Source organism: Sciurus carolinensis, chromosome 7 (genome assembly GCF_902686445.1).
Source record: "Sciurus carolinensis chromosome 7, mSciCar1.2, whole genome shotgun sequence".
Taxonomy (NCBI): domain Eukaryota; kingdom Metazoa; phylum Chordata; class Mammalia; order Rodentia; family Sciuridae; genus Sciurus; species Sciurus carolinensis.
The window spans coordinates 49,800,829-49,871,510 of NC_062219.1; the positions used below are offsets into that span (position 1 = coordinate 49,800,829).

Consider the following 70,682-nt stretch of genomic DNA (forward strand, 5'->3'; position numbering starts at 1 on the left):
AGAGGAAGATACAATATTAGGTAGGGAGATTTGAAGGGTCATTCAGGTCATTCAGATCATTTCTTTCTAAGCAATTCTCAAGAGCCCACAGAGAGTAAGTTAGTTAATGCAAGCCACAGAACTGAAAATAAAACCTGAGCAGGCCAATAGTGAGGAGTCTTGAGATCTCAGATGCAAGTCCTCCTGTGGTCAGTTCTCAATGACTTTAACTCTGATTCACATATTTAATGTACAATTAATTCTCTATAAACAAAATGACTGTTTTTCCCAAGTCACAGCACAACCAATACCCCCAGAGGTTGCTGCCCTGGGCTTGTCTCTGCAGGTACCCTTAACATTTCCTGCCTCATGTGGAATGATTACACTGCTCTAGCTTTTCTTACGTCTCACTTTTTAAACATTTTTAGGCTGCCTCGGATGTAGCCGCCTAGCTCCCTATAGAAAATTTCACCTTGTCACTCTGCCATTTCTAAATCTGATTTAGAATTGCTTTTCTGGTTTTTACAACTCTTCATCGGTTTGCTCCTCCTTCCTTTTCCAAATTCATTTCTCCTTATCTTCATCAATCTGTCACCTTCAACTCCACCCCCTCACTCCACTTCTTGGCTTTCTAGGCAGTTACTGTGTGAATGAGAAGATGAAAAATCTCATTTATCACGTGTGAGAAGTCTCACAGGAACATATTGCAAAGCCTCCCTCACACCCTGGAGAGGGGAAGAGAGAGCAAGCATGACACCTAAAAATGAATCTCTAAAGAGGGAGTAGCCTGGAAACAGCATCTAAATAAGCTGATGCTGCTGAGCTTTCTTAAAAAACAAAACAGAACAAAATTCATAATAGAACTTTTCTTTTGTAAATGAGCTACTATCAAAGTGTTCAGTTCTGGAGAAAAACCCACAAATCGTTAAATTCCCTTTAAAAAGGAAAACCTGTGATGTGCAAAACACTGCAACAAGAGACAGTGGAAAAGGCTTCAGAGACAAAGTCCCGTTCTCAGTGGATACCCACACTGCCCTAGTACATGTTACACCTCCCACAAGACTTGGCAATTCAAACATCTGTTGTAAGTCACACTTCATCAGAACTGGTACCTTAAGTCAGACTTCTTCCTTCCATAGGCTTGACAGATGGATGAATTCCTAAGGCTCCAGGTTACATTCAAATTGTTGCAACAACCACCCCCTCCTTAGGGAACACTGGTTCTTCCCTCAGGCAACTCCAGATAATATTGAAGGAGCACCCTATAACACAAATTGGAAACCTAGGCTCAAAGTTCAACATTTTTCAGCCCCTCCCCCCTCCCCCCTCCCCCCGCAGGAACACCAGGTATCTTGATCCTGCTACACACATAAACTCCATGAGTGATAAAAGGCAATAAATAGTAAGATGGAAAGGAAAAGAGGAAGAAATGCCCACCATGTTCTTCCCAGATGGCATTCAAGTGTTTTATTTGAACTGCCCTGCAGATTATTGGAGATGAAACTGCAAGTTCAGTAGAAGGCTGCCTGTCACAATGTTAGGATCTTTTCTGATCATTATGGAGGTTCCTTTATCTTCAGAATGCAATGAAAAATAACTCCCATAAAGGAAGGTGGTATAAGCTGGGAAATGCAGACTACTGCATCAGAGTTTGTGGCTGGGTATGTTTTGCTAGAAGGCTTCCATTTTACTCTATAATAGGAAAGAAAAGAGATGAAATTTCCAGCAAAAATAAATGCAAGTGGCTACAAATGAATAAAATTTTTACCACCAAGACAAGTGGACTGGGGTCCCCGCTTGCAGATAGTTACTAACACAAACTACGGACTAAACTGTTTGCAGAGGCATATCAGGTGTCTCTCTAAGTCTTTCTGTGGACTATAGTTGTCTCTTCTCATGACCTTCTCTACTATGATTTTCCAATTTTGCTTTTTGCTGTAAGTTGGCCCAAGATTCAGATTTCTAAGGGTGTCTGTTGTGATTACAGAAATGAATTTCATTCTAATGTTTTCTTGTGTGTGAAATGTAATGTAGGGTGAAGTGTGTGTACATCATCTTTGAGTGAGGCTAAGAAAAAATGTCTTCTAATGACAAATCTGTGTCCTGCAGTTTTGTGTTCTCTGGTATTATACTAGAAGCTAAACCACTTCAACTTTCATTAAAATGGATTCATAGCCTTGATATGACCCCTGTCGTAATGTGCCAATATTCATGTCCTATCTACTGTAAAATGAATTTAAACATTTATTTCTTAAAACGTCACTGTTTTTCTGCTGTTGTGACCAAAAGACCGCTCAAGAGTAATTAAAGGAGGAAAAGTGTATTTGTGGGCTCACAGTTTCAGAGGTTTTAGTCCATAGGCAGCTGACTTCATTCTTTGAGCCCTGAGGTAAGGCAGTACATGATGGCAGAGATTGTGGCAGAGGAAAGTGGCTCAAGACATCACACCAGGAAGCAGAGAGAGCGTCTCCATTCACCATGTACAAAATATAGACTCCAAAGGCACACCCCTCTCCCAGTGACCCACCTCCTCTAGGCACACCTATCTGCCTGCCATTACCACCAATGAATCCCATCAGGAATTAATGCACTGATCAGGTTAAGGCTTTCATAACCCAATCATTTCGCCTCTAAGCCTTCTTGCATTGTTTCAATGCAAGAGCTTTTGGGGGACACCTCATGTTAATCACATTCTGTTCCATTTATGTGCTGTCTAGTGATGTGTCCTCTTTGGCATCTTTTCCCTCTTTATAATGGCTGATTCACATTTGGCTTATTACATTTTCCCAATTCCAATATTCCCATTTTCTTTCTTCCCACTCTCATTTTTCTGATAATTGTCTGGATGTAATGTTATTGCCTATTTGTTATTGGTATTCTATTGTTTTTTTTTCTTTTTCCTTCTAAAGCCTGAGAAAATGAAACCGAAATATTTGGGAAATGACTAGTTTTATAAATATCAAGAAGGGATACATGGAAGCTGTCCCAGGAATCCTAACTCCTAAGATGTCTATTTTAGGAGGACCACATAAAATACTGGGTAGAGACCTGAAATCCAAGTGCTCTTAATATTTTTAGTTCTAGTTGTTTGGTTGGAACTCAAATTAAATCGGGTTTCTCTACTATCTATGTATCTTGAAGTAATTCTGTTCACAAAGACAAACGAATTTATAAATAAATTTGAGGAATATGTTATAATTCATTTTTACAATTGAGTAAGAAGCTCTAATAGATTTCTGTGAATGCCACAGAACAAACCTCCAGGAAAAGAAATAGTTTAGTTTAGTTTAGTTTAAAAGAAAAAAAAATTACAACTCTCATTTTTTAAAACAAAAAATAATAATAATAAAATAAAATTGGTACCTTAGGTTAGTGAATTTCACAACAAGAAAGTTCTGTTGGCATGGAACTGTGCCAACCTTTTCGTTTTCTGCAGCAGTGAATGAAAGGTTGAATAAACCCACTATGGTATAGTTTATTGGTGGTGAATTTTTTTTTCTTTTTGTTAAGGCTGAGATTTACAACTGCCTGGCCTTGAGAAAGAGGGTTTGCTTGTAAACTGTGAATGGAAGTCAAAGCCTGGATCCCGAGGGAGAGGAAGCAGAGCACAGGGGAGGCCACAGCTGCTCTCCACTGTGTTTCAGGACAGTACAGGGAAAGCTGGCAGATGGCAGGAAGTCAGCCCTCAGAAAGTAGCAGTCTGAGGGTGACCTCGGCTGGGAGAAAGGAGAAAAAGCCTCTGAGCAGAGAGCTGTGATGGGGCTCCTCACAAAAACAGTGTCGCCTTTACTGAAAGGGCAGAGGGCAGGGGTCCTCAGAGGTCAGTGGAGGGGCAAATCAGATGAGCTGCTTTAAAGTGAAAACCCCATCCCACTCCCAGAGCCGGTCTCAGAAATCTTCATTTTAAACCATCATCTCAGGTGATTCTGCTGTAACTCTTCCAGAAACCACTTTAAAATCCCAGGACTGGGGAAAGTCAGCTGTGACTATAAAAACAAAGACCCAGGACAATTACACTGGTGATAGGACTACAGGTTTCTACTTTGGGATTTGGTGTCAGTTCCACCCTTTTTTAAAAAACCTTGCTCAACTATGATACTAAATTACTTAGGGCTGTATAATGAAGACAAATCCATGTTCAGGTGTTCAGATCTCTTTTTCAGGTGACATGACCCTATTGGGGGTATTCTGCATAAGATCCTCATTTTAGAAGAAACTATGCTGTCTGCCACTGCAGCTACAGTTTATATTTGTTGACTTCATTCCTCAGAAATAAAATCCACACAGAGATGTCCAATTCCGCTTCTCTCAGTTATCTACCTAGAAGTAAAATAATCCTAACTATAACTGAGCCTAAGCTGTTCTGAGTCTGCCTGGCAGGCACTGTTTAACATGCCTGCACCAGACCTAGAAGGAATCCATTATTCTTTAAAAGGCCAATTGTGCATAATGCCATTTCCCACATGCCTTGTGCACTTGCTAATGTTGTATCCTAGTGGATGTTTTTTTTCTCTCCTAAGTCCTTTTCCTCTGTTGCTTCACTGTGTGTACAGAGTGTCAATCTGATAATGAGTTTCGCCACAGCTCAAAAATATTATCTTGAGATGCACATTCTTGTGATCAGATGGAGAATTTGAACATCATAGAATTCAATAACCACTAGAGGCAGATGCAGTAAACAAAATCAAGAGAAAGTGAAAAAGAAAGGAGGAAGGAAGGGAAGGGAAATAAGTGTGGCAGGGGAATTACTTTAACCACATGTCCGTTTAGCAAATTTTCTTGGAGTTGTTTTTGGTAGAAGTCATGGACTTTGCTCAAGGAAGACAGTTCTAGCACCTTCCAAAAAAAATCATGTTCTACCATCATTGTCCACAGGTCAGGAAAGGGTCAGCTTTGAAAGAATCAGCTGCAATCTAATAAGTGGCAAAGAAACTCTGAAGGCTTCATGAAAAAAGACGCTCTTTTTAGACAGCGTGCAAAAATGCTCCGACTTTAGATCACAAATTATATTATAATATTTTAGATACTCAAGATCATTAAATTTTAGGACATTCTTCAGAAATAAAAAATGCAAAGTGCTTTTTTGGAAAAGTTCTAAATCAGTGAATCATCAGTAAATTATCATAATTCTTTAAAGGTATAACAAACTGGAGCCTTGCACCTTGGATGTAGGTAAGTATCAGAAATTCTTTTGGGATCTGATTTAGCTTTTGGTTTTTCCAGGATGTGCTTTGCAACACTGATGTTTTCTGCTGAATTTCCTTATCCATCCCACACATTCCACAGGAATGGATAAATGCAATAATTGATGGGTGGGGAAAGGTGTCGTGAGACAATAAGAGGTATTAGACTGGGAAAGAAGTCTTCCCTGGTGGTGTAGAGAACTGAATGTACACACAACTTAATACATTTCTTATGGTTGCCATAGATACTAACCAGATGTTGATATTCCCTTTCATGCTCAAAATCTATCCATAAGCAGAGGGAGACAAAATAATAATGTTAATGCCAGCTGGGGCGTGATGGCACACACCTTAATCCATCAGCCAGGAGGCTGAGGCAGGAGGATCACAAGTTTAAACATCAGCCTTGGCAACTTAGCAAGGCCTTGGGCAATTTAGAGAAACCTTATCTCAACATAAATTAAAAAAAAAAAAAAGAGCTGGAATGTGACTCAGTGGTTAAGCACCCCTGGGTTCAAACCCTGGTACCCAAAATAAAAGAATAAATAAATAAATAATGTCAGTGTCAACTCTGTGCATTGAGCGGTGACTAGGAAAAGTTGGATGGCATTAATTGCAAAGGTGACATGGTCTGAAAGACACACTGAGGAATTAAGAAATAGCAATACCATCTCCCAATGCCAAGGTGTCTGGACTGTAGTGGAAGAGGAAGCAGCCTATCATCCAGAGGCCAAAGGAGAACTGGACCTCTGGGTGTGCAGCAGGAAAGGAAATTTAAAGCCAGAAGGCCAAAGAGGTTTTAAAAGAAAAGTCAATTAGGAATCATGGTATTGCTAGACAAATGCTATAGCCCCAAAATTTCAGTGGCTTTCCTCCCACCCAGCTTAATGGTCCCTTGTAGATATTCTTTGTGGGATTTAGCTTTTCTCCTTGACCTCCTTGTTCAGAGATTCAAGCTCCTTTCATCTTCTGGTTCTACCATGCCCTAAAGCTACAGAATCCTTCCCATTTAGATAGGGTAAGGAAACAGGGAAAACACAGAAGCTCTTTTAAAACTCCATCTGATAGGCGACATCAATCTCTTCCTCATTCTGTTGGTAAGAACTAGACACAAGGCCACATCTGGATGCAGGAAGGCTGGAAGATGCAATCTTCATGTGGCCAGTCATCCCCCAGTGATATCTCTACCTTGTGAAAGGGGACCAAATTTTGTGGAGTAGCTGATCATAAAGGTTTGCGAAGGCACAATGAATAGAACAGGGCAGGAAATCAGCAACGGAAGAAGCAGAGAATTTTATAGGACTGGACAAGAGAGTTTACTGAAAGAATTGCATTTGTCAGGTGACCTTGTATGACAAAAATAAACTGCATGAATTAATTTTCACTGAAGTTTAGAGGTAAAGCAGACTAAACATTCAAACATAATGAGGATAGGCGGCCTTGCTTAGTGTTCAAATGGGATTTAATTAAGCACTAGTTCTGGGGTCTCCAGAGAAATTCTTTCCAGATTATTAGAAGAAAGAATTCAATTCTTTCTTGCAGCAAAGAAACTTACTGTTTCCATAGTTGGAACAATTGAGGTTTTCACTGGTAGTACCCAAAATGTCTAAACTCTAGATGAGAGCTTTTCCATACACCTGCAATAATGGAAATATTCTGCACTGCCCAACACAGATGCCATTAGCCACATGTGGCTATGAAGCACTTGAAATGAGACTAACATAGCCAGGGATCTGAATATTTTATTTATTTTAAGAAATTCACATTTACAATAAAAAAAAAAAATGTGTAGCCCAGGTTTATCTACCATATTAGACAATTCAGCTCTAGAGAGAGATAATGGGCAGCTTTTGTACTCTCTGTCCAGGCCTCCTCTTTCTCTGTAAATTGCCCCTCCACAAGTTTCCTCAGGAACTGTGCAAAGCCAGGATCACAAAACTTTTCCTCTTCACTGACCATGGTTACTCAACCCTGGATTGAACACTGAACCCAACTTAGCCAGTCAGACCCTTCACAGACACTGGAGGAATGACAGAGAAGTCCTACTCTCTCTCTAGGTGGATCCAGGAGCTGTTGAAAGCCATGTTTTCTACATGGGATTGAAGGAGAAGAGGCCATTCTGCAAAGAGAGAGGAATAAAGTGAATGGAAAAGGAACAATCTGGTGAGAAAGAGCTCCAGAAGGCTGGCTCCTATTCCAGGCACTGATTCCAATGTATTCCTTAGACAGGTGCAGCTTGCCCTACGTCCTATGACTCCAAATTCTTTCAATAAGAATTTATTAAAATAAACTCTCTTTTGTATAAGCTCTTGTTACTTCAGTATAGAAGCTCTAGCTATTAAAAAGGACTTGGATTAAGTATTATTTGACCAAAGTTAACCTTATGAGGAGGAGAAGGGCTGGAATGCTAGTTCTAATGGGTTTATAGCAGACTTCCACGAAAGGAGACCACAGGAGGCTAATAACTAGTCCCTAAGAGTCACCCGACCTGATTCTTAGTCTCACAAGGGAGATTTTTGTTCTTTATAGCTCATCCAGAGGTGATTAGGCTCTGAGATTGATAAAAATCTTCCAAATTCACAATGACTGATTGATGAGCAAGAAGGCCAATTTATTATTTTTCTAATAAGTAAAGAACAATGATAAGCAAAGACAGTAATGACCTAATTCTTTAAAAAATTATCTCCCAATTTTTAATACAACCTCTTCCACATATATGACATACATTATTCTATTATGCATGCAAGACATAAATATTTTTCCCTCTACCATTTTCTTGGCTCTTACCATTAACATTAACCCCATCAAGAATGTCTGGCTTCCATCTCCACCTATCAAAATTCTATCAATGTTTTAAGCACCATTTCAAAGGCCATCATCTCCTCCTTCATCCTTTCTTTCCTGCTGTTTTCCTTTGTGACTCTCTTTTAGCATGTGATCTGCATTGTTTTGTAATTACTCATGAATGTTTCAAATTTGCAATACTCCAAAAACCTTTACCAGTCACAATTTCTTTATTAATGCAGTCTAAAACTACATTCATTCTTCTGGTAGTTACTTTATATTTTCACCTCATATAAATTTTTTTTTCATATAAATTTTTAATGCTATAATTCTTGAGGCTTTAACCCAGAGCATGCTAGGACCTCACTGAAGGCTGGTGAGGAAGTGGGAGAGGGGAAACCATTGGCAGTGAGCAGAGAAGCTGAGCATATTAACTTTTATCATTCTGGCAGTATTAACTGGATTAACATCTGCTAATGTTTTGTTAAAGCGTTGACACTTCCTTTAGTCTTATCCTAAATTCCTTGATTAATTTTTCTTTCATTAATGTTTTTTTAATAATATTTGCATAAGTACAAAATCACTTTTCTTAGTTTAAAAAAACCAGATTGATTAGGTAAGAGGAGAATTGCAGCAGATGATTCGGGACAGGCACAATAGCTGGTCACTTGGCTAACCACTTTGTGGTTCAAACCAATAGGGTATGAGGAATGAACTCCATGCCTGGACACTTGAGAAAGGTTGGTTAAAGGTAGAATGGGCTTTTTGGGCCCAAGAGACAGGTAAGTCATATAGAAGAATCACTGGCTTCAAAGACAAACTCAGGTTCTTGTTCTGGCTTTATCATTTGCCAAGTGTGAGACTTGGCACAGTTGCTTTGCTTCATCTTATCATCTTATCTGTAAAATATAGGAAAATATTCTTATTTTTTGAAGAACTGTTGTGAGATATTCCCTTAGGTGGGGAGATATACAACTTCCTGGCTCACAGTAGATATAAGGCCTAACTCCCCACAGGCAGCTGCAAAAGCCCCCCCACACACACACACACACTTCTTGGGACCACACCTCGGCAATATGGCGCATATTCTGCTTCTCTTCCAGAGTGTCAGTTTCCCACCGGCGGGGCCCCTCATCCAATCACTCTCCACCACCCTGCCTCAATCCGCTAGCAACAAAGCTTGCCCAATCACCTACCACCCCGTCCCATACCCTGGCCTATGAGACTTCTCTCCACTCTATAAAAGTGCGTGTATTCTCTGAATAAAGCGGAACTTCTCTGGTGGACTGGCAGTTGGTGTCGCCTAGTTCTTTTAGTAGACATTACATATATATTAGTTTCCAACAGAAGCAAGGGATTGGTGGGGCATATGTCTCTAAGCCTAGGCTGGATTTCAGGAAGAACCATTCCTAGCAGAGGTCCCAGAGGCCAGTAAGAACCATAGACAGTCAGGTGTGAAGTCTAAAGCAGCAGAGGTTATAAGTCCAAATAGAAAATTTAGGGTAATGAGGTGAATGGAGATTCCCACAAGCTGTTCAATTGAATCATAAACACAGCTCCAGTGGAGAATTCTCAGCACCTTGGATATGTAATTGCTCTGCATCATCTGCCACTGTCAATCTCTTCAAACCCTGTTGGTTTCCCAGCTCCTCTGACACACACTACCTCCTGGTCTCCTCTTTCTCCATCACTTCTGCACAGTCCTTTCTGGGGGTGCTTCTTCACCTCCTCTGATAAATTTTGTTGCTGACAGTCCTGTCCCCAGTTCTTTGCACTTCATACATTCTTGTCCAGTGATCTCATCCATATGGCTTCATTAGGTTTTCAACTATTGGTACTGATTCCCAGTTCATCATCCTCTCTAATTGCTCACAACTCGAAGTCCTTAAAAATACTTTTGGAACCTTCAGATTAATTGCATTGAAACCACAATTATCCCTTTACCCTTCAGTCCACTGAAGTTCTCATTTTTCAGTTCTCATTTTTCAGTTCTCATTTTTCCTGAACAACTGGAAGCTTTGGTCAGAAAAATGCTACTGCTTTGGTGTCAATGCAAAGTCCTAATGAATGGGATTCCTGCTCTTATAAAAGAGGCCTCAGAGAGAATCTCATGCCTTCACCTTGTCAAGATACAGCAAGAATCAGAAAACTGGATCTCATCAGTCACCGAATCTGTTGACACCTTGATCTTAGACTTCCCAGCCTCCAGCATTGCATGAAATAAATTTCTGTTTATAAACTGCCCAATTTATGGTATTTTGTATGGCAGCCCAGACAGACCGAGACAACTATTGAGCATCTAAAATCATCATGTAATCAATCCTATTATATTAGCAGGGTTTTAAAAATGTATTATGACTAATGATTTGAACTACAATTAATTTTGTAAGTCACTCCTAGATATTTAAATACAGAACATAAAATAGAATGAAATGAAGTGGAAATAGCACAATGCTTGCTTTCCTTGTAAGAATAATATTGTTCTCAAAATTTTTTGTTTCCAGTATTTATGCACTAGGTTATTTTATTAGGTTTACTTTACAGTGACTCAAAAAGTTTAACAGCCACTGAATTAAACCACTACCTTTTCCAGAGCATCCTGAAAGAAATGTAAGAAGTAGGATTCAGGAATTAAATTGTTTAGGTTTGATCACAGGAAAATACTTGTGATTATCTGTGCCCTGTGGTTCATAACATCAGTTACTAAAGTTGTGTGTAATATCTTGTATTTCATAGTACAATATAATTCTATGCATTATAGTGTTGAAAAATCTATAAAAGAGAACAAGACACTGAATCATGCTCAATACTTTGGACCAAATCACAGTTTTGGGGGTTTAATAATTCTATTTTCTTAGGTCAATGAGGATCTGAGAAGAACCTAAAATCTCAAACATAGACACTTTTTTTCCATTTCTCAATTTTCTGGTATGTATAATGGATATTAAAAATAGCACCTCTTCATGGTTCTATTGTGAAGAGAAAGTGAATGAATATGGTTATTGCCTGTGATGAATGAGTGCTAAGTATTATCTACTCTTAAACAAGACATCTAAATACTCTATTAAAAATATTAAAATCATCAAAGTACATGAGATATCCATGTACCTCCATACTGTGCATAAAAAGAAGAGACAAATTCATCAGAATGTTTTATCTAACTTAATCCTACTTTGACAGACTGCACTTATTCAGTGTCCTTTCTTGGGTTTGAAATCTTCATCATTGTAAGTATTTTTCAACCAATTCCTTGTAGGTAATTTGCCTGAATTTTTATGTCTAATAAATGATTATCAGATTTGGATTTTATTTATATATTTTTGGTCTGTGGTAGATGCTGAGTTCTCCTATCCATCATTCACATCCCCTTCTTCCTTCCTACCTTGATTTTGGTAAGAGACACACCTCTGCTGTACACAGAGCCATGCTACCTGGAAGTCACTCTATCCCTCACCTGGAGGGTGTTGGTTGTCCCGATTATTCTAAGCTACTCAAGGTCACTTTAGCTATAGATGACTGGTCAGATGCAACAGTAACTTCTGGACAGGAACAAGAGGCAGGCCCAAGGCTTGAAAGGATCAATATCCATTTTCAGCATAAGGTATAGTGCAGTTGACTCTAAACCAGAGTTTATGACTTTCTCACAGCCACAGTTACCAGCTCAGACTTCACCTGTGATCAAGGCTGGCCAGGAGACCAATGAGAAATCTTAGACCCATTGTGTTTTTCTCTCCCCTACTAGACACAAGTTGATACAAGCCTTAGAATGGGGATGACTCTGGGTGGTTGAAAAAGTTATCTGAGGAACCTGGTCTTTAAAAAAATTGCTAAGGTGCTGAACTAACCAACACTCTCAGCCTATCTACACTCTAGATCCCTCTTAGAAGAATATTAAATATATTTACTAAGCAATTTTGAGTTGTGATTTCACTTTCATTCAGCCCAAAGCACCCTATGGGATTCAGGATCTTCCTCTATTTTACAGATTCTCCAACACTATAATTCACAGAATTATTCTGCACTATGAAATGCAACGTATTACACACAACTTTAGTAGCCAGTGTCATAGGTTACAAAACACAGATAATCACAAGTGTTTACATTTGGGATTTTAGATTCTTCTCAGATCCTCATCAATCTTTCCATGGCAAAGTTTGTCTCCAAGTGGAGATTGCTCCATCTGCAAATTATTTATATTTCTCTGCTTTTTGGTGAAATCAATGCACTTCCTTTACTCAGGGTAATTTCAGTATATAAACTGTTGGAAGGCAAATGCTACCCTTCTGTGTAATTGCCTTTCTAAAAAATGGGAGCCCACAGGGAATTCTGGAATAGAAATTCTATGTTTGCTATAAAAAGATTTAAGTTCATGGAACTGTGTGGACACGTGATCCCCCTACCCACAAAATGGCCCATAACCAATTGTGCTGGCTTTGATGATGTGCCCATTCTGAAAGTCTAGTCTAGTCTATCTAACTGCTGCAGATGGGGAAAAGCCAGGGCAGTCACCATGACAGAATTGTTGTAAGACAGTCATTACTCTCCTAACTTTTCTATTACCTATCTAGCATCATCCTCCAAATGTATTTGCAAAAATCAAAGATTCAGCCATGGAGGAGGCAGCCTGAGAACTCATGAGAATTCCCCTTATTACCACCATTGAAAGGATGGGTGATGGGTTCCAGTTCCTGCACATGTGTCAGCAGGTAATTGCCCAAGGAAGGAGTAGACTCCATTACACAAAGCCCTAATCAGTGGTTGGAACAGTAACAAAGCAGTTTTGAAGATCCCAGTCATGCAGCAGAATTTACACACTCCCTACATTCTTAGGCACCTTTTAATGACAAAGAGGGAAAACATATCTTCAGCCCTACAATCAATCGCTTGAAAGAAACTCTGTTCCTCTTCTCTGACATCTGAATTCATCAAGAAGCAGCATGCCTGGGCATGAGTAAGTTCACTGGATTAACTAGCTTATTCTGGTCAACTTCCTGTTTGCTTTGTGTTTGGTTCAATATTAGAAATATTAAGGAGCTGAAGAGCTTTGACTGCTGACCTCTGGACCTCCTTTATGCATTAATTTTCCTCCACACCCAACTCAGCTGCTTGAATTCCACATTCACAGTGACTTCCCCTGGGTATAGAGGACTGGATTGGGGCAGGTACTGGGAACTCTTCAAGAGGACTTACATTTTTCTAATTACTTACACATATAGAATCCAATCCTGACCCATCCCAAAACCAGTTCCAGTTTCCCATCCCTGGAGTGTATGATGTTTCTTTGAAGAAAACTAACATTATTTTTTCCAACAACCTTTTGTGCAGTTAGTGACAGTTTCATTCCCTAGAGATGCCCTTCCTTTTGGAAAATGTAATGGAATTATTCATAAAAAGAAAATTGGTAACCCTACATTGTTCTCAGAGATAATTTGAGGTCATCTTAAATGTGTGCTAGAAAGTACAGCCTAAGATCCTAAGGATAATGGAGAAAATATATATTTATTAAACCATAGTCACTTCTCCCAACGACAACAACAACAAAAGAGAAGGATTTTTGTTTGTTCATTTGTTTCGGTAATGGAGATTTAACCCAGGGGTGCTTAACCATTTAGCCATATCCCCAGCTCTTTTTGCGTTTTATTTTGAGACAGGGTCTCACTAAGTTGCTTAGGGCCTTGCTAAGTTGTTGAACCTGACTTTGGACTTGCTATCTTCCTGCCTCAACCTCTCCAGCCACTGGGATTACAGGTGTGCACCATTGCACCTGGCAAGATAAGGTTTTTAATAGAAGGAAATTTAGGTGGTCATCCTCTTATGGAAATATTTAATAATGAAGAATTTGAACCTTGAGAATTATACTATCATTCCCCAGCATTGCTTTTCTAGGTATTCTTGGTTATCTATATGAAGCAAATAATCTGTGTGAAGTTAAGGGAAATAGACTGAGTGCATGTTTGGATGTAAATTGAAAGAAGTGTTGTCGGGGCATAGCATATGATGGATGCCAGAACCTCTTCTCATCTGGCATCTTGAAAGCCCATTGATGGAAACAGCAGTGACAGCAACAAGTGGACAGCCTCAGTGGACCACCTGGCTTCCTGAAAATGGTCACTGTGGTCTTTGGGACAAAGGACTCCCAGCATTTTTAAATTTATCACAATGGAATCCTGGAGAGACCAAAGATTAAAAGGAATGGGAGTCTCTTAAAAAGCAATATGATCTCATTTTTATCCCCCAGTTTGTGAATTGAAACATTCATATTACAAGAATGTGTAATGGATATCTACATTAGACTACACAGTACTCTTTATTTTCCATTTATTTGAGGAATAACTAATGTACAGCAAACTGCACATATGTAAATTATACAATTTGATAAGTTTTGACCTGTGTATATACTTGTGAAATCATCATCATCAAGATAATGAACATATCCATAACTTCCAAAAGTTTCCTCTTGGTCAATTGTAACCCTTCCCTTTCTTCTGCATCTCTCCACTGTTCCTCCCATCTCTAGGCAACAAATGATTTGCATTCATTCCATCCTTATAGTTTGCATTTTCTAGGACTTCACATAAATGGAATTATACAGTATGTATGTATTCTTGTCTGACTTCTTTCATAATTATTTTGCAATACATTCATGTTTCTTCATATACTAACTGTTCATTATTTTTTAAGTAGGATGATATTACATTGCAAAGACATATCACAATGTTTTTTTTCTATTCATCCATTAATCAATGTTAGTTAGCATTTCAAGTTTTTGGCTATTATAAATTAAACCCCTATGATCATTCATGTACAAATCTTCCTATTTTTATATGCTCTTGTTTCCCTTAGATAAATATTTAGGTGTGGAATGACTGCATTATAAGACAGATGCATGTAACTTTTCAAAGAAATGGCAGTTTTCCATAGTAGTTGTACCACTTTATGTTTTCACCAATTGTGTATAAGAGTTCTAATTGCCAACATTCAGGATGGTCAGTCTTTTTAATCTCAGCCATTCTGATAGGTGTGTAAGGAAATCTTATTGTGGTTTTGATGTATATTTCCTTAATGACTGAGATTGCCCAAATTTTTAATTGCTTACTTAACATCTGAATATAATGCTGAGGTGTCTGTTCAAATATTTTGCCCTTTTGTTATGTACATATACATATAATATTCTCCTATAAAAATATGATTTTTGACTAAAACTTACTAGATGAGTATGTTGAGGCAGATTACTACATCCACCAACCCCTTATTCCCATAGCTGCTAAATATACCTAACAATTAGAAAATTTGAAGCATATCAACCCATTCAAGGAGTAGAACAAAAGGTTCTATTCTATGTTTGGAACACAAAGTCCCAAAAGTTCCCACCATCTCAGAATCTTATGGAATCCAAATTCTCTTTGGCAACGAGTAGAAGCCAATTGTTAGCTGTGCACAGATCCCAGGACCAATACATAAAAGTAGCATCCAAAGGGAACTGGAAAACAAGGAGGTCAGAAAGTCAACCCCTGTTTATAAGCAGCTCTGGAACAGAGGATGACATAAGGGACCTTTTTGCCTATGTTCTCTTCTTTGTCAATATGGCTCACAAGAGTGTGGCACCTTTCATCTTCCAGATGTCTGCACTCATGAGTTATATGAGATGATTGGGTACCAAAATATCCACGAGAGGTTAAAACCAGGACTCCTCTGAAAACTCCATTCTTAAGAGGGTTCACAGAGGTCTACAATTAAACAGACTGAACACACGGAATCGTGTCATTGCTGAAAGAAAAGGTTTGTGACTAGACAAAGTTTTTCAGATAGCTACAATGGCACTTTCAATCTATTATGGTTTTCTTAAATGTGATCTTGCCATTCCACTCTTGGAATAGTGGGCTATGTTGTCCCCTAGCATTGAATATGATTATAGTTCCGTGACTGCCTCATGCAAGAAAATGCTATGGAAATAAATTTATGTGATTTGCCAGCCTCGGCAACTTAGACCCTGTCTCAAAATTTTAAAAAGACTAGGGGATGTAGTTCAGCTTCCCTGGGTTCAATACCTAATACAATAAATAAATAAACAATTTTTAAAATGCCACCTTCTTCAACTTTATTCTCTTGGGTATATTCATTCTTAGAATCCATCTAACCACAGTGTGAGAAACATTAAGCAACCACATTGGAAGCCTCAGAGTATCTTCCCACAAATATCCTATTATATACAAAGGTAAAAATAAAAACCATAAAATGGAGAAACTTGAGGGATACTACCTAAAGTTGTCAAGGTTGACATGACTAGTAATGGGGAAAATAGATACCATGCATCTTCTGTTTTGATGCACTAAGAAAGATAAACACCACTGCTGTGGTATTTCTGTCAAAAATACAATGTAATAAGAAAGATCAGACAAACATGAAAGACTTTCTACAAAACAAACAAACAACAATAACAAAAAAATAATCTGGCCTATACTCTAAAATGGCAAGCTCAAGGAAGAAAGAAAGAAAAAAAAAGATTGAGGAACTAACTATTCCTAATTAAAGGAGACTAAACATATATCACATTTAAATATAATACATGATCCTGAACTGGTTCTGAAACTAGCAGAAAAATAAGACATAAAAAACATTACCGGGACAGTTGTGGAAGTTCTTATGTAAACTCTGGATTAGATAACAGGATTGTAAAGATATATTTCTTAAATTTGGTTAATTCTATTTGGTTATATAAATGTATGTGTTAGTTCTTAGAAAATGCACATTAAAATGTTTCCAACCTACTTTTAAATGGTTTATCCAAAAAAAAAGTATGAATTGGTGAATCTGGGAAAATAGTACATGGAAATGTGTCATACTATCCTTGCAACTGATGTTTAAAATTATATCAAAATAAGAAGCTCTCCATTGTTTTAAGTGAAATAAGCAAAACTCAGAAAGTCAAGGGTCATATGTTTTCTCTCCTGTGTGGAATCTAGAGAGGGAAAAAGGAAAAGAAAGGTAGTAGGTAGTAGTCTCATGAAAAGTTAAGGGAGACTAATAAGGAAAGGGACCAGTAGGGAGGAAGGAGGAGAGAGAAAGGGGAAATAATGGGGAACAGTGTTGATCAAATTATATTATTATGTAGTATACATGTACAAATATGTAATAATGAATCTTATTATGTATAGTCATAATACACCAAAAACTATGGAAAAAAATTTAAAAATACAAAAAGAAAAATGTAATAAAACATGTAAAAAAATAGTATCTATAACTGTAATAAAAAGGCAAATTAAAAGAAAAAGCAGGAGTTCTCAACAATCCCCTGGAAGTAGGGAAGAACCTAAGCATTCACTGGATAGGGTTAGTTTAGGCACAGGAAATATTCCTAGAAACTTCTCTAGATCCAGCAATTCTTATAGGCTGGTTATATTTTGGAAAACAGTGGGTGATCGTCAGGGAATGGGCATAAACTAGAGGGGGATGCCATGGATATCTTGTCAGGGATTTGGATCAGTCGGGGACTCCCTCCCTGTAGCAGAGAGTGGACAGACCCTGCAAATTCTTCCTTCTATGACATCTTGTGGCAATGAAGAGCTATTGCGTGGACTTTAAGGAGATCTCTGCCAGGACTGATCTCCTTTGAACTCAGTAATGTCCCAGACTTCTTGCACAGTTTAGGACAAAAGATTTAAGGAGCAGACTCTATACTTCTTGTTAATGTGGTGCATGAGTTTTCAAACTAAAAAAAATTGGAAAAAGAAGAAATGTAACAGTGCTTTTGTCCTGCATTTTATGAAGTAATGCTAATCATATATCCTTCATTTGACATGCTCTTATACAATTGGGCCAAACTATGCTAGTACCAAGAAAAGATGACACAAATACAACTGCATAAATTTTCATGGATGGAAAATGTGCAACTGCAAAACAAACTGTATAGTAGTATATAGAATAGCTTTTACTTGAAAAGCTTTAAGTAAATTGAACTTCTATATTTGACACCATATTTTCATTGTGCTATAGGAAGGATGTAAAAGAATATTATAGAATAATGTTTTGAAATGTGGAAAAAATATAAACTTTTGAGTCTTAATCCAAATTTTCAGCCTCTGATAATAATCATTCTTAACTTAAAGTGCAGTGTTCTGGAAAAATTAACTATTTAGAAAGGTAGATGCTAGTGATAAATCATGTAAGTTTGAGAGCAGAAATTCCATTTTAAAGAGTGGACAACATGAAAGGAAATAAATGTGTGTGTATGTATTAAAATAATTTGTCTATAAGACTGTTGAACTTCTATTAATCTTATTTTTTACCTGCTTCATGTATTAATCAAGACTATTTTGTTTATAAGTGACATAGATCCAGATCAACTAAAATCAACTAGTTTAAGCAAAAAAAAAAAAAAAAAAAAAAAAAAAGGAATTTATTGTCCAGTATAACTGAAGAATTTGGAGGTAATACTAGCTTTCAGGCATGGCTAGATCCAGAGGCTCAAATGTTTTGCTTGTTAACTAGCTAGTTAGTTACCAGTCAATCATCTATCATTTCTTCACTACCCTCTATATTAATCTCAGTTGCTCTTTGTACAAACAGGTTTCTCCTTAAGGCTAGGGAAGACAGCCAAGAGCTGACAGCATAAGTCTCTCCAATTAGCTCTATCAGCAATGTCTGGGGGGAATACTCTGGTCCAATTTGGATCACAAGTGCACGCCTGAAATGGGAGGATAGAAGCCATGCAATTTACAATCCTAGCAGGATCTTGGCCCAGCAGGGGGTGCAGAGCAGGAGTTAGGAGGAAGAGTTCACCTAAAGAGCCAGAAGAAGAAAGGAAGAAAAGGATAGTAGAGAGACAAAAGCTGTAGCCACAATTGCCCTCATGCTTCATAAAGACACAATTTTATAATGCTAGTGGACCTGTCTTAAGCATAGATAACTATATATCAAAAGCCTTTAAGGCAAGCATTAGGCAAATATATAAATGCATAAAGATCTGTGGTATTAGATTTGAAGACAGCCCTGCTTATAAGTGACAAAAAAGTTTTTTCTTAAATTTAATAGGACTTTCTTAAGCAAAATTTATTTTATTCATGAAATGATTTTGCATTTATTTACACAGAAATTTACTGAGAAGGGATAGGCAAATTAAAAACATTTTATATTTATAAGACAATATATAAACAGTAAGACCCTATTTTTGTTTTACAATGTATTTTTTTCCTGTTTACATAAGTATGTTATTTATAAAGAAAGGAAGTACTTTCGAATATATGCATTAAAATGTTAAAAGCCAGGAAGAGATGGATGACATGATTTTTTTCTGTTTATTTATATTTTCTTATATTTCTATTAAATGATATATAAAACAAAACTAAAATTCTATACAACTCAGTTTTATGCACTCTGCCCTAGTTTTAGGTAATAATCTGTTCCAAATTAGCATTGTGCTGGAAGGCAGTCACTTGCTATGGTGGCAACAGGTTGGTTGCCACTAGTTTGCCTAGTTAACATAGACTAAGTGACTTGGTTTAAAAAAAAAAAAAAAAAAAAAAAAAAAATGCTTTGGCCAAGAATCTCAGTGGGCCACCTGCAGGAAATGTTTGGGTACAAAGCCTTAGCAATGTATCTCAACCTGTGGATCTTGGGTCACCTATATTGCATTCCCTTGAGGAATTTGTTAAAATGCAGATTTTCTGGGTCTCATTATTGATCTTCTGATTCAGAAATTTTGGAGGCAGATTGAGGAACTGGCATTTTCAATAAGTTCCCAGGGGATTTTTATGTACACTGAAGTGTGAGAACACTTGTTTCAGAGAGTGTAAAGTTGGATCAGTACAAGAGAGAAGGGATGAGGCTGCCAATAGAAACTGCTGGCATTCCGGTGCCTTTATGTTACAATCATCATTAATAACAAACTCTTTCGTCTTTTGTCTATGGACATTAATCATAAAATTATAAACTTATCATTAAACATTTGAAAAGGGAATAATTTCATTACATGTGGGGCTCAACATTCTTTTCCCAGTAAAACACCCTCTAAATTTTCAGGGATCAAAATTCATTAAATTCACATTATAGAAACTATTCTAGGATCATATCTATGTTGCTAAAAATCAGACTTGAAAGTATAGATAGTTCTGAAAGAACTAGGAAAGGACAAGAAGAAGGAAGGGAGAAGAAAAATTTATAAATATTTTGCTAGGTACCAACTAAATACTTGAGGGCAAGCACTTTTATAATCAGAAAATTCCATCGAGGCTATTCTTTAAGTGCTTTAAAATATAATTTTAATATACCATAGTTTAATTCACAAATTACATTTTAGGAAATCTACTTGAAGTGTTTTCTATTATTCTAAGTTTTTAGTAGAAAAATAATTAAATGAAGAAATAAAAGTAAGGTGAATACCCCCTTCAACTCTTTACTTAGACAATGAGTGATTGGAAGTATTGTAATGGAAAACAGTGAGTAATAAAGGAAAGAGTAGAAAAATGTTAATGGAATAATGAGTTAAGCTGAATTCTGATAAATTACATAAGGATATTGAGTAGTTTCCCATTGGGAAGAGCAAAAATCTTGATTTCCTGCTGGTTAGTACTTTTAAAGTACTCGAAAATATAGAGAAAGAGAAACTCAGCAAAACATACAAATTAAGTTATCTATTCATTATTTTCTGTGGTGTCCTGATATTTAAAAGAAAATTTTAATACAGGTGAGCTGTAGCATACCTGATTTCAGTTCTATAGAGTATAACTTAGTCTTGTTTTATGTTAGCTTGAGGCATAATTTACATACAAATTATCCTTATTATTTGCATTTTTCTATGAATTTTGACAAACATGCACAAACGTCATCATCACAATCATGACACAGAATATTTCTACCACCCTAAGAATTTCCTTAAGCCCTTTTCAGTTACCCCATTCTCACCTCCAGCCTTTGGCAAACAATGGTCTGATTAATGTTGTACTTATCAGAGGTCCATGCATTTTTATGACTGAGCAGCTATAAATACAGAGTATGTATTTTGCTTACATGTGTTGTACCCAATGTGGGTATCTCATACCCAGACTAACTGACACCTAAAAATGACAATCACACAGAAACATACAGAACAATGTTTTACTACATATTTTGGCACAGTGGCACAGTCAAGTTGAAACATAAAATTAACCATCACAAGGATCTAAACTGAATTTGATATCTGTGCTTGTTCTTTATTTCAACCAGAAATGGGTTCTTTTTGGATGAACATTTTATAATAAGAATTATAATTTTCAAGTTATTTTTAGAAAGAGTCTTTGATTCTGTAATGGTTAATTTGAATTGTCAACTTGATTGGATTAAGAGATGCTGATGATTAACAGGCTTCTGGGTGTGTCAGTGAGGGCGTGTCTAGGAATGACTGGAATGTGGGATAATGAACTAAAGTGGAGCCCCTCCCTAAGCATGGGCAGCACCACCCAGTAGGAACAAATACAGGAGACTTGGATGGAATAAAAGATGGAAGAACAAGGAAGCAGATGCAGATGCAAGCTTGACTCTTCTTGCACAGGTTCTTGATTGCTGCTTTGATCTGCTGAGGATATCAGACTCTTGCTTCTTCACTCTTCCAAATCTTACTCTGCCAGTGATTCTCCAGGTAGTTTCCAGAAGCCTTGGTCTTGGACTAGGCTAGCACTGTTCTGGGGCTTCTGCCTTCTGAACTATGCACCTACTGTTTCTTCTAGCTCTCTAGCCTGCAGACGGCCATTGTGCACTATCCAGCTTCAGGTCATGTAAGCCAATCTAATAAATTCCCTTTTTATAATCATACTTCCTGTTGATTCTGTTCTTCTAGAGAACCCTGATTAATACAAAGTCTAATAACAAAGTGATAATCATCAGCCATTTGAATTCAGAGGCTGGATGTTTTTGGACTTTCCAGCATTTCAACCCTCTTATGATTGGGCAGTCTGCCATCGATGCATTTAGAGCCATGGTCCCATCTCCCACCAAAAAGATGAGGCACTTTCTCCTGATGATTCTTGGCAACTAGATGATATGACTTAAAAGTTGTTTATTGGATGCTCCAGCTCAGGACTTTTATCCTGAAGTGAATGATACAGATAAGGAAATTTAGAATTTATCTTGACAATGATGGTTTCAACTCATTACAGGGTGTGGAACTGAGTGAGAGTGATGGTAGTAACAATGGTAGATGGTGTCTACTGTAGAAATGACATCACAACCAGGTTTATCACATGAAGATATTCGACTATGGTTCTGCCCATCTTACATCAGTTATTTTAATGTTAGAAAGTTTGGATTAATCTTGGGACATACTTACTTGTGTACACTCACATCAGTTAGCCACAATTCAGATAAATAAGTTTCCCTGCTATTACAGGCTGAATTACTCCCCCTGAAAACTCATATATTGAACCTTAACATCCAATACATGATTGGCTTTGATGATAGGGACTTCAAAAAACAAAATTAAATTAAAATGGCATTGCTAAGAGACAACAGACAACACAGAGAAATGACACAGTGAGAAAGGGTCCATATGCGAGCCTAAGACAGAGGTCTCAGAAGAAACCAACTGATACCTATCAACACCTTGATCTCGGACTTTTAGCCAATAAACTTGCTATTTTAATTTCTCAGTCCATGGTATTTTGTTATGGCAGCACTAGCAAACTAATACACTTGCCATACAGTTTTGTAAAGGGAGATATTTGTATGTGAACAAATACAGGTAAAGATAGAGAGATAAACTGTAAGTTAGAAGAAGACAGAGCAAAAATGTAGAGAGTTACAGCAGAGGAGTTAGGAAAATGTTATATAAATTTAGATATTATTTATGTCATATTTTAAGCAATGGGGTAAATGGATTAAGAAGAAATGAAAGTGAGTTTGACAAATTAAACTACCATCAAGAATAAAAATGTCTTTACACAGAATAAAAGAAAACTACAAAGAAACAAATGGGGGAGTAACAAGACTCAATATCCTGTCTTACCATTTTGTCTGAAAAAAAGTTTTCTAACTTACTAATATGCCAACAAATGTAACCATTTATTATATCAACTGGATATAAAACTAATGTCAAACTATTCCCACAAAGCAAGGTGACCAATTCCAATGACACCAGGTCATTATACCAAACATCCAGTAAAAAGAATTGCTACAGGAACAACTCAGGCCAGAGTCCATTGTGAAAAGTTTAATGCCCTAGAAAATGTGAAAACTTTATTTCAGAAAATAAGAGTTAGTAGCACCAAAGAATGCAGTCTCTTTAGTTGTGCAAACCCAGATGGAAGTTATTATTATCTTAATGAAGGTACAGTAATCTCTTGGCACACAGTAATAAAAAATGTGGATGATAAGGAAAACAAGTTTAATTAAAAATGAGAAAAAGAAGGCAAAAGAAAAAGATCACTTAGCATAATCTAACCTCCACTACTGCTGAGTAATAGCTATCACTGGACTTTAGCATTCCCTGTCCATGTTCATATGAAAAAGATGAATCACCAGCAATTTGTGATCTGTTCAGTCCTTTCAATTAATACCTCAACATTTGTGTATTAACATAAGAACAATAGATTAGAGCACATAAATTTTTCTCTGTTAACTACAAATTTGATAGTTTTCCTTAAACCTTTCCAAAGTATTTGTGCAGTTTCCTAGGAATGTTTCATTTTTCCACCTGTGGTCTGAAATAAGAATCTAGGATTCCCACAAAATTGAATATGACATATCTGTGGGGTCATGGTATACAGAAAAATTTCTCCTTGCTAATAATGCTTTGATGTTATACTGTCATGAACTGTGAAGTATTCAAAATTTCATCCTTCTTGCAAGTTAATAAGTTAAACTGCTATAGATTCATGGTTGCTGGCAGAAGTCACTAGAATCCTGGGTCAGAGACCAAGTATTTTATTGCTCACAGAATAACAAACAGCAGGAGCATCTACATATTTTCATCAGTTTCTTTCTTCCCCATATCCCATGGACTAAAATTATGCTTGCATGATTGGTGGGTTGCATTGTAAAAAGAGTAACCCAGGACCAAGGATGAAAACTTGTAAAGCAAGCAGCAAACAAGTCAGTCTCCCTTACCCCAATAATGAGTGGGTTACATGATAGGTGTGACATGGGCACCTTGACCTACTTAGTTGCCTATGTGTTTGGCGAAAGACACTGCTCAGTCTCAGGAGACAGATAAGGCTTGCAATCAGGCATTTGCAATAAGAATGTGCAGCAACTCTCAAGGCCAAGATAGATCTGCCTCTTATAACAATCCACTCCTACATGTTCTTGGCAGAACTCAAATTTTTACTTGAATACGTGACTCCATTTAACTACTCTGATAAATCTAACTCACAGAGGCTTTGTTCTACTTGTCTTACATAGCATTTGGTTATTGCACTGTCAAAAACATCTAAGCAGCAGGACGAGACCGATATGTAATGTAGACCTTGGTGATGACCTTCAGACTTCTAAAATCATATAAATCATCACATTCTACTTCAGAAAGCAGGAGGCTTCCTCTCTATGGCTCTTATTTATCCTTTCTATTTGCTCTGAGGCGTTAATCCAGATATAGCTAGATGAATTAGGGATGCTTAGGAATCTGACTTTTAGGTCCATTCTATCACCTAGGATAACAAATTGGTCATTGAGTTGAGGCAGATCTGACTGTATTCTAAGGTTCAAGTGATATCCCTGATCTCTTTAGCTATGCTAAGCTCAGGGATAAATTCTAATCACCTTTTCTATCTAACTGACTCCGATCATTAGGACAACCAATCACCAAGTGCACATAGATGAGTTACTTATTCCTTTGGGCAACTTCTCCAAGCAACTAAAGTGGCCCTCTTTCAGAATAATTTCCACAGTCACGTGAGGGCTATGTGATCTACTCCAGCTCCCTTATACACTTGACAGTCTCTTATGACCACACCTAAGGTTCAATTCACTATGATACTGGGAGCAGAGTTTGCTTCCACATAAGAAGTGCAGTTCTGGAGGTTAACAGGATATCCCTAGAAAGATAATGTTGATTAAGATTTGAGGGTTCCTAACGGGACCAACATGAATGAGTCTGAGAGAACAGGTTGACATTGTCTACATGGTGAGGAAAGTTAAAACAACCAGGACTGTCTCTAAATCTATTTCCTGGTATTTAGCCTCAAACCCCTCAATAATTCCTCATTAACAAGCAATACCGTAGAGGACCATTTGTTTTCCAATTGACCATACAATCTGGTCAATATGTTTACTACTAGTTTCCTTGACCTTTCCTCAAATTCTGTTAGTTGGCTGACAAAGCCTTCACCTTTCCTTTTCCAAATAGCCATGTCTCTGCCTATCTCCATAACCAAAACTGCCAAGAAACAAAGAATTTGAGAGCCAGCAAGTCAACCAACCACAGTGTCATCATTCAGGAATCAGACACTGATACCTTTGTTAAATACAAAGGATGATTACTCAGAGCAATAGCAGTGATCAGTAGTATCAGTTAATATTTTTCCACTGCTGCCCTAAACTCTCATTACCAAGAGGGTCAGATAATACATATATTTAATTGGATTGTATTATAGGAAAGGACACCTAAATTTAGGGAACCTGACTCTTTTATAATGAATATTAAGCCTACCTGCTCTTTGCTCCAGGGAAAGTCATTTTCTCTAGCTTCCAAGACTGTTCAATGTACAAACATCCTTGAAAAGTAGGCTTAGAACAAAGGGCAGCCAGTACCTCCAATTTCAAGATATTCCAAAATCTATGAAGAAATTGTCTTCCAACAAATACCTATAGTTTCTTAGTAGGAATGGTCAGAGACCCCTGGTATTTATGAATTATCTTTATCATATTTCACATGAATTAGGATTGTTTTCAGCTGCATATAAAAAAATCTGTATAGTGGTTTAACAAAATGTATTTTTTGTTTGTTTCTTCTTCTTTTTCTTTTTTCCTTCACATCCCCAGAAGTCCAGAGGTAAGTGATCCAGGTCTGTTACAACTAAAAATGAAAAACAAGGTCATCGAGGACCCTCATTCCTTTTATCATTTTCTACTGTTCTCATCCTTTGGCTTTTTATCTCATGGTCACAACATACATACTCTACTTCCATCTGTTTAGTTCTGGTACTAGGTAGAGAGGAATGATGATAAGATTTGAAAGGAGTTAAAAAATATTGAGATATGCAAGAAGAAAAATTAAGATACATACATAAGATGTTAAGGAGACACAAGTTGATTTTCTCAACAGTGTGGGTGTAGAAATTTAGCAGAAATTTGAGCAAGTAGGTAGAGAGATCACGGTAATAACGTGTTTTGAAGGTCATGGGCAAAACATTAATCAATGAGCTAATAGGAATGTCTTGAAAGGTGTGATGCAACTGAGTAAGTTAGAAAAACTATGGTTCACACATATATTTTTAATGTATGGGTAATTTGGAATTGTTACAAAAATGCATAGTTCGAACAGCACTAAAACTTTTCATTGTTTTGGTGTTCTTATTTAGATATATGAATTATGATTTGTAGTACTGCATAAAAATAGGCTCCATACTTAAAAGGAAGTCAGAATTCAGCTTGAGGCCAGTTTAGTTTGTCAACACCCTAATGTATTACTATACTTCTCTACTTTCTGTATTACCTTAAGATTGCTATGCAGAATTTAACATCAAGAATCTAAATTTTCTTAGAGCAGAAATAAACTTTATGAATAATTATTTTTTACCAGTTAAAAATTAAACTTCTGTTGTAGTTGTCAGCAGGGTGTAATTTTTAGCATAAGATGAAGCAATCAGTTTTTAAATGGTCTATCATTAATATACCATTTTATTGAATAATTTCAAAGTAAACATCTTCAAATTAAAAAAGAACATGTTACTATGAACGGATTAGGAATAAAGAAAAATATTTTAAGGAAAAAGACAATCTTCAACTATATATTCTAAGAATTATCTCTGCTTTCAGCCTGTTTTCTTTTACATATTGTCTAAATGTCTCTATTTAAAAAGGGTTGATAGAGATGAGTTTGAATATGTTAAATGATGTTTGGAGTTTGTCAGTGTGTTTTAATAGCTGAATCCACTCTGAATTCTGATAATCAAAGGTTCATTATAGATGGTTAGGGATATAAATCTCATGGCCAGCTCTTAACACTCTTTATTCAATGCCAGTTTCTAAGGCTAAAATAATGTACTTCTACTTGTCTAAAACGGTTAAATAATAATATAACATGTTCTTCAACCAACCAAAATATATGTTCAGTTAGGTATTATTGATGCAAACAATAATAACAGCTATTATTACTATTAATAAAACCAATCATAATTTCTTATATTCACAGTTGTTTAAAAACCACTCTGAAAAAATTTAAAAAAATAAAAACCACTTTGTAATGATTTAATCGGCTTCTTAATAGTGTGAGAAAAACTATGCTCCAAGTAATAGTACCCCATTTATAGAGAAATCAATTCAGAAACAAAGTTTAAGTGACTTGCTGAAGTTACAGGTACTAAGAAACAATTACATATGACAGATGTGGTTCCAGCTTTATGAAACTCTGTTCTGTTGAGGCATTTAACCAAGTTGTGGATAACTGTACAATTCTAAGTGCTGAGCTAAAAAGACAAAAGGCATTACTACCATGGAAGGGTACAGAGAACAGCCTTGCTGGGAGGGCAGAAGGGCAGTCTCCTGAAGGAAATGTCTCCTTTCAGTCTTCACTGTGTTGGCTGTGGGGAAAAACATGAGTTTTTCCTAAATTATTGTATTCTCTGAATCTTCCAGGTTGACTTTGGAATTGATAGAGCGAAACTGAGGAAGTCAATACCATGAAATTAATTTTTACTTCTAAGCCAATGTTTCTTTCTGTGGTCCCCCTATCAACTGCATCAGTCACTTGGGTTCTCATTAAAGCTACAGACTTGGGGGAGGAGGATGCAGCTTATTCTAAATCTCTTGAGTTAAAGTCTACAAAAATTGCGGCCCTAAGCATGAACACTTGGGAATTTGGAAGTCAAACAGAAAAATAAGGTTTTTTGTTGTTGTTAGTGCCTCCAAATGGTTCTTGCTTCAACAAGGCCTCTTTTGCAGGGTGAGGGGATGGAAAGTGGGAGAATGTGCATGTAGGAAGAATGGGTAAATGATAGGATAAAAGTACGACATTGCAGATTGTCAGCCTCCCACTTCTCACCTCAAGGTGGCCGACTGGCTTAGGGCTGGTGCTTGATAAATGTTGACTTACTGAACACCAGGACACAGGTATTTGTAACTTAAGAGTTCACAGTTCTTTGTTTTAGGTTTCTACCTTCCAGTGTCTGTATAGGAGCAAAAGCAGTTAGGTGGAGCAGCTAAGGTCTGTGGAGTTGGAAGAATGAGTTCAAACCTCCCAGACTATTAATTAGCATTTAAAAGGACCAAGTTTTTCAAAGGTCCCCATCTATAAAGAAGAAACGGAAGTAGCTCATTACAGCATTGTTGGGTGCTTTAAATAAGTATTTATTATAAATAGTTATCAAAGAAACATTACAAATGCAAATGCTTAGAACCAAGTCTTATACAGGAGTTCCATAAATGCTTATTCAAGCCCAGGCCGTTAACTCTTCCCCTTAATATCTGTAATAAGTCAGTAACTCAGAGCAATTATCAGCAAAAGATGAATAAAAAATAAACAAATGAGAAAATTAGGCAACCAGGTACTGTGGCCCTGGGCGGCACCCCGGTCGGGGCGGGGGGACGGTCCCGAACCCCGAAAGCAGCGTGAGAGAGGTCTCTCCCCGCCCGGCCAGCGGCACGTGGCCGGCTCGGGCGGGAGCTTCGCGACAGTGGGGGAGGGGAGCAGCGTGGGACGACACGGAGGGGGTCTAGACGGCCAAGGCTACGGTTGAGGAGATTCCAACTGCGCAGGCTCGGCATAGGCGCAACCACTGTGCAAAGATCTGAGGGGGGAATGTCAACCCCGCTTCACGCTCCCTTTATCTACCGGTGGAGCGAAAGCCTACCTCTTTTCTCATAAAAAGACAGTTTACCGTTCCACCTACCCCAAGTTGTTCAACGTTAAAAGAACTTTTGTCTCAGACCGGAAGCGGCCTCTTTCTCCGGCCATACCCCGTCCTCCCCCGTCGAGGCCACAGTGGATGCGTCCCACCTCCCCTCGGCCTCCCGAGGTGGTTTGGCGGCCCCCTCCCCCTCCCCAGTGTCGCGAGTTGGCGCTGCTGCCACCCCCCGCTCCGCTCTTTCGGCCCCTCGGCCGGGCGGTACCGAACCCTCCCGGTGCCCCTCCTCTCCTCCCTCCGACCTGCCCTTCCCCGCGGGACTGCCACCCCCGCCCACCCCCCAGCCCTTTTCTCCCCGCCGAGCGGCGGCAACAGCAGCAGCAGCAGGAGGAGGAGCCGGAGCCCGAGAGGCTGCGGTGGCCCGGGAACCCATGGCGTACAGTCAAGGAGGCGGCAAGAAGAAAGTCTGCTACTACTACGATGGTGAGAGGCCGGGCGAGTGGCAGGATGGGCGGGCAGAGCTGCCGCGCCAGGCCCGGGGCCGCGCGGGGCCCCGCGGTTGCCGTCGCGAGTGGGTGCCGGTGCTGAGGGGAGGGGAGGAGGAGGGACCGACGCTTGGCCGCATCTTAACCCCTTCCCCACCCGACTTGGTCAGTGGGAGGTCTCCCTCCCGGAGCGGCTCCTTGGGAGCCTGCGGGCCGGCATAGGGGCCCCCGGCCTGCCGCCACCTCTCCCTGCGGCGGTGCTGTTTGTCGGCCCCGCAGCGGCCGATCGTGGGGACGGCGCCGGCCTACCACCGCTTCGTGGTCACGGGAAGAGGACGGCCCGGCCTCGCACCCCTCTCGCTCGCTGCCAGCGCAGCGCAGCGCAGGTTTGGGGGCCCTCGCCAGCTTCCCCATAGATTGAAAATTTCAGTCCCAGCCGCGACTGCACAAAGCCCGGCGGCCGGGAGAGCTCCGCCCCTCAGGCCCTCTCCCCTCCCCCTAACCCCCTAGCTCTTCGACTCCCTGCGCTTCCCCTGCGTTCTGGCTGCCCCGGCGTCGTCTTTGACCCTTCCAGCCTCACCCCGGTTCCCTCCACCGGTCCGTGCTGGAGAGGAGTTACTGAGAGTGGGGGCCCAAGTCCGGCGAGTGGCGCCCTCACACCCGTGTTTTCCGTGGGCTCCATCCCTACCCTTTGTTCTCCTGGTTTTTTGAGCGCCACTTTCTTGGGATTCAAATGAAAGGGTTGCACTTCCTCCGTAACAATTAGGTTTTCGAGTTTGTGGTACTTAGGGCTCAAGTGAAGTAAGAGGTGGTGATAGGGAAACGTGGAGCGGTTTCTGCTTGTGTGGTAGATCTGACTCGATGGGTCCTGGCTTGCCTCTGTAGGAGGTGGTTACCACCCACTTCTTTGTTGCTCTTTGTTCGATCAGGAAATATATACCCTGCTCTGTAGGTTTGGGAGAGCTTTAGCATCTTGCTTGTGAAGACTGTCTCTAGGTAGTGGAGATCCTGGTGTAGAAAAACTTTGAGAAGTAGTGCACAGGACTAAATATTCTAATCAGGTAAACTTGAATTTACAGTGAATTATAAAAGTCACATAATTCTAATTTTAAGGGTTCTAAGTTGGAATGTGAGCAGTGACATTAAAGTTTTGAACCTTATTTCCTGTACCAGTTTAAGCTATACCAAGTGGAGAAGTAACCTGTTCCACAAATTTTGTAGGACATTTAGATTACTCTTGAAAGGTGGAAAAAGGAAATTCAACAAAGAAGCTAGCTAGCCTCAAGGACCTGAAAATCCTGTCTGATTTTTACAAAGCAGTACAAATTTTGGAGCTGTTTCTTACATTTGGTGTTTTGGAATCACAGTGTTTTAGGGAGATTAAGTCAAAATAGGCCTGACTTTAACTTAGATGTGGTCATACCATCTCTTCATTTGGCAAAGATGGATCTTATGCCTGATTTTAATACAGTCACTGTGTTACTTATTGGAAAATCTAAAATCTTACAGAAAGGACAAAGTAGAAACAACCCTGTTGTAGAAAATATTTTTTGAAAAGATCATATATGTGTATTACATAAATTGATTTGCAATTATACCAGTGTTGAGGGGTGGAGATGGGAGACCATTTCAATTTTAGCCTGTGTTACATTGCATATTTTGGATTAACGGCAAACCTTTGCCCGAAGTCCCTGATCAAAAGGGAAACGAAATAACCCTATATGTAACTTAGTTTTTAAAATTTATATTGTTTCTAAAGTTTAGAGTTTTGTTATTATTAAAGCTTGATGTAAAGAAAAGAGGTTTTACAGAATGGGAAAACCGGTACTCAGGCATTTCTTGGAACTGCAGTTACTGTTGGCAGTGATGGGCTCTGATGGAGTAAGTTGCTTGTAACTTGTTACAAGGTTTGAACTGCAGAACTGGGAGGTATACCTGAGTAGTAGTTTTCTGGGCAACTCTTTCTTCCTGGGCCCATGTGTGTGAGCCTTTGTTGAGGGAGAGTGAGCAGGCACTGGACCCAGGAATAGGATGCAGGCTGGTGAACAGAGTGGAGATACTTTTAAGTGTTTTATAGTCATGACTTAATCAATACTTTAGCCTGATCAACTGCTTTCCCTGATGGTGAGCAGCCAGATGTAAAATGGACAGTTTGGAAATCTCTGATGGGTTTGTCTGTAGTATTTATTTGACTTATTTTTTAGAATTGACTTTTTAGTTGTTTACACTTTGAACGTTGAAGGTTTTTTGGGAGCTAACAATTACGGAAATTATTCAGTTGAATAGGTATAATTAGCTAATTAACGTGTGATAGCATGCTAAAACTCTGTGCAAATAATTCCGAACTCTTATATGTTCACTACCAGAAAACCCTGCTTTCTCAGCTTATAAAAGTAGCAATTTTTTTAATTGTGAAAAGGATGAAAGTAAGTTTGTTTATATCAAAGAACTATATTACTTTTCAGTTTAGAGGATGATTGGATGAGAATAGGTAGTATCAGTGGTAATAGGACCTGTATAATCTTGTATCCCAAATTAACTGGTCTTAACTTGTTGATAAAGGAGAAAGAAAAAAAGAGAAAAGCAGTGAAATAGCAAATTCTGTAACTGTGGGTTATATATAGAATGTGGGAATAGAACTATTGGCTTTCTGGGGCCAGTAGGCACACTTTGAGCCTTTTGGCAACTCAGAGAGAATTGAGGCCTTGTGCTTTTCAATAAAGGGGACTTATAAAGGTAGACATATTCTCTGTATGATTTCTAGTCTTCAGTATTGTACCCTTTAAATCACTGAAATGCTGGTCCCAAGTGAACTTTCAGGCATTGATGGATGATGTATCTCTAAATCTTTGAAGAAAAGTAAAGAGTTCTTTCTCTGGATATTGACTCACACCTCCAAAGTTCCCAAGGACACATTTATTTCTAAACCTTAGACATCCTTTTATATACTAGATAGATAATTTGCAAAATGATATATCACTATTTAGATAGTCACTAAAATCTGTTCTGGCCTTAAAATGATGTGATTTTCATCTACTTAAATGTAATTGACAAACCAAACTATGTTTGGTTCTAATTGTAAATTTATTTTTAATACTTTAGGAATGTTAACTGTACTTTGCTTTGATTTAAGCTTAGGGCGAATCCCATTTAGTGTTTTATGTTGTATACAGTGTACCCCATGGTTTATATAATTTAGCACAAATTGCCTTGTGCTTTATTTTTTTCCTCATGGAGGGGGTACATAATCAAAATGTTTAGAGACAGATGATTCGGAGAAAAGCACTCAGCACTATACAAAGATAGAATATAACAATTATGAGTACTTCCCAGTGTACTCATGATTTACTCTAGCAGAGGAGTTCTCCTCAAAGCTGACTGTTTCCAGGGGTTTTCTTACATTTTTATTTAAAACTGGGCCCAGTGTTTTGCTAAATTGCCTTAAGGATAGCTGCATGGGGGTCTTAGCTGTGCTATGAATCTTTACTATCCATAAATGGGTAATTGTTTCTTTGGGGCAAACAATGTGGAATGGACTATAGTAGCAGGTTATAAATACTAATATTAATTGTATATAGTTATTAAATATTGTAGAACTTTAAGACAGATTTTCCGTGCTTGAATCCTCTTTCCCCAAATGCCTTTATCCTACTCTTTCTTCAGATTTCACTTTATCAGCAAGTTATTACTTTTTTTCTTCCTGTTGCTTCTATAACTCAAGTTTTGGCTTCCCCCATTATAATATAAGCTTCATGAAAACAGGTATTCTGTTTCACTTATGTCTTTATCTCCAAGATTGAATTTTGGATTATTGATGAATAAATGATTATTGCCTCTATACTTAGAGGACTTCCATATAACTTTGTTTAATTCTTATAACCGTTCTGAGTTATGGATAGATATTTTGTCTGTTTTATAGATGAAAATAGTAGTATTCCATCAGTCTACCACTTTCCTTTCCTATATTGACTCTGTTTCAGTGTACAAGGAGACATCAACACCTGGAATATGAAGGGTTTTTTTCCTTTCTGCAGTCTTCTGCAACAAGAAAAATTAGTAATTATGTCTTTTAACAAAAACTCCTGATGGTGATAAATCCTTAACAATTGGAATGGGGGAGGGGTTTGATTTCATGTTAAGAGGGAGATGAAAGTCTGCATCTTAGTAAGAAAGGAGACCTTTGATAGGGTAGTCAGTCAGACAAGGGAAGGCCTAAAGGAAGAAAGAGAATGGGCCACAGTTTCCTATGTTAAGATTTTGCAACTGCAAACAGTTCAGGTAGTTAGAACTTGGCATATCAGAGAGAAAGCAAGGCATGGGGAATCATGAAGCACAGGGCTAGGCAGTAAAGGGCCAGACCACAGGAGACTTTGTGGTAGGAGAGTTTTGATTTTTATTCAAGGAGTGGAAGCCTTTGAAGGTTCTTTAAGTATCGAGCATACCCATAATCAGTAGGTGGTAAATGTAGACTGGAAGCAAGAATTGAATGCATATGGTCCACATAAAATATAGTTGGTTGTATTTTAACAAGAAATGGACACATCTGAGAGTTTGGAGGGTAAAACTAACAGTGCTTGTTGGTGGATTGGAAATAGAGTTGGAGCTGGGGAAATGGTGGTAAAGAGTAAAGGATAGCTCCCAGATTTCTGGATTGAGCAGTTAGGTGGTCTTGGTACCACCAATTGAGATTGTGAAGGCTAATCAAGGGCTCTATTTTGAACATCTTATATTTGAGATGTTTATTGAGTTCAAGTAAAAATAGCCTGGAACCCAGAGGGGAAAAGCTAGTTGTAAAAATTTGGCATTTGTCAATCTGGTAAAATATTGAGACTTTGAAAGAGACAGTATAGGTAGACAAAAAGACACAGGGCTCATTTTCTAGAGATTTAGGGCAGAACTCATTCACTGATGTACCTAGGTTTCTGAACAGTGCCTGCTTGGCATATGGTAGACTCTTATTTGTTAAATGAATGAGTGAACTCGAGAAAATCCTGATAGTTAAAGGTTAGTGGAGTGCATGAACATAAAGTAGGAGTAAAATCAAGGAAAATGGTATTATGGAAACACAGAATCAAGATGTTTCAAGGAGGAGGGACTAGTTGTGCTAATAAGCCTATTAGTGGAGTAAATATTGTGTAGCAGAAAATAATACAGTAGCCTTTTTATACTTTTTTCTTGTTCCTACCCCACCATCAAATCAACTTTTTTTTTTATACTCAGTTATCTTCAGGAGTAGAGGTACATTTCACAGTCCTGAATGCAAAAATGATCTGAAAATTTGTTGTTTTTTTGTAACTCATTCGGAATCAAAAGCTTAACCTGAATGAATCTGCTGCTATTTGTGAAACTTGCAAAAGACATTTTCTCTTTATTAAGAAGTAGATGTTTAAAAAACAGTCCTCTAGGTAATTGTGAGGTGTGGCATTAAGCATGACAAAGTTAGAACTGGTTCTTTCATAACTCTTACATTTTGGAGGAATTCTTGATAAAAAGGTATTTGTAGTTTGGCATTTAGACCGTATGCATATTCTAGATAGGTTTAGCGTCTCTAAATTGTGGCTGAAAACTATATCAATATAAAATTTGAGGACCCTGTTAGTAACAAATTCACTGAATTAAGTAGGTAGTTTCTTTTTGTTTATTTTCTTTAAAGACACAAAGTTTTGATTGTGATGTTTATATTTCATATTGTATCCTTTTCTTGGTAACTTTTCTCCAACCATTTCTTTCTAGTGGCTATAAGTACCATTATTCTCCTGTTTAACTGTTATTTAAAAGAGTATTGACTGTGAGCTGTCTTTTTCAGAGTCTGAAGTTAGCTCCACTTACTAGTTGTGTGACTTTTAGTAATGTTACTTCACTTGTCTGCATCTCCCATTTCATCACAATTATAAAATAGTAATAATACCATTATTACTGCTATTACTATTATTTCTACCACCATTATGGCATTGATAGTAATACCATTATCATAAAGTAGTTGACTAGATTAAAAAATAATTGATGTGAAGTGCTTAGAACAGTGCTTCTGGCAAATACTCAAGAAACGTTAATTATTGCTATCATATTTTTATTTTTTGAATACGCTGGGAAACTGTCACTGTCATCTTTCTGTACATTATGGGAGCTTCTGGCTTTCCATTGGATTCTCAGTATGCCTATAAACTAAAGTATTTGATTTTAAGATGTGATAAATGTTAGAGACAATTCATCTTGGCAATTCTTACTTACACAGAGGTGTATGCAAGTTCTGTGAAGACTGGACTTTATTCTTTTTTTTTTTTTTTTTTTTTTTGGCGGTGCTGGGGATCGAACCCAGGGCCTTGTGCTTGCAAGGCAAGCACTTTACCGACTGAGCTATCTCCCCAGCCCTGGACTTTATTCTTATTCTAATTATCTCCTTTGGGTAGTGCTGGTAACTTAGAAGTATCTTCCTTGCATAAACTTAGGTACATGATTCTTTGTAACTCTAATCTTCTATATCTGATGGGACCAGGCTGTTTTGAAGGAAATACCTCTACAGCCACTGGGTAGAACAGAGCAATATGGCAGATCCTTTTTTGATTACTTTCTTTTTTGCATTTAGTTGTGATAAATGCAGCAATGTTGCAAGGCACCATAGTCCTGCTTGACTTGTTTATATTATTTCTTAACTTTATTGTAGTACCTACATTTATAAAACTGGCCTTCCCTTTAAACGGCTGTGTGTATATGAATTGTTTTCCAAAAACTTTGTGTTGAAAATGGAAGCTCGGGAAGTCAGAGGTATGATACCAACATATTGTATTATTAGAAGCATGAGTTTTATAAAACTGAATATTCATCATAGACTGTTATCAAGAAGATGGAGAGTACAATAGTTTTGGGGTTTTTTGAAAAGTGCTCATTTTTTAAAAAAAAGAAGACTGCATTTAAGGAGACTCAAAGGATTTGTTAATTTGAAAAGTGGGTCAAAAGTATTCTTTATTCTAGCTTTTAATATATAAGCCTGTATTGAAATGATGATAGACTTCAAGCCATTAAAATCAGTTTGTCCAAACAAAATTTTGAAATGTTTATTTAAACACTAAAAGGATCCCAAATTCAAGACCAGCCTCAGTAACTTAGTGAGATTTAGTCTCAAAATTAAAAAGAAAAAAAGTACTGGGGATGTGTGTCATAGGTTCAATCCCTAGTAACAAAACAAAAAAATCCTTTACAAATTCAAAAACTAGTACATATTTAAGAGGCTTTTTATTCTTGTTTTTTATAAGAAACTAGAACTTTACCTAAAAATACTAATTTTATTGAAATTTGGTTGATTAAGAAATTCTTGATTTTGTTGCTGCTTGCTTATTTTAAAGTAAACATGCATAAGTTTTAAAACATTTACATACAGTTTTTAAAAGATAAGCTAGAAATTATAACAGTTTAGTCATTAAGAGACAGAATAGCCTCATTAACTTGAAAAGGGTCATGCATATGTTTTAGCATGGCAGAACTTTCTTTAGGACCTAAATTTCAGTTACTAAAACTTTTCCAATAGGCTTTGATATAGACACAGAAAATTTTAACCTCCAAAATACTAATACCTATTAAGAGTTTCTGGGGTGCTAGTATTTTGTCCAAGAAGCAGTATTTTCTGGGGAAAAAAATTAAAATTAAATTATACCCAAAAACAGAGAATTTATTTTGAGCATCTAAATTTGCAAGAGAATTCTAAAAACAGATACACTCCTAAGGAACAAAAATTTTAAAATATTTGCGGAAATAAAAATCAGGAAAGTTTTTCTTAATTTACAAATAAACAATATAATGGAATAATCAACATGTAAAAGTTATGTAATATCTTAGTTTCCTAATAGAGTTTGAAAGTTGCAAAACTAATTTTAAAATCGTTAAGATTTTTAATGAATCTTTTTTTTTATATATATATTTATTTATTTTTTTTAATTGTATACAAATGGGATACATGTTATTTCTCTATTTGTACATAGAGTCAAGGCTTTAATGAATCTTAATTTAAGTGATAAGCACCTTTTAATGTTGGACATACATGAATTCGTAAAATTTATGAAGATTCATAGAATTTATGAATATTGCCAGTCTGTATTGTTTAATTTGTGTTTCTATTTTAGGTGATATTGGAAATTATTATTATGGACAGGGACATCCTATGAAACCTCATAGAATCCGTATGACTCATAACTTGCTGTTAAATTATGGTTTATACAGAAAAATGGAAATATATGTGAGTATAACTTGGTAAATATTTAGCTTTTTTGTATTTTAGACTAGTACTTTGAGACCTATTTCCCGTTTGGAGAAAGCAGTTAGAAGAAGAGAATGCATGGAAGAAAACTACTTTTTTTTTTTAATTCCTCAGAGGAAACAGTATGGAGGGAATAGCACCTTTTCCCCTCTTTTTTAAAGCATTTAAGAACAGTTCCTCCTACCCTAGGCTTTCCTGTTTCAAGAGCACAACTTGGTAGATCATGTTAAATATTACTGTTAAAATAACTGTCGAACTGCCTTTGCTGCTGAAAAGTGTTAACCTGGGATTGTTACAAAAGAATTATGCATGAAATTAATCCTACAAATATTTATATAATAAATGTGAAGCACTGTGTTAATAGCAGGCAGAGTACACAAAAGCTGTACGATACAATAGCTACCTTAAATGTTTTTTGTAGATAAAGGCAGAATTGTGTAACAAATACAAGACTCAGTCCTTATCTGTTTTGGAAGAAAAGAAAAACTTGAGGCAGTTAACAATGTTAAAAATGCTATATGAGTTATTTCTTTTAGATACAGACATTTAGAGAAGAAGGCAGTTTGGATATGTGGAGGCCTTATAGAAGCATGACAGATTCAACTGAGCTCTTTAGAAGAAAATTAGCAAAGGAAAAGATATATCATGAGCAAAGAATTAGAGTTGAGAATGAGTCTCTTTCTTGGAGTTCATTGATAAAATCAGTGTGTATAGAGCAGTTTGTGGTGGGAAGTGAGAAAAGTAGTTTTTAAACATGGATCTAACTTTATATAAGTCTGACCTATTTATACTAAATCATAAGGAATAATTAATTTACAGTTGATATTGTGCTTAGTGCTTTTAAATGTGTTTGAATTAGCTTTGGTATTGATTACTATTTCCTGAAGCACCCATGTTATGATTTTGATTAACTTTGTAATTTGTTTTATTCTGGCAGACCTAGTTGTTTTGAAGAGGCTAGTAAGGAAAATTGTATATTTTCTTTGATAATTCTGATATAACCACTTGGAATTCCAATGTTCCGATATTTATTTTTCTTTACAGAGGCCCCATAAAGCCACTGCTGAGGAAATGACAAAATATCACAGTGATGAATATATCAAATTTCTACGGTCAATAAGACCAGATAACATGTCTGAGTATAGTAAGCAAATGCAGAGATGTAAGTTCTTTTGTAAAAAGTGTTTTTTAATACTGATAAATGTAAATGAATAGTTTTATTATAAATTTTTATAGAGCTATCAAAATTGGTATTTTTCCTGGAGGTTTAAAATATTGCTGTGATTATTTGACAAGTCAATATAACAGTGTTGAAGTTATATTTAAAAATAAACTTAATACAAATGGCAGTTCAGATTATCTTTTACTTTTTATTTTGCTCCCATGATAACTTTGAGAGAATGGATATTGGTAGGGAGAATACACTCCTTTGTTCCAAAATATATATGTGTATACTTTGATTAGTCTTTTCACAGTAAGCACCTTTTGTCTATTTATGTGCTTTAACAAACCTGCATTTAAATACATATAATGTATTTTCACCTTTTCTATATTGGTGTCGAGATATTCTTTTCTACTACTGTTTTTTATAAGTTAAAAGGCATTTATTGTTACAGATTGGTAACATTGATTTGAAGGTAGAATTCAGAATATCCTAAAATGGTTGGATCACAGTGTTGGAAAAAAGCTTGATGTTGCAGTTCATTTTCATCAGTGTTTTTATTGATGACTTCAATGATGATTATATTAAGTGTAGTTACTAGCTATCTCACAAAGTCAGAACTTCATTTATACATATATCGATCATAGATTATGATTTAATAAAATACTATAAGTAATGTGTTACTATTCATGATTTTTTTCCCCCCAATGGAGATTTATACTTGGAGTCATGGGTAGTCCTTGGACTAAATCAGGACTGGCTTAAAATTTATAAAATTCTGAGTTAAATTATAATCATATCTGAACAGTAAGAAACTAAAATTTATTTTTTTAAATTTATTTGTGTGTATGTGTGGTGGTGCTTGGGAATTGAGCCCATGGCCTCACCTCTAACACTGAACTATATACACTGCTTATAACTTATGGGTATGCAAAGCTATATAAAACAGTGACTCTTGTTCTTTGAAAGGTTATAATTTGGAATGTGGATAAGAGATCGAATGGGCTTTACATATTTACCTTATCCCTTTTATTCTGTCAGTGCAACGGAACTAAGTATGTCAAGATATGTTGTGTGTTTATATCTGTTACCGCTTTATGTGCCATTTCTTTTTATATCTTGGTTCCCAAACTAGTTAATTCTTAACCATCTTTCAAGATCAGGGTTAATCATCGTTGTAGCCAGTCAACTTTTTGTTGTAGCCAGTTTTTTGTTGTTGTTAACCCATCAATATACATTCCAAAGTTATGGATGCTATATTACCCTAAGGAGTTTTAAGGTTGTCCTGAAGTAATTGGACTAAAGTAATTGGAGTAACTTAATTTTTAGAATCTTGATTGTTTTATATTTAAGAAAATTTCAGCGTGTTTAATAAAAACAAAGAGCTTTTATGTTTTGAAAAGTAAGGGTTTTTTTAATTGATAGAGCAGAAATATTTCACAAATGATTCTGAATACATTCATGATGTTTCCCAACACTTGAATTGCCTTGAATAAAATAATGAAGTATGTTTTAAAATTACAAATTTTGGATTACTACTATAAAGCGTACTATGATTACATCAAACAAAAGTATTTGCAGGAAAGTTTTTTAAGTAAAAGTTTTCATTAATTTGAATAATGCATTGAAATTGATGAAATTCATCTTCCACAGTTAACGTTGGAGAAGATTGTCCAGTGTTTGATGGACTCTTTGAGTTTTGTCAGCTTTCCACTGGTGGCTCAGTTGGTAAGTGTTTCAATTCAGATTTAGTAGTTGATCTAAATATGGGGTTATGTAACCTCTGAATTATTCATTTATAGCAGAAGTTGGTATGGTAGTGGCATTTTGGTAATAAAAAGGAATCTATGGTTATGGTGGAATGTTGTGTTAGTCAGCCCTCCATTACTAACGAAATATGTGAGATAATCAACTTAGAAAGAGGAAAAGTTTGTTTTGGCTTGAAGTTTTAGAGGTTTCAGTTCATGGTCCTATTTTTCTGTGCTTGTGGTAGCAAAGCCCAAAGGGAAGGAAGCCCATTTACCTCATGGCTATGTGGGAAAGAGGGGAAGGGACCAGCGTCCCAGTCCCCTTCAAGGGCATACTTTCAGTGACCTAAAACCACCTGCTGGGCATCGACTCCTAAAGATTCTGTCACCTGATAGCAGTATACCTATAACTAAGCCTAACACATGTACCTTCAGATCCAAAGTATAGCTACTATGATTGTCTTCAAACTTCCCATGTTGTACAATTATAGTGACTTGAAACTTTGGTTATTTCTTGACTTTTCTTCTAAAGACTTTTTTTCTATTCTACCTATCATTATTACTCCCATGCATACCATTTAGGCAGATCATAACTATAAAGAAAATACCAGAGGAGAAACTACTTTTTAGTGTCCTATATAATAATTATCCTTTATGATTTAAAACTCTTTTGTTTATATATGGTATGTTTTTAATTATAGACTTTTTGTCTACTATACTAATTTTTTATATGTCTTACCTTTCTACTTAGCTGGGGCTGTGAAGCTAAACCGACAGCAAACTGATATGGCTGTTAACTGGGCTGGAGGATTACATCATGCCAAGAAATCAGAAGCATCAGGGTTTTGTTATGTTAATGATATTGTGCTTGCCATCCTTGAATTACTAAAGTAAGTTAATTTGCATTGATTATTTTTCTGTGTTAAAATATTTTAATTAAAATGCAGTAAAATTTTATGGAATTTTGAAAAGTATCAAGTAAATGATAATAGGTTGAAATGGTGAATTTCTACAAATTCATTATAAGGCAAAGTAGGAGGACAGGAAATTTGTCCAGTTCTTGTGTTTAGAGTGAGCAATGAGTATAAATATCTAAAACTACTATTAAATACCCTTTTAAAAAATGTTAGAAGTAGTTTGATAATTTAGATTTGTTACTGCTTCAGCTAATGAAAAATACCATGACCTTTGGAAGCTTATGTCCTAGCATGTTGTAAGGTTTAATTTGAGGGTGAAAATTTGAAACTTCTGTTAAAGACAATTTTTCTTACCTATTGAGTGAGTCTTGCCTGGCTTCCACATCTGGATGAGGCTTTTGTTCTCTACTAATAGATATAGAATTCTCTCTAAATTGCTGAAGGAAATAATTTTTGAAGTTATTTTTGACTGCAGTTTGAGAGAGAAACTGATGAAGGTACTTAAGAATGTAGAGATTTACAAAATTAAGACTTTTTTTAAAAACATCAATTATAGCATTTTAGCAGATTCTATTTCACATTGTACCAAATTAGTGATCTCAGCTTTGAAAATGTTCTTGCTTATAGTTACACCATGCATACTATCCATAGAAGCTAATTTTAAGCCACTTAAAACTGGGTACTGACTCCTTAAATTAGTAAACATAACTAAGCAGAGTCTGTGTTAACATCTTCTTGACTCATCAAGAGCCAAGGCAGACCATTTGAAATTGTTTACCTTGTTTTTTAATTGAGTATTGATATTCCTTTTAGTGTCTTCACCTCTTCGAGCAAGTTTTTGACCACTAGGCTAATATAGTCTTCATTTATCTGGATGCAATTCTACCTGCTAGTAAAATTCAAACATTATTTAATTAATTGACATGGTAAACAGTTTTCCTTGCTTTTTCTAACACATGAGCCATTTGGAAACCTAACTTTGAGCACAGCTTCACTTTTATTTTTTTAATTGTTGTATAGAAATTCTGCTTTGATGAGATATACTGCTTTCAGTGTTCTGAGTTTTCTGAATGTTGATTTCCTGTTAGTTGAGAATATCATGAATACCTCGTCTGATTGTATTCTTTTCACACAGCTATAGTATCATTTATAATAAATACAATGTTTTGCTATCTAATGCAATAACAATAATCCTCATATCACTGTACTGCAGAAGGGGGTAACATTGGAAGTAGTTTTCCCTTCTGTCATGGGTACGCACTGGAATAAATAAAATGTCATGATATGGTGATAGGACTCCTAAAATATAATTAAGTTAAAAATGCATCACTGCAGTTTGTAGTGCTCTAAGCACCAGTGTAAAGTGATAAAAGTCCTGCATGTGGCCTACGTCAACAACTATTCAGCTCTGTGGTTGCAGGACAAAAGAAGTCATAGACAATATATAAGCAGATGATCATGACCATGAATCAGTACAACTTTTTCAATGGACATGAAAATTTGAATGTCATAAATGTCACATCAAAAATATTTTTGTTTTGACTTTGTTTTTCAATATTTTAAAAATGTAAAAACTATTCTTAGCTTAATACTATAAAAATCAGTTGCCCAGATTTGTCCTATAGGCACAGTTTGCTGACCATAATTTATAATGTTGAAGATTTCAGCATTTTAATTGAAGTAACAATCTTATATGGTATAGTCTTCAATTATTAATATATATAAATATGTGCTGTTTTATAGAATAGGATAGGTTTCACAAGTAAATACACTTTCACTTAAATTGGACCCAGTGGGGAAATTTAAAGTTATAAGGTTCAAATTAACTTTAGATCTTTGAATGCTCTTCTAGGCTGGAGGAAAAATAGGAAAAGGGTTAAGCATTCTGGAATGCAAGAGCTAAAATTATAATTTCCTGAGTTCCTGGTTATTTCCCCACTTTAGAACCATTTAAAAAAAAACAATTATGGCCTTATTTTCAGGTATCATCAGAGAGTCTTATATATTGATATAGATATCCATCATGGTGATGGTGTTGAAGAAGCTTTTTATACAACAGATCGTGTAATGACTGTTTCATTCCATAAGTATGGGGAATACTTTCCTGGCACAGGAGACTTGAGGGTAAGACCAAATTCTGTTTGAATAAATATATGAGTAACCTAAGAGGTTAGTAATCTTATACTTGAATTAATATTTTTCCTGAGTCATTAATGTGAAGCTTATATGAAGAATGCACTTTATATTTCATAGTGTCTGCTAGAATTCACTTTTGCTGGCTATAAGCAAAAATTTAGTGAGAATTTAAGACTTGCTTTTTCTTTGCCATCTATGGTTGAATAAATATTTTTGAACATTCGCAGAGCACATGCACAAAGCACTTTTCTTGTTGCTTAGTTTGAATCTTCAGTTATCCTGTGGTAATTTACATTAAGTATAAAGATTCTATAGTACCTTAGTACTCCTTGTTTATTTCATTAAGTACATTTATTTGTATTATACTTTTTTCATCTGGTACTCCTGCATTTAATAAAGATGAAAATCACTGTCAAATCCTGTTTCTGCAAACTTTTTTTTCTTTTGAGAATGGTGTTTCTTTTTATTGGCATGTGGTTATTTTCTTCCAAAATAGAGAAATAAGATGTGTTAGTAGAAAATAAAAGAAGCTACATTTTTTTGTAATCTAATTTGAGTAAAATCTCTTCCATGCCCCTATACCTTGATACAGTTGAACACACACACACAATTTCTGAGAATTTAAAAATTATGGTGGAGTCTTTAGCATTCATAGTGTATGGAATTGGAACTCTCAGTATTTATGGGCAGTGAGACTCCAGCTGATATCTGCTGGACAATAAATATCAGACATCTTTTATGTGTCAGCCATTGTATTGGCATCTAATATATTATTTCAAATAACCTTTTCAGAAAATCTTGTGATTTGTGTGGAGGTACTTTAGTTTCCAGATGGGAAATTGGAGGCTAAGAAAGGCTTACTTAATAGAAAATATGTTCTATATAACATGACTTATAAGTAATCGTACTGTCTTTCTAGCCCAGGCTGAATGCCAAGTTGACATACTTTCACATTCTATGTTTTGTTCTCTCCAAAAATGTATTCTTGCATGTTAAGACTCTTTGCAACAGTGGATGTTTCTCTTCCTTATCTCCTTCTTCTTCTGGGTCCTACATCTCTTTTGCCCTTTCCTTTGCTTGCTCCTTTTATTGGTGTGTGGAGATTACCTCTAAGTATCAGTGTAGCTGCTCTTTGCTATCACGGTGGTCTCCTGTGATCTGGTGGACCTTTGTCAGTGGTCCTCAGCCAGCCATGGCAGGGGAGAGAGAAGAGGTGCAAAGGTCCCAGTATCCATGTACATCACCCCCAGAGACACACAGTGCTGCTTGGCATCTATTATTGTTACCAGGGCCTTGGGCCACCCTTGGACATACTGAAAAATGGCCATGGTGACACTGCTGTGGAGTGTGGTACTTAGCTTATAAAACAAAAGTTTTGAATAAGAATAGACAAATCAAGCAACAGTGCCCCTTCTCATTCCCTTAGCTAGAGATTTTTTTAATACATACTATTTGCATGTTGATGTTTATTCAGAAATTTGATGGCTATTTTCAATCCAGTCTGGATTATATGGGAGATTTGCTTAGCATGGTATTTAGTAGTTCTAAACTGTTTTGTCATTCAGTTTAGCAACCAAAATTTAGCCTTATTTTTTACATGTGTGCTTTTTCTCTATTTGGCCACAAGATGGTACTATTTCAGTAAATTTGTTCAGTGGGAATTAGGATGGTAAGTTAAATCTTTCCTAACTTAAAAATGGATAGTAGTAACATACTATAGAAACGATCCCTGGGGGGGGGGGGTGGATAGGAGTTCAGATGTTTAGTTTGAGTTTAAATTATTTGGCTTTTAAATTTTCAGATGTGTAATTTTGGCTTCTTGTTACTTTAGCTCCTTTCCTACATGATCTTATCTCAAGGAATGATCCTTAAACCCATTATGTCCCATCATATGGGACATCTATAACATTACTCAATTTAGGTTTTTTGAGTATTCATATTTAGGGCAGTAGGACATCATGGGTTTAAACAAGCAATATCTGGTAACCTATTAGAAATACACATTCTCAGTCCCTAGAAATCCTTGGGTGATTCTGCTCAACATTTGAGAGCTATAGCCCTAAACCAGTAGAATATGTTTGTCTGCAACCATCCTACTTGGTAGTAAAGCAAAAAGCCTTATGGCTTTTAAGGTGAAAGAATAAGGTAGTGTCTTTGCATTATAATCTTCATTAATGTCAAAAGTGGAAAATGGAGGTCTCTTAACTTCTGATGATACCGTGGTCTCTTTATTACTTATAATTCTTAGGTTTGTTGGAAGTTTATGGAAAATGCATGCTTTAGTGAATTGAAACAGGCTTTCAACATCTATTCTCCCTGTTTAAGATTTTATAGTCACTTATTACAAAAAAATACTAAAGTAACATTTTTAGATATTTTGAATGTATACCAAAGTATTTGAATATTTTAAATGTCCTCAAAATATTTTTAAAAAATTGAAACCAATCATTACATTTCATGTGTAGCCGTATTTGGACTTTCTATGAAATTCATGTGTGTCTTTGGGTATTAGTTTAATAAATATTCCGTTCTCTGCCTGTGAGTTTCCCTCATTGTTAAAACTCTTCTTGCTTTAATGAACGTAATCTAGATGGAGGAAAAAAACAGAGGTGTGATAAAATAGCAATTATAGAATAAGAAAAGATAGAGAGAAAGTTGGTTCAGTGAGGGTAGCAACTCTTGTTAGCCTTTAGTTAGCGTGAGACATGCTGACCAACTTTATTCTGAAATCTTAGGGTCCAAGTAAATGTATTGTGTTTCAACTGTGAAGGAGTTTAGGGATATATAGTACTTTAGTTATCTACATATATATAGTTTGGTGTGATTCAACTTGGTTTTTTTTTTTTTTTGGTTTTTGTTTTTTCATTAGAAATTGGGTCTCTGCTTTTGTTGAAATGAATTTGAGCTAAGATTCTGTGAGAAATTTGGGAAGGACTTGCACACATGTTAGTAAGATTCATACTATTGTGTGTAGTGCTGGGGATCAAATCAGCTCCCTATATTTGTTATGCAAGCACTCTGCTACTGAGCTAAACCCCTGGCCTCAAATTCATACATCTTGAGACATATTTAAAATACATAATAATTAAGTATCCCCAATCCTTTGGTGTTGCAGTTAAAAATGTTTTGTAGAAATGTTTCTAACATCTTTTCTAAATGTGTGTATATACACGTACATGTGTGTATGTGTGTAGCTAGAAACCAGCTCTTACTTTCTATCCTTTGTATCTTTGAGAAGGTATTAATGTTTGGAGCAGTACTAACACAAGTAAAAGCAAAATTTATTTCATGTTCAGTTAAAGAACAGATGTGATGTTTTGGTCTAAAACTGGAAATTTGAAGGAAGTCTGAGCCTTTCTTTCATCATAAGTAAATTTTTATTAGGTTGTTAACCATAAAGAGAATTCTGCCTTAATAGATAAGAGTATATATTGTCCTCAAAGTGTATTTTCCACATGTTTAAATTTGCCTCCTCATCTTATATGTTCTGTTAATGATGCAGTTCTTAGGTTAATATTAGTAATGTAACTTAATAGTGCCTTTAACCAGTGAAATTTCTTTCTCTTAATTTCTTTTCTCTCAGAAATTGTCATTGCAGATTAATTGAAAGAGTTCTTTAAGACTTTTTGAGTAATCTCTAAATGTTGGAACCTGTACATTTGTATTGCTTACTATTACTTTCTCAATTTATATTGTTCCTATCTCAACTTCTAAGATGAATTCAAAATTGGGTTTTGTTACTTGGTCTTTTAATCTTTTAAAAATATTATAAACAAATGTGTCAAGCTTTTTATTATGAAATATTCTCTAAGATCTATTTATATGTGTCTTAGGATATTGGTGCTGGAAAAGGCAAATACTATGCTGTCAACTTTCCAATGAGAGATGGCATAGATGATGAGTCATATGGGCAGATATTTAAGCCTGTAAGTATTATTTTCAGAATTGAAATGGAATTTTAAATAATCATTAGAGATGTGTTAATATTTGTTATTCTGTTTGTAGATTATCTCAAAAGTGATGGAGATGTATCAACCCAGCGCTGTGGTATTACAGTGTGGTGCAGACTCATTGTCTGGTGATAGGCTTGGTTGCTTCAATCTAACAGTCAAAGGTAAGAAATTTAGATACAAGTATTCCCAGAAAAAAATTTTTATTTTTCCTAAGAATTCACTGTAGAAGTTCCCATTTTACTTTTTCACCTGCCATTTTGACACCAAATGGGTGTTTTTTTGGGGGCGGAGGTGTCTGTGTGTGACTGCAATTAACTTTGTTTCAATTAAGTGTTTTTTATTTTGTCACATTTATATAAACATTTTTACACAAATAGTTTCATAGGGCTTGCTCTCATTCCAACTGAAGCAGCTCTTTCCAGTGTTTTTGTTGATTCTTTTGCTTTTTTCCAGATAAGTTGCTTAATTAGATTTTTAATTTTAGCCTTATATATTGCTTTCCCATTGCGTATAAAGAGGATTTAGCTCTCTTCACTTCTTTTCCCATCTTATATGTATTCTTCCCTTATCTCCATTTTCACAAACAAGAATTTTGGTTGTGGTAATCAGTATTTATAGCAGCAACATTTTTTTCACCATATCTGATTTTTCTTTCCTCCATAACTCATTTTGCTGAGGTTTTCTTTAGTTACCTCTACTCATTGTTGGGCATGCAATGTCTAAATATCTTCATATGTTCAGATGCATCAAGTATTCTATCACTTTTACCTTCATGTTTGGACTGAGTATCCTATACAGATTTTGCAAAACAAAGAGCAAGTCTCCCTGATTGCTTTGACTTCTGGCCTCCTGAGAAAAGGTGTGTGAGAGAGGAGGAATGTTGCCCCAAATTAAATTTTGATCAAATGTTGAAATCAAGACATGATTAAATCTAGACTAGACCAAAATAACCATTATGGAATGAACTTCTAGTGTCAAATTAATAAGCTCTTAAAATGTGTGTGATTCAGAAATGATTTGTCATGCTCATGGTGTATGATTTTGGAGTTTTTCCCCCCATGGGAATGTTTAAGGTAGTGGTATGGGGCGCAACTTAACAACAGACCGATCACCACTGAGAAGTCGGAATTTGAGAGTCTTTATTAAGCTGGCCAGCTGACTGTCTCACACAAGCCCCAAAAAATGGCTATTGGGGGAACAGCCCCGACCACAGGGTTGTAGGGGTTTTTATACCAAAAATCACATTAATCATAAGTGAGTGTTGCTATGATTCAAAATTACAAACTAACGTCATGAGATCATCCACAGAGGGGGAAGTGGGTCAAACTGACCCTTACCTAGGTACAAACTAAAGAATGGTTGCTAACATCCACACAATTACCGTTTACATGGTACATTGGTTACTACATAGGAATTGCCATTGTATATTATTAAACATGTCACACTAAGTAACTGATGATGGACACAAAGGCGGGGTGTTCCCATGGGAGAAACTTATTTCCTACATAACATGGAGTCTCAGAGCAAAATGGAGACTGTTTAGTCATTTCCCTTAGAGTCTGGTCTATAACATTCTCATGGAGCCAGATCTGTCAGCCCATCACAGTAGCAAGTTGATGTTTTTTAAATTCTGTCATAAGAAGTGAAGAATTCGTAAATAGAACTTTTTCCAGAATGATTGCTAGCCTAAATTTCATTTAATCATCAAATAGATATATTTAAAGTTACTTTACTAAATGTTGAGCTTGCTACTGTACTGTTCAGCATTAGAATTTTGGTACATCCTTATTTTGCTTTGTAGGAGATTGAACTACACAAACTACTTATCCCTTTTCTTGGTAGGTGGTTTAAGAGCAGCAGTTTCATATTATTGAACTTAAAGTATTAATAACCATGTTTCCTCAATGGATATGTACTTCCTAAAGTGAACCATCTAACACACACACACACACACACACACACATACACATATATATTTATATTTATATATTTTGTACTGTGAATCAAACAACTTAGGGCCTTGCACATGCTAGACAAGCATTGAACTGTACCTTCAGCCCCTTTAATGTACTTTTAAAATGTGGATTGACTTTTAGAAAGTCTTTAAAGTAATGCTTTGATAATAAATTATAGTATGTTTCTCTTAAAATAATAAATCTACATTGCATTTTAACTGATAGAATTTCATTTGTGTAAAGCATGTAAGGATATTTGCAATTGCAAGTTTTAAATTTGATTCTTAATTTCTCTACTGCCAGCATCTATTTGGATTTCTCAGGTCCCCTAAAGTTGTTTGCTCTTGTTCATCTCCCTTCTGCTTTCTTTTATATTCTTTTTTTTTTTCTTTCTTTCTTTTTTTTGGGGGGGGGAAGTGCTAGGGATTGAACCCAGGGCCTTGTGCTTGCAAGGCAAGTACTCTACCAACTGAGCTGTCTCCTGTATTCTTGGTGTTGTGTTCTCTCCCATTCATTTTCATGGTTTTAAGCCTTTTTCCTTTACAGTCATTTTTGTTTGGTTTTGGGATGAAGGAAAAGTAAATGTTTATTATTTTATTTTCTCTTTAAAAATATCCAGCTGCTTTTTATCTATTATAATAAGCCTGTGTGTTTGTAGTAGCAATAAAGGTTGGGTTGTGAATCATGTATCTATTAAAGGTACAAAAGTCATTCTGCAATTATAGGAAGAGAACAAATAAACTTTATAAATAAATGTCTTTGGATTGTGAGGTTTTCGGTGGTTAGTATTTTCTTTGCACCTTATATTCCCAAATATTCTTCAAAATGCATGAAATTCTTCAATATTGGGGAATTTTTTCTTTAAATAAAATGATTATGTGTCTCAAGTATTTTAAGTTACTTTTAATATAAATTATCAAACCATGATATTTGTTCAGAGGAATTTTTTTTTTTTTTCACCATTTTTGTTGTGCTGGGGGTTGAACCCAGGACTTTGTGCATGCAAGGCAAGCACTCTACCAATTAAACTACATCCCCAGCCCAAAATATTTTGTTTTTATGTTAGGTTTATACTCATATTAGTTAAGAAAATTATTCATAATTCTACCTAAAAATAACCTTTGATTAAACTTTGTAGTATAACCTTCCAAATATTCTATACATGTCTATAGAGGAAAGTGGAAACAAAAGTCCATTTAGATTGTATATAATGTTTTATTATAATCTGATTTCCCCCCTCCCCCATATAACCTCAAATGAACATGTTTGTGTTTTAAAGATATGTACATATCTTATCTCCTCCCCCCACTCCCCCATACTAGGTATCAAACCCAGGAGTATGCTACCTCTGAGCTATATACCCAGCACTTTTTATTTTGAGACAGGATCTCACTGAGTTGCCTAGGCTGACCTTGAACTCACGCCTTAGCTTCCCAAGTCACTTGGCAGTATAGACATGTGCCAACATGCTCAGTTGCATATTTGACTTTTCTATCAGGGACATTTACTAAAAATATCCTTATATCTTCTTATGTGTGTCGTGTGAAAAGTGATTAACAAGAAGTTTTAGACTAAGAAATTTCTCAAATTTTTATTCTTTGTCTTTAAAATATTTAAATTCAACCAATGTTTGGTTAATCAAAATTTTATTTGCGTTTACTACTGTTGTAAAATTCGTTTTTCATACTGTTATAATATGTGGATTTTGTTATTACCCAAATCTTCTTTGTCTTAGGTCATGCTAAATGTGTAGAAGTTGTAAAAACTTTTAACTTACCATTACTGATGCTTGGGGGAGGAGGATACACAATCCGTAACGTTGCCCGATGCTGGACGTATGAGACTGCAGTTGCCCTTGATTGTGAGATTCCCAATGGTAAGTATTCATATTGTAGTATCTGTATTGTATGAACTGTCAATACATAGAAATAAATGAATGAATGATTATAGTCTAAAATTGTATAAATAAGAGCATTTACTTTATGTTCACTTTTGAGCATTTTCTATGGAAATATTTCCTTATCTGAATCTGTGTTCTATGTTGATTTTTGTGTGGAAACTGAACTTTTAATTATGTAACTTTACTTCATTGTTTTTAATAGAGTTGCCATATAATGATTACTTTGAATATTTTGGACCGGACTTCAAACTGCATATTAGTCCTTCAAATATGACAAACCAGAATACGCCAGAATACATGGAAAAGATAAAGTAAGAAATCGTCCAGTCATTTTGCTAACAATTTCATCTTGACAAATCTTTGGAAGGCTAATTAGAGTGGATTTATTTTAATTTTATACATCAGAAATTTCCTTTGTCATCTTGAAAAGGGTTTGAAAACTTAAGATTACTGATTTGATTTCTTAAGTTGATGGAAAGGTATGAGCTTCATTGATAAAAATATTTTCATCTTTTTTGAGTTGAAATACATTTTAACATTGCAAGGGGCAATCTTAAGTTTTACTTTTCCTGAGTTACATTATTATCAGATACACTTTCTCAAATCTTTATCTCCATGTAGTGTTTAGGAGACATAGTAGTACACAGGTATTAGTTTGTGTCCTCTTTACCCTATACTAACCATATGACATTGGACAGGTTCATTTGCCTTTATGTTTATGTTGCCTCATAATTAAAATGGTGGATAAAATAGTACCTGACTCTGCAGATTAAATGTATGTAAAGTATTGATGTTTTACTTCTTTGGTACTTCGGTTAAGCTAGATAAAAGATGAATATTTTTGCTTAATTTTTCACTTACATATAAGGAACTTCAGAGGATTTGAATTTTGTCTAATAGTGGTATGTGTAATTCAGACAGCGTTTATTTGAAAATTTGCGCATGTTACCTCATGCACCTGGTGTCCAGATGCAAGCTATTCCAGAAGATGCTGTTCATGAAGACAGTGGAGATGAAGATGGAGAAGATCCTGACAAGAGAATTTCTAGTAAGATAATGTTAAAGGTTTTTATGACCCCATAATAGCACCAGAGGTCATGTTTCATGACCACATATTAACATTTTCTCCATTTTTAATTTTATGTAGATTTAGTTCTCTAATATATCAAAGCCTGATTTGAGTGTCAATAGTTTTTATTTTACTCTGTGTTTATAATTGAAAAGTTTCTTTTGGTTGTGGATGTAGCTCAGTGGCAGAGCACTTGCTTAGCATGTTCAGGACTATGGGCTTGACAGCCACCAAAAAAAAAGTAAAGTTTCAAAAATTAGCCTCTTATTTAAATTTGGGAGTAATTGAAAATGCCCCATTTGTTCAAAGTAGGATGAGTTAGATAACATTAAGCACCTTCTTTTATATTTTATTGCCTCTCATTACATGTAATAGGATTGTTAGGTTTATAGCATAGCACTATTCCTAACAGTATACACAGTCTAACATTTTTGTTATTAAAGGAATTTTTTGTTTTGTCTACTTCCTTTCTCAGCTCTGGAATAAAAGAGCTGGCTGCTTTTTAGGTAAAGACATTATTCCCATGTCCTCTTAGAAAAACATAGATTTTTTTCCTCCAAAGTTTTGCCTTAAAGAAAAAAAAAATGACATCCTGCAAAGTGTCTCATGTCTGTTTGAACTATATGTAGATCAAGGCTAACTTTTTAGTGGTAAGCAAACCATTCATTTGGTTCAAAACTTAAAATTATTAAGCATTTCTTATACTTCTAAATGTGGTAACTGATTTATATGAATGTAATAATTATAAAAGCTGTTACTATTTTTGTCAGAATATCTTAAAATCTTTTTTCTGTCAGTTCGAGCATCAGACAAACGAATAGCTTGTGATGAAGAATTTTCAGATTCTGAGGATGAAGGGGAAGGAGGGCGGAGAAATGTGGCTGATCATAAGAAAGGAGCAAAGAAAGCTAGAATTGAAGAAGACAAGAAGGAAACAGAGGACAAAAAAGCAGGTCAGGTTTATTTTTGGTAAACGTTTTAATTGTATGTTTTTAAGATTGAGAGCATTTTTATGAAATCCTGAAATCATACCTTCACAAGTATCAGAAGGGTAGATGTGAAAGGTAGATAATTTTTCCCCATTTAAGCTGTGTTTAACCCTTAATATCTTTTGATTAAAGCTTTTCAATTGTTGCTATTCACATTTGCTTTTATAATACAGGAGACCTTATTTCCTTCTCTTAAGGACATAGGTTGAAAATAGTGAACATTGTACTATGATCTATGTAGATGGAGTAAGAGAAAGGACAAAATGGTATAATTCCATTTATGGTATATAAATAGCTGAAATTCTGAGGTAATTTTTACCTACCTAAAGTTAATTTAATGGAGGTGAAACAGAAAGTTCCATTATCCTTAGACTGGTTTCATCATTTTGGAAAAGGTCTTATAATAGATTTTGCTCAGAAATTGAAGAAAACAAAAACCAAGAAATACAGAAAGAGATTTGTGAACTGAACTATGAAGAGATCCTGCTTTCTGATGCTTTAACATACTCTAGAATGCTGAACAGCTTTTAGGGAGTTGTATTTTGTAAACAAAGCTATTACTATCATCCGCATTCTCAGAATACTTCCTTATTTACTTATAGATAATATAGTATCTTGTTATAGAATTTTATATATCGCACTGCTAATTTTGAACTGGTCATGGCTAGACCTAGTATCTTAAATATGTGTATTCTTGTCACTTGGTATACTTCCTCATGAAAGTAATGGTGCTCAGCAAGAGTTTTAGTTGACCTGTTAATTTTGACACTGTAGCATATGTGAAAACTCATTCAGAGATACTGGACCAACATCATTTTCTTATCAAATTAAAAGTTATATGAGCAAGCTGGGTCTTTTTTTTTTTTTTTTAATTAGGAATTCATCATGGAGCTGACACATATAGTTCTGTTCATTTACTCCTCTGTAGACTACAATTCTCTATCATATTTTAGCTTCCCAGTGTGTTATAATGGAGGCTTGTTACTCTTGTACACTGACTGACATCCAGATATTCCAGTCATAAGAGAGGTAAAGAGGACTTAACTTTTTGCTGCAGGATTTTTATAGTTGTTTTCTTTCATTGTCATTATGTTGCCTTTTCCATTTTAGGTGGTTTTTTTTTTTCCTCATTTTTTAAATCTTTTATTTATTTATTTATTTATTTATTTATTTATTTATTTCTTCTTCTTCTTCCCAATGGGAATGTACTAGAGTGCTTGTCTTTTATGACTTTTTTTTTTTTAAACTAAAAATGAAAATAACATTAAATATCTAACTTACTGGTCCAGTGGTGGGTTAATCTGATAATATTCAGCTCCTTAATATTTTTGTTGCTGATTTTGATGTCTTCTTTAAAACTCTGCTTGTTTGGCGATAGTCTTCTCTCAGGGTTTTATAATGTTAAAATCCTTCAAGTTGAAAAAAAAAAAAAAAGGCTATCATAGAGAAAAAATTTTAAAATCTAAATATAGGTCATGAATGTAGAATTAAATAGATGAAATAAGAGTTCGGGAAGTATGGAGAGGGTGGATAAAAGAGGTTGGACTTGATCAGTGTATGCTGTATATGTATATGGATAACATTTTGAACCCAGTTAAGGTATGTTGACAAAAAGTAAAAGAGTATAGGGCCTTCCTTTTCTTCTCCATCCCTTTCTATTACTTTGAATTACAGTTTATATAGACAGAAACTGAACCAAATGTCATAAAATCCATCTTACCAATACATGTATTTGTATTAAAGGTTATGGGATACCTGAGGATATTTTGCTGTATTTGTTACAACTTGGATTTGTTTACCGATTTATAGAAAATTTTCAGCACATTTGGGATAATTTGTTTTTATAATCTGGAGTTTATAGGGTTACTATTATTACTGTGTTAAAATTGTAAACTTCCAGTATTTATTTAGTGAAAGTTAAAAACTAGATGTCAGAGGAATGGGATTTAGACTATGTTTCTGGGCTTATCTAACTCTTCCCCTTTTTTCACAGTATTCTTGCCACATTGGTCTTTTAGTTTCCCATTCCATCTTATCAATTCCTTCTTTCCTCAAAGTCCTTGAAGATTTTCTTCATTGAAGATACTTCTTTCTTCTCCATCCAAAATCCTCATTCTTTAGGATACCTCTTAACTCTCACTTTGTTATAATAACCCTTCATTACCTCCCATAATGTTGTACTCATGTCTGTATGCTGAACTTTTTCACAACATCTGCCTCATCTCTAATCTGTGATCCCATAGAACCAAAAGTTGAAAAAGGGAAGGACCACAATATTGCATTGACAGTTTAAAGTTTAAACCTTCGTCATGTAGCACATCTAACACAAAGCTTATTTAATTACTGAATTCATGAATATCAAGACTGCACATGAGTTTTTTTTATATATATATATTTAAAGGTATATTTTAAAACAATATACATATTGTATTTCAAAATAGGTTTTAATCTTTCTCTAATCTTTGTTTTTAGATGTTAAGGAAGAAGATAAATCCAAGGACAGTAGTGGTGAAAAAACAGATACCAAAGGGTAAATGATATTTTTTATCTAGTTTTTTATATCATAAAAATAAAAAATACATTTGAACACATGTACACTTAAGTACTGAACTGAACATAAGAGCATCAGCAAATTGTGTGAAATACTCTAAATTTACTCTGGTACATAATTTATCTGAAGTAAATAATTTTTACTTGCCATAAACCTTTATATATGCACTAATGGTTTTCTTGGTTCTCAAATTTTGTAGTTTTTTTTTTTTTTTTTTTTTTTTTCCCTTTGTGAAATAGATGAATTTAACCATTGGGTTAAAGTAACAATTTATAAATAAAAGCATAATTGAGAACTTTTTCTCAGAAAGCTTGTGTTCTTGGTCACACACATAATTTTGTGCTATAAGTGAAGAATAACTTGGAATAGATTGAAAAACCACTAGAAAGACTAAGGCATTCATTACTCCAGGAACACTTTAGGCTTTATATGCTGATGTGTTTGTTAACATGAACCTACACAACCTGATCAGTATATTTCATGTTGCCTCTTTCAACAGAGCCAAATCGGAACAACTCAGCAACCCTTGAATTTGAGAGTCCCCCAATTTTAGGAAACCATTTAAAAAGTGAGAAATACTGGGACAAAAAAATGTTTTCTCTTTGAAGACTTCTGGCTTCATTTTATACTACTTTGGCATGGACTGTATTTATTTTCAAAATGGCTTTTTTTTTGTTTTTGTTTTTCTTGGCAAGTTTTATTGTGAGTTTTTCTAATTATGAAGCAAAATTTCTTTTCTCCACCATGCTTTATGTGATAGTATTTAAAATTGATGTGAGTTATTATGTCAAAAAACTGATCTATTAAAGAAGTAATTGGCCTTTCTGAGCTGATTTTTCCATCTTTTGTAATTATCTTTATTAAAAAATTGTACTTGGATTGTCTTTTGTCTGTTTATTAAAAATGAAAGTTTGTTTTAGAGGTGAAAGATGATTGCAGGAGAATATGCTAGAAATGAAAGATCATTGCAGCTTTAAAGATAGATATTTACTGCCAGGCACAGTGGTGTGCCTGTAATTCCAGCTTCTTAGGAGGCTGAAGCAGGAGGATGGCAACTTTGAAGCCAGTCTAGGAAACATAGCAAGACCCTAACTCAAAAAAGTAAAAGGATTAGGGATGTAGCACAGTGTAAAATACCCCTGTATTCAATCCCCAGTACCCAAAAAAAAAAAAAAAAAGATAGCTATTTACTGTGTTAACAATAGAAATTTTTCTTGCCATGATAGTAATTCTATTACTTTGTTCTTTGTAACTTAAATGTCAGTAAGATTGACATCTTGTTAGAATTCATCTCTGAAAGTCATAACACAAGCCATGTAATTGAGATATAGGAATTAAATTTGAGCTAATCCAAAGAGTCCCAAAAATTAGAAATAGAAATTATGAATTGAAAGAAAAACTCATAATCAGAAAAGGAAGTGATAAACTTATGTTGAGCTATATATAGTGAGTTTTGATTCATTGTGTTTTAGGTTTTTTCCCCCCTTTCACTTTTTACCACGTAGATAAAGGATTGTATGGCAGTGTTTGACCAGATTATCAGTTTAATATGAAACCTGCTAGTTGAGCAGGACCTTTTTATCATTGTTGTGTAGGATTTTGTTTCGTGCTTGCTGTGCACTTAGATGACATCAAGATTCTATTATAACACTCAGGTTTCCAAATCAAGGAAATAAATGATTTATCATTCAGAACTAAAGTCTACTCATTTTAAGATTTTGGGAATTACTACAGCTGAACATAATGGAAAAATACCTACAGTTTACATTATAATGGTAGGAATAAGACACATAGGGTCCTTTCTACTACCAAAATGTTCAGAGAGCAAAATAAAGCATTTTTAGGAGCTTTCCAAAATTTGTGGAATCTTTTTGCCAGGCCCAAGTTTTTCTTTAGATAAAAATTACAGATGCTAGAAGATAGTTCAGTCAGAAATGCTTTTCTGCCAGCCCATCAGCATTCACAAAAGCACCTAAACTTATAATGAAACTCATGTGAATACACTCAGATTTAACAAGTGTTTGAAGTTTATGAATATTGTCATCCATGTTTTTTACCCCTTCACTATATATTTGTTATCAATCTATAGACCTTTATGACATTAGGAACAAGGAACTTGGTCCTATCAATAGGGAAACAAATGTATTTAGTGTTTGTGAAACAAACTATATCACACATACACTTCTGTAACTTTTTCATCCAATATGGTGGTCTGCCTGTTGATACATGTAAGTCTAGTTCATTTTAATTACTATGTATTATGTTCTTTTTTATAAACATGGTAGAATATGTACTTGAATACTGTAGTGAATCTCCTTGGGTACATGTAAAGGTTTTGTTTTCCTATAAGTAGGCACATGATATAGAACTGTTGTCTCAAGAAAAGTTTCCAAGACAATTTCAGCAAGGTGATTTGATGAAATGTTAATATACAAACACCAGTAATTTATATATTCAAACAACAAACACATTTTTTAAAGAAGTGACTCCATTTACAATAGCAATAACTAAAATCTACAAGTGTGTAAAACTATGGTTTCACATACAATGGGTAAGAATGCATAGTAGGAAGTCAAAATAAATACCCTAAAACATTTTAGAAAGTAATACAGGGTGAAAATATTTATTGGTAAAGAGATTATTCCATAAGTGTTATGGGGATTTAGCTAAATGGAAAAGAAAAATATCTCTTATGCTTTATATCAAAATAGTAAGAGTTACATTACAAAAGGAAAGATGAAACCATAATTACTAAAAACCATGAGACTTGAAGTAATTGGGAGCAGGTAAGACCTATATCTGACTTCAGACCCAAACTGTAAAAGAAATATATTTGACAACAAAATTTTATAGGCCAATGAAAACTTGCAAGCAAGTAAAAAATGATGAAAGGGAGTAGGTGGAAGGCAAAATTGCATCTCAATTCAAAAGGCTAAAGGTGATAGAGAAAAAATTTAATGCTTGAAAGATGAATGCTAGGAAAGATAAATTTCTAATATGAAAAAAATCTTTAACTTAATTTAGGAAATTCAAATTAAAAACTATGGAGATACTTTTATTTTTTAACCTAGCTTGTAAAACCTTGTTCACAATTTTTAAAAAAAAATATCCAGAATTTGAGGAAATGTGAAGGTGTGTAAATTGATAGAATCTCAAGCTTAATTTGATATTCCTTATTTCAAATCTGATTTAGAATTGCATTTTGAGAAATTTAGCATTTAATGTGCAAAGGACTCTAATGATGCAGCTTTAAGATGAAAACAACCTAAATGTTCCATAGGGGACCAGTTAATGCTTATTAAGAAAATACTGTGCAGCCATAACAAGTATAAGATAATGAAAACATTGTCATGATCCATTTCAGGTTAAAGTGTGGAACACCTAATAGTTATTTCCATCTAAAAAATACACAAAATTACTTGAATATACAAATACTGTCTAGGAAAAATAATCATGAAACTGGGTAGCATTGGCTGCTTTCATAGGAAGTTGAATGCTAAACCATTTGGATAACATAACCTTTATAGTAAGTTTTAATTAAAAGGTGTAACCAGATAATTCCTGGTCAAGAAAATACAGATGTACATTCTTACAGTTTCTTTAAATATTGTCTCCAATTATCTCACAAAATAAGGGTAATTCTTGCAATTCAGAGTTGTTGGACAGTGAGTCTTAGTTTTGTTTCTTCCCAGGTAAAAGATTTGCCATATGGCTTACCAAGAATAAAACAGGGATCCTCTGGAAGAATCATGGAGCTGGGGAAAAGTAGCTATCAACTATATCACAATTTAATTTTTAAGAATTGCCTTTAAAAATTAAGACACCAACTAAAAAACGTGCCTTTTCAGTTAATGAAGGTGTCTATTTTGTCCTTAATGTTTCTTATCTTTCCAAGGCATCAGCAAAGACACTATATAGTAGTTAATCTTTGCATTTCTGCCAAAGCTGCTAGCATTCTATTAATAGGTGATTCTTCTAAGTTCTTTTTGTTGAAATCATTAACTCAAGCTTCCAGTTTCTATGACTTCAGTACTGAAATTCCGAAATTTCTCTGCTATCTGGCGTTCGTAACATTCCTTAATCATATTGTGATATAAACTCAAAACAGGGTTTTAAATGAGAACTTTTATTTGTATACTATCACAAGAAGTAACTTAAAATATCTTAAAATCCTTTTTTCTTCATCATAATCTTCAAATTACTGTTTCTATGCCTCAATCACTTTTTAATTTAAATGAGGAAGATCATAGTCCCTACCTCAGTTTTTATTACAAGGACTGAATTTGTACATAGCTAATGATTAGGAAGTATTAGCTGCTGTTGTTACAAGGTAAAGGCAGGTAAATAGGTCCCAAAATGGTGCAGGAAGGGACACCCTAAATCTTCAAATATTCCATTTTGTTATTGACTATTGACGAGTTAATAGCGTTATATGGAAACTGCTCAGTAGGGTTACAGCATTTAAAAGGCCACTCAGCAGTTGCATTTTCCAGCCACACCACAAGATGGCAGATTCTCCATTTTTAATTTTTATCTATTTGTACATTTTCTCCTATAGTTGTTCATTTAACAGAATAACATGTATTAATAGGTTCTTTTGAATGCAATATTGGATTAGAATCTATTTTAGTTAAACTACAATGTACTGATTTAGGTTTTTTAATAAGCACAATTTTAACACCAGTTCTTGAACTCTAGATCCATAAAATAGAATGTATCTAGTAGTAACTGTTTCACTAGTGACTTTTCTAGTCAAAAGTAGAATGGGACTGAATACTAGAGCCAGAATAATTTTATATATTATAAAATATATAGAATAGTTTTATATATACAGTGGAAGTAGCATCAGTTAATAGGAACACTGGGCAAGAAGAATTGAGGTTTCTTTCTAAAAATTGTGACAATATAATGAAGTTGGTATTGAGGGTCACTGAATTATTGTTCTACAACTTCTGTTACTGAACTTGGTACCTAATCCCTTTAATCTTTGAACTACTATAGAGTTCTGATTTAGGTTACTAGGTTACTAGTAATTCCCTTTTAGTAAATGATAAAGGACAGTAGACTGATTAGATTCTATTATTTGCTCTTATTTAATAATTTAAGAATGTTTTACTCTAAATATTGACAAAATTTACATAAAGAACATTAAAATGAAATTAATAGATTTCTGAATAGGTAAAAAAAATTCAGCTACACCTATGCAATCAGTGGAACAAAGTAATTGAAACTTTCCTCTTTCAGGGTTGTGAATTTTTTACTTCACTGACAAATCAGAAATGTCCAGCTCCTCTCATGTGTAATCTAACAAATAATCTTTTTTGTTTCTTCAGAAATCAACATTTTTAAGGTTCACTTCCAGTCATGTGGCATGTACTAATAGAAATAGAGGTAAAACTTCTTAATAAAAAGGTAAGTCCAGAGAGGCAGTAATATAAAAGAACATATCAAACCTACTTCTACCTGACAAAGACCAACCAAAGGTCATCATATTTCTGGAAAGCAATAAACAATGATTTGCAAGACAAGAAATTCTCCTTTAGCCTGCCCTCCCTCCCTCCCTTTCTCCCTTCTTTTCCTTCTTTCCTTCCTTCTTCCTTCTTCCCTTTTCTTTTCCTTTCTTTTGCTAGGAGAGTTTGATATTGTGTCTCCTTTGACTAGATTCTAGGTAAGACTGAGTGAGTGTTCCCTTTCAAGCTCCAGCGGTAAATAACAACCTTCCAGGTGTGAATATAGGAACCTGTCTTACCAGAACTTAAGAAGTTACACTTTTATGTAAAAGACTGAATTTCTAATTTCTCTAGGATCTAGGTATGTTCTCTTCTACTCATCATCTGAATAAGAAAATTCGGGCAAGCAAGTGCAAAAAATGGCCATACAATATTTTCCAGGAAAAATCCTGTATAATCCAAAGTCCATACTAACTGACATCACCTTCATTAATCAAATGTAAAGATGAAAATTTTGGTGATTTTAAAGAAGAACATAATTATTTTCAAACATTTGTGTAATTTAGTGTTCACACTTGTAATAGTCTTTGATGCAGTTTCTGTGCTGAATACCCTTTTGAAATCTATTTTGATTGAAATCCAAATGGACAACATACCTTTAGATTTTTTTTTTTTTTTTTTTTTTTTTTGGTCATCGGGATCAAACCCAGAGCCTTGTACATACAAGGCAAGCACTCTACCAACTGAGCTATCTCCCAAGCCCAACAACATACCTTTAAATGGTAAAGCATTCCAAATTTAATTATTCTTCTACCATCCTTCTAAAGTTAGACAGAAAACTAAGTTCTTTTATTTTCCATTCTTTTTGTTATTGTGGAGGGTAATACGTCTGATTTCCCAGATGTGCACTCCTGGGCCCTAATACTTATGTGGTTATGTGATGATAAACAGCCTCATCTTAAACTTGTTTCTGCTCCTGACCCAACCTCGAAACACTATCATTACTTGTAACCCTAACATGTGGTGAAATGTCCACAGAAATGTAGAAAGATGGGTGGCACACCATCTTTTATATTTTGCTTTATATACTTTTGCTTTGGCAGAGTCCTTTCTATGCTTCAGTTTCCTAACTTGTAAAGCTGTTTAGGTGTCTTAGTTCATTCTGTGTTGCTATAACAATACCATAGATTGGGATATACATTTGGCTTATGTTCCTGGGGTCTGGGAAGTCCAATATCAAGGTGCCCATACCTAGTGAGGACCTTAGTGCTGCATCATCCCTAACAGAAGGGCAAGTGAGCACATAAGAGAAGGTTGAACTCCTTTTATAACAAGCCCACTCCTAACTAACTCTTACAATAACAATTGGGTCAAGCTCTTATGACCCAGTTTCTTAGTTGATCCCAACTTCCCAGTATTGTACTGGGGATTGTTTCCAAAGCATGAACTTGGGGGATAAATTCAAACCATAGCATAAGTTGACTGCTGACAACCTGTGCCAGACATTACAAGTTTATCAGCCCTTTCTGGCCTTATCCTTATCAATCCAGATAGCCACTACAGTTAACCAAAGTTGGCATCAGGTATTAAATGGTTTTGCCTATGTGCTGCTATTTCATTATGCTACACAATGCTATTGAAAACTACCATGAAGATCAGGGATGAGAGGTTCCTTGCTTTGGAGTCCAGTTCGGAGACAGAAAACCACGTTGCAATTCAAACATGAAAAGTTTAATAAAATCATTAGTTATTACAGGATTGTACTTGTTTTAGAACACTTGAATGAAGTCAGATGACATTGGAGCAAATTGTACTGTTTATAAGGCTATGTATATGTTATAACTGGGCTCCCATCATTGCCTATCCTGTGACCTTGGACATGTTTCCTAAGCTTCAGTTACTTTATCTGTAAGTGATGGGAACAGTATCAACTTTAGATAGACAAAAACGTATGAAGGATTTTTTTTTTAAATCCAGAAGCAGAATGTAAGTGGAGACTACTGCAGAAAAGGAAATTATCATTTTGAAAAGTTAACAGACAAGTGACAGAGCATTCAGTTCCCATGCCATAACTCCAGAAAGGAAAGGGATATGGGAGGTAACTCTGAAAGCTGCAGTGCAGGTTGGAGCTGAAAATGGGAAGTTTTCAGCTCCAGTCTTGATAACTAAGAAGAGCAGTTACACCCTACCTTACCCTAAGAAACTTGCTTGGTAGACACCATTCATGCCCCAATAAAAGAGGTTTGCTTTCTGTAGAAGTTGTACCAGATTGACTCAGGGCTCAGAGACATGGGAAGGAAGGTGACACACTGAGAAAACAAAACTCTTAATGTGGGCCTTGGCAACCCCATTGAGTTGCAGTGTGGATCTCAATTTGATTTGGGAATTTGTTGAGCTTCTGAATTTGTTGGTTCATTTATTACAACAAATTCAAAACAGTTTTTCAAAGGGCCAAGAAAATTGAGAAACTCTTAGCCAGATTGACAAAAAATAAGAGATCACATAAATAACTAAAATATTACTACCAACATTACTGAAATAAAGATTATGGAGAATACAATGAATTATACATCAGCAATTTGAGAATGTAGGTGAAATGGAATAATTCCTAAAAATAAATTATCAGAAGTGATTCAAAAAGAAATAAAAAATTCCAAGAGACCTATAATAAGTAGACTTATCAGTAATCAAAGCCAAGTGTGGTGGTGCATGCCTGTAATCCCAGCCACTTGAGAGGCTGAGGCAGAAAGATCCCAAATTCAAAGCCAGCCTGGGCAACTTAGTGAGACCCTGTCTCAAAAAGAGGGAATGTAGCTCAGTGGTTGATTGCCCCTGAGTTTAGTCCCCCAATACTGCTGAATACATGCATACATATGTATATGCATATCAGTAATCAAAAACTTAAGTACCAAATAGCTTCACTGATAATTTCTACCTTTGGTTTATTAGTGGTGTATATTATATTGATTGGTTTTGTGTATTATTAGTTATTGTCAGGGTTTCTTAAATTTTTAATTCTTTTTAGATTTACATGACAGGAGAGTATATTTTGACATTTACATACATGGAATAGAAGTTCCCATTCTTGTGGTTGTATATGATGTAGATAGAGTTACACTGGTCGTGTATCCATATGTGCACATAGAAAGTTATGTCCAATTCATTATACTTTCTTTAGTATTCCCAACCCTCCTTCCCTTCATTTTCCTTTGTCTAATCCAATGAACTTCTGTTCTTCCCTCCCCCACCCCCTTATTGTGTGTAAGCATCCACATGTCAGAACATTCAGCCTTTGTTTTTTGGGGATTGGCTTATTTCACTTAGCATGATAGTTTGCAGTTCCATCCATTTACCATCAAATGCTGTAATTTTATTCTTTGTGACGATTATTCCATTGTGTATATGTACAACATTTTCTTTATCCATTCATCTGTTGAAGGGCACCTAGGGTTGGTTCCACAGCTTAGCTATTGTGAATTGAGCTACTATGAACATTAATGTGGCTGTGTCACTATAGTATGCTGATTTTAAGTCCCTTGGGATGTGCTAAGGAGTGAGATAACTGGATCAAATGGTTCCATTCCAAGTTTTCTGAGCAATCTCCATACTACTTACAAGAGTGGTTGCACCAATTTGCAGTCTCACCAGCAATATGAGTGTACACATATTCCCCACATCCTTGCCAATACATATTGCTTGTATTCTTGATAATTGTCATTCTGACTGGAGTGAGATGAAATCTTAGGATAGTTTAATTTTTATTTCTCTATTGCTAGAGATGATGAACATTTTGTCATTTTTTAAAGAATTTTATTTTTATTAGATATTTCAAAATATGAGTCACATATAATTATTTATTATTATTACTTGTTATTTATTATTTGTAAAAACCCAAAACCCTTAAAACAGAAATATTTGATGAAATAATTATTAAATGCTGCTATCTTGCAAAATTTCTGACCACAATTTTTCAGTGTTTTCTACATGTCTGATCTCATAAGAAATGTTTAATCATATTCACAAATCATCTTAATGGAAATAATAATTTCATAAAATAAGCGGCAACCAAAGAGAAACAACCTCTATAATACCAAAAGTGTGTCTTTTTATGTCTCACACTTGGGCAAAAGACTGGGTGATGTACTGGATTATTTAATTTGTTGAAATAATCTGAGACCAGCAGTTAGTGTTCAGTTCTAAGACCATTTGTTCTTAGCCATAAGAGGCAAGTGGCAGCCCTCGGTTCTTCATTATATAAGTTCTTCTTCAGACTCTTTAGGAAACTGCTTTCAGTCATTAAAATGAGCTCACAAAAATAAACTGGGATAAATAATTGACCAGCTGCCACATATTTATTTAATTGAACTAGGTGATTATTAGTAAATAAAATATAGAGGATTTAATTGTGTTTTTCTTTTTTTTTCTTTTTTTAAATTTATTTTTTTAAATTTATTTTTATTGTAAACAAATGGGATACATGTTGTTTCTGTTTGTACATGGAGTAGCAGCATACCATTTGCATATTCATACATTTACAAAGAGTAATGATGTTTGATTCATTGTTATTTTTTTCCTTCCCCCCCACCCCTCCACCTCTCTTTTCCCTCTATACAGTCCCTCCTTCCTCCATTCTTGCCCCCCTCCCACCCCCCATTACATGTCATCATCCGCTTATCAGTGAGATCATTCGTCTTTTGGATTTTTGAGATTGGCTTATCTCACTTAACATGAAATTCTCCAATTTCATCCATTTGCCTGCAAATGCCATAATTTTATTATTCTTTATAGCTGAGTAATATTCCATTGTATATATATACCACAGTTTCTTTATCCATTCATCAATTGAAGGACATCTAGGTTGGTTCCATAGTCTGGCTACTGTGAATTGAGCAGCTATGAACATTGATGTGGCTGTATCTCTGTAGTATGCTGATTTTAAGTCCTTTGGGTATAGGCTGAGGAGTGGGATAGCTGGGTCAAATGGTAGGTCCATTCCAAGTTTTCTAAGGAATCTCCACACTGCTTTCCAGAGTGGCTGCACTAATTTGCAACCCCACCAGCAATGTATGAGTGTACCTTTTTCCCTACATCCTCGCCAACACCTATTGTTGCTTGTATTCTTGATAATCACCATTCTAATTGGGGTGAGATGGAATCTTAGTGTAGTTTTGATTTGCATTTCTCTTATTACTAAAGATGGTGAACATTTTTTCATATGGTTGTTGATTGCTTGTAGATCTTCTGTGAAGCATCTGTTCATATCCTTAGCCCATTTGTTGATTGGGTTATTTGTATTCTTGGTGTAGAGTTTTTTGAGTTCTTTATATATTCTGGAAATTAGTGCTCCTATCTGAAGTATGAGTGGCAAAGATATTCTCCCACTCTGTAGGCACTCTCTTCGCATTGCTGATAGTTTCCTTTGCTGAGAGAAAGCTATTTAGTTTGAATCTATCCCAGTTATTGATTCTTGCTTTTTTCTTGTGCTATGGGAGTCCTGTTAAGGAAATCTGATCCTAAGCCAACAAGGTGAAAATTTGGACCTACTTTTTCTTCTATAAGATGCAGGGTCTCTGGTCTGATTTCAAGGTCCTTGATCCATTGTGAGTTGATTTTTGTGCAGGGTGAGAGATAGGGGTTCAGTTTCATTCTGTTGCATATGGATTTTCAGTTTTCCCAGCACCATTTGTTGAAGAAGCTATCTTTTCTCCATTGCATATTTTTGGCACCTTTGTCTAGTATTAGAAAATTGTATTCATTTGTGTTTGTGTCCGCATCCTCTATTCTGTACCATTGATCTACCTGTCTATTTTGGTGCCAATACCATGCTGTTTTTGTTACTATTGCTTTGTAGTATAGTTGAAGTTCTGGTATTGCGATACCCCCTGTTTTGTCATATGTTTTTGATCAACTGTATTTCAATATGTATTGTTACTTGCATTCTTAATAATTGCCATTCTGACTGGAGTGAGATGAAATCAGAGTAGTTTTGATTTGCATTTCTCTGATAGCTAGAGATGATGAGCATTTTTTCATGTTTGTTCATTGATTGTATTTCTTCTATGAAGTATCTGTTCCGTTCCTTTGCCTATTTATTGAGTTATTTGTATTTTTTTGCTGTTAAGTGTTTTGAGTTTTTTTATATATCCTGGAGATTAATGATGCTCTGAGGTGCAGGTGGCAAAGATTTTCTCCCATTCTGTAGACTCTCTCAAGTTATTTTTCCTTTGCTGTGAAGAAGCTTTTTAGTTTGATACCATCCCATTTATTGATTCTTGATTTTACTTCTTGTGCTTTAGAAGTCTTGTTGAGGAATTCAGTTTCTAAGCTGACATGATGGCAAGTTGGGCCTACTTTTTTTCTGTTAATTACAGGGTCTCTGATCTAATGCCTAGGTGCTTAATCCACTTTGAGAGGAATTTTGTGCAGGGTGAGAGATATGGGTTTAATTTCATTTTGCTACATATGGATCTCTAGTTTACCTAGCACCATTTGTTGAAGAGGCTATCTTTTCTCCAATGTATGTTTATGGCACCTTTGTCTAGTACAAGATAACTTTATTTATGTGGGTTTGTCTCTGTGTCTTTTATTAGGTAACATTGGTCATCATGTTTGTTTTGGTGCCAGTACCATGCCATTTTTGTTACTATAGCTCTGTAGTATAATTTAAGGTCAGATACTGTGATGCCTCCTGCTTCACTTTTCTTGCTAAGGATTGCTTTGGCTGTTCTGGGTCTCTTATTTTTCTTATTTTTTTTTAATTATTATTTTTATTTAGCTTTTAATTTTTTACAGAGTGCATTTTGATTCATGGTACACAAATGGGGTACATAATTTCGTTTCTATGGTTGCACACAATGTAGATGCATACCATTTGTGTAATCATACATGTACATAGGGTAATGATGTCTGTCTCATTCCACCATTTTTCATACCCCCTCCCTCTCATTTTCTTCTACATATTCTAATGTTCCCCCATTATTCTCTCATTCTCCACCCCCATCCCCAATATATATCATCCTCCACTTATCAGGGAAAGTATTAGGCATTTGGTTTTTTGGACTTGGCTTATTTCACTTAGCATGATATTCTCCAATTCCATCCATTTATTTGCAAATGCCATAATATTATTATTATTCATGGCTAAATAGTATTCCATTGTGTATATATACCAGAGTTTCTTTATCCATTCATCTGGTGAAGGGCATCTAGGTTGGTTCCACAATCTAGCTATTGTGAACTGAGCTGCTATAGACATTGATGTGGCTGTGTTACTGTAGTTTGCTAATTTTAGGTCCTTTGGGTATAAACTGAGGAGTGGGATAACTGGGTCAAAAGATGGGTCCATTCCAAGTTTTATTAGGATTCTCCATACTGCTTTCCAGAGTGGCTGTACCAATTTGCAACTCCACCAGCAATGTAAAAGTGTGCCTTTTTCCCCACATCCATGCCAACATCTATTTTTGTTTGTGTTCTTGATAAAAGTTATTCTAATTGGAGTAAGTTGAAATCTTAGAGTTGTTTTAATTTGCATTTCTTTAATTACTAGAGATGTTGAACACTTTTTCATATATTTATTCATTGTCTGTGTGTCTTCTTCTGTAAAGTGTCTGTCCAGTTCCTTGGCCCATTTATTGACTGGGTTCTTTGTATTTTTGTTGTAAAATTTTGTAAGTTCTTTATAAATTTTGGAGATAAGTGCTCTATCTGAAGTGCGTGTGGAAAAGATTTTCTCCCACTGTAGGCTCTCTCTTCACATTCTTTGTGAGAAAAAGCTTTTTAGTTTGAGTCCATCCCATTTATTGATTCTTGCTTTGATTTCTTGTGCTTTGGGAGTCTTGTTGAAGAAGTCTGATCCTAAGCCAACATGATGAAGATTTGGGCCTACTTTGTCTTCTATTATGTGCAGGGTCTCTGGTCTAATTCCTATATCTTTGATCCATTTTGAGTTGAGTTTTGTGCAGGGTGAGAGGTAGAGGTTTAATTTCATTTTACTGCATATGGATTTCCAGTTTTGCCAGCACCATTTGTTGAAAGGCTATCTTTTATCCATTGTATGTTTTTGGCTCCTTTGTGTAGTATGAGGTGACTGTATTTGTGTGGTTTTGTCTCTGTGTCTTCTATTCTGTGCCATTGGTCTGCCTGTCTGTTTTGGTGCCAATACCATGCTGTTTTTGTTACTGTTGCTCTGTAGTATAGTTTAATGTCTGCTATTGTGATACCTCCTGTTTCACTTTTTCTATTCAGGATTGTTTTGGCTATTCGAGGTCTCTTGTTCTTCCAGATGAAGTTCATGATTGCTTTCTCTATTTCTATGAGGAATGTCATTGGGATTTTAATTGGAATTGCATTGAATCTGTATAGTGCCTTTGGTAGAATGGCCATTTTGACAATGTTAATTCTGCCTATCCAAGAACATGGGAGATCTTTCCATCTTGTAAGGTTTTCTTCAATTTCTTTCTTTAATGTTCTGTAGTTTTCATTGTAGAGGTCTTTCACCTCTTTTGTTAGATTAATTCCCAAGTATTTTATTTTATTTTTTTTTCGGCTACTGTGAATGGAGTGGATTTCCTAATTTCTCTTTCAGAGGATTCATCACTTATGAATAGAAATGCATTAGACTTGCACATATTGATTTTATATCCTAATACTTTGCTGAATTCATTTATTATTTCTAGAAGTTTTCTAGTGGAGTTTTTTTGGATCTTCTAAACACAGGATCATGTCATCAGCAAATAGTGACAGCTTTAGTTCTTCTTTTCCTATTTGTATCCCTTTAATTTCTTTGGTCTGTTTAATTGCTCTGGCAAGTGTTTCAAGGACGATGTTGAGTAGAAGTGGTGAAAGAGAGCATCCCTGCCTTGTTCCAGTTTTTAGAGGAAGTGCTTTCAGTTTTTCTCCATTAAGAATAATGTTGGCTGTGGGCTTAGCATAGATAGCCTTTACAATGTTGGGGTACGTTCCTACTATTCCTATTTTTTCTAGTGTTTTAAGCATGAAGGGGTACTGTATTTTATCAAATTCTTTCTCAGTATCAATTGAATTAATCATCTGATTCTTGACTTTAAGTCTATTGATGTGGTGAATTACATTTATTGATTTCCAGATGTTGAACCAAACTTGCATCCCTGGGATAAACTCCACTTGATCATGGTGCACTATCTTTTCAATATATTTTTGTATGCAATTTGCCAGTATTTTGTT

At 35.5% G+C, this 70,682-nt stretch overlaps 1 protein-coding gene across 1 annotated transcript; it reads left to right on the forward strand.

The window, feature by feature from the left end:
* Positions 1-29,089: 29,089 nt before the first annotated feature.
* Positions 29,090-56,910, forward strand: Hdac2 (histone deacetylase 2). The gene is made up of 14 exons (XM_047558558.1): positions 29,090-29,398; positions 37,518-37,630; positions 38,696-38,813; positions 40,467-40,541; positions 41,313-41,451; positions 43,461-43,602; positions 47,448-47,540; positions 47,620-47,728; positions 51,258-51,398; positions 51,625-51,733; positions 52,340-52,470; positions 53,289-53,444; positions 55,953-56,010; positions 56,531-56,910. The coding sequence occupies exons 1-14, from the start codon at positions 29,347-29,349 to the stop codon at positions 56,559-56,561; spliced, it is 1,467 nt and encodes a 488-aa protein (XP_047414514.1). The 5' UTR covers positions 29,090-29,346; the 3' UTR covers positions 56,562-56,910.
* Positions 56,911-70,682: the final 13,772 nt, after the last annotated feature.

Bases quoted from the DNA above. Each gene is read 5' to 3' on its own strand.
- Hdac2 (XM_047558558.1), top strand. From the start codon at position 29,347: ATGGCGTACAGTCAAGGAGGCGGCAAGAAGAAAGTCTGCTACTACTAC. The intron at 41,452-43,460 runs GTAAGTTAATTT...CCTTATTTTCAG, and splicing joins GCCATCCTTGAATTACTAAA to GTATCATCAGAGAGTCTTAT. The intron at 56,011-56,530 runs GTAAATGATATT...CTCTTTCAACAG, and splicing joins GAAAAAACAGATACCAAAGG to AGCCAAATCGGAACAACTCA.